Source organism: Garra rufa, chromosome 10, assembly GCF_049309525.1.
Source record: "Garra rufa chromosome 10, GarRuf1.0, whole genome shotgun sequence".
NCBI lineage: Eukaryota > Metazoa > Chordata > Actinopteri > Cypriniformes > Cyprinidae > Garra > Garra rufa.
Window position 1 is genome coordinate 2,218,122 of NC_133370.1, and position 72,089 is coordinate 2,290,210.

Here is a 72,089-nt window from a genome sequence, read left to right on the forward strand (position 1 = left end):
AGATGTTTCACAGCATTCAGACTGAGTTTGTGAATACTTCAGGTATTACATGGAACACATAGAAGCCTAATCCTGCAATGTTTCTTAATGTAAAGCAATATATTCTTGTGCTTACTTTTAAGCAAAGTCTGTCCTTCTACTTATAGTTCAGAAAGAGGTGTCTCATGTTTGTCTTGAAGATTTGTGGGCATTCAGTGGCATTAATAAAGAGTTACTGAGCACTATCCTAGAAATCATTGATATTCCAGAGCAAATGTCCATTTTCAAGCACATCACTTTCGTTTGCTCATCATATGTGTTTAACCTTTGCTAAATCGTCCAGGAGGTTTACAGCACACATGATGAATGAGAGTCGTCTGAAAATGCTGTTTTCAACTCGATTTGTTGTTCCATCCAATCTCACAGCAGCCTGGTCTCGTCCATTATAATGTGTATGAATGTTGTTTCAAGTGTTTATCTGTTATTTTCTATGCATATGTTTGTTTTATACTGTTTGTCTTGTACAAAAAAAGAGAAAATACCTTTTATTCATAAAAGCATGTTGTACCCTGTTCACTGTCTTGGCTGTTTCTTGTCTGTTTGCGTATGTTTCTGCTCATATATCTGTTCAACAGCACTGAAATCATGTATTAAAGAGGCCAGATATTCATCTTTAACCTGCTCTGGTAAGATTTAGCCATAGTAACAGCAACATATTCTGTCACTTTTGTCTAACAATTCTAAAATGCATGCATTTAAATGTATTTCAAAGCAACATAACATTTTGATTTTCCTCTCTGGAACATTTTTGGTATCAGTCCAATAAAAACATCACATGCTTAAGTACTCAAATGTCTCTACATTTCTGATGAGTTAAATATATTCATTTTGTACCACAATGGAATTGGAGTAGGCTAATGCATTTTATCATTGGAAATGTTCATACAGTAGGTATTATTGCGTTATTTTTAAGTGTTTATAGTATTAAGAATAATACTGAAAATATAATGAAATAATTCGTTGATTCAATTAAAAAGAGAATTTCAAAATGGCATTGTGGTACAATTTCCCTCCTTTGCACTCTTAAAAAATATTTTAGTTATTTTTTATAAAAACATTCCATGTCTAGAACATGATGTGTGGTGGTTTCACCGGTAGGTGTCGCTGTAGCATTGCAGTGTTTCTGTTGATTCACTCAAAGGATGAAGCAAAGTGGTTTCCCCCAATTTTTTTTATTTACTTAATTATTCAAAACACACAATTATTTACCCATACTGGTCTTTTTAGTTCATTGATGTTCTGTAACAGTTATCACTCAGGTTTAGCCATCTTTAAAAGACTCGACATATGAACATACTGTAAGAATAACTGTACAGGCGTTCATAACCATTGAGATCAAGACTGGGAAACGAAATGCTGAGGAAACGACGGGAACAAAACACGTCAAAAGCGGTATATGAAACCGTTTTAAAGCCATCATTTGGAAATATTTTTGACTAAATGCCTAGTTTAAAACATCTGGTAATATGATATTCCTACTTTCAAGTTGGAATTTGAATGACAGGATTTTGCCCGCGAAAATTCACCGAGGAGCGGCAAATGCGACCGCGCCTTTTTTCTCACAGCCTTCCCTCAGTAATAATAGTTGTACTTCGCACTTTTGTCTATATGTTATAATCAGGATTTACAGAAACAAAAACCAGGGCAAAAGAACAAGTGTGTACTGGTGAGTTGAGCGTAGGCACTTTTTTGGAGAATCGAGGTGGTTATATTTGATATGGGATTAGCTGTGTTGTGTCTCCTCATCAGGCATTCAATCACAATACCCTGAGTCACGTGAGGATGGTGTCGATTGAGGGAAAGTTGGCGGGAATATGACAAGAAAATGGCGGGTTTTGGGAAGGTTCTTGCATAGCTCTCAGTGCAGCGCTCATCACCAAACATCTGACCAGATGGACCGTATTCTTTCAGAAACGACAGGTAAATAACGACTCATTGTTTCAAAATGGGTTGACATGTATATATCTGAATACAGAATCATATTTTAAAGGAACTCTTCACCCAAATGTGACCATAAGGGTCAATTGTTTTGATTTCTGAATAAATAATCTTTCTATAGATGTATGGTTTGTTAGGATAGGATATATTTGGCCAAGATACAACTATTTGAAAATATGGATGCCTAGGATGCAAAAAAATCAAAATATTGAGAAAATTGCCTTTAAGGTTGTCCAATTTAAGTTCTTTGGAATGCATATTACTGTAGGAAATGTACAAAATATCTTAAAGGAACTTGATCTTTATTTAATATCCTAATGATTTTTGGCATTAACAGAAAAGTTGATAATTTTGACCTAAAAATGTATTTTTGGCTATTGCTACAAATATACCTGTGCTACTTATGACTGGTTTTGTGGTCCAGGGACACAAATACAAACATTTATCAAGCGGGAAAAAAAAAATTCATTTAGCTAATGTTCCAATCAGGTTCTCAATCCTTACAGTAAACCCAAATACATTTTCCATGTATTCAACATTTGAGATCAGATGGAAATTTGCATTTTACACCATTAAAATGTTCCAAAATTACAAGTTAATATTTCACGTGTTCCACATATTTCACAAGTGATTTTATATGAAATTTTATGTGTTTGTTCTGTAAGGGAAAATGTTTTTTCTTGGTTATAAGAATGTTATGGAAACACTACTTTTTAAATGTTTTCTTAACGTTGAATGAACATTCTATTAATGTTGCCAGAAGAACGTTTGTTCATAAATTGCCTTAACAGTAGCTGTTAAAGTTTTTTAGAAGTTTTAATAATGTTTCCTGTCAACTGGATATTCATCCTCATGTCAATCCCCACCTGTTTTGACCTTCTTTCTCGCATGAAACAAGCAAAATGTTCTTTTTCATACAATGAAAGCGATCATATGCATTTGGAGGGACACGAGGGAGAGTAAATGATAACATTTTGTGGTGAATTAACCGTTTCAAGCACCTGAAAATGAACAACATACGATCTAAATGTTTCAGTCTGAAAGCCTCTCTGGAAAAAGACTCAAATCAGAGCTGCTCTAAAATACAGTTACCATGGCAATCTGCTAAAAAATCTATATTATGCCTTCTTGACGGGTGGACGGTTTAAACGCGCAGCTGCACTCATCGCTCACAGTGTTTCGTTCCCAGTCTCGAGTCTTTACAGTGACTATCTCTCAAGCGTTCTTTCTCGTCTTTTGTTCTTCTCCTTATTGGAAATTGATTGTCTTCTACCATCACAAAGACACATGGTTCTGATTGATTCTCTGGTACCAGAGGAAGGAGGAGGATTCGCCCGCAGGGGTCTCGGATCTGAACGCACGCAAACGCAGAACACACAGGGAGACTGGAAACAATGGCTGTTGTTGATCAACCACACATGTTAAATCAAAGAGCAATGGATGGATAAATGCATCTCAGAAAAACCTGACAAGAACATGTCCAGCTCATATTTCACTTAAAATCTAAGAAAAGGCGAAATTATATTATTGCATTATGTTTTGAATATAAATGGTCCAAACAAATTACGATGCATTATCTAAATGGCTTTGTTGTTCTGTACTTGCACTCTTAAAAATAAAGGCGCTTCACGATGCCATAGAAAACCTTTTTTGTCTAAATGGATAAAGAACCTTTCTGTTTCACTTTGTGCGAAAGAAGTTTCTTCAGATTATAAAAAGGTAAGAAACCTTTGACTGAATGCTTCTTTGTGGAACCAAAAAATGGTTCTTCTTTGGCATTGCTTGAAGAACCCTTTAAAGCATGTTTATTTTTAAGAGTGTAGTGAATAATTAAAAATAAATATGCACACAAATCATTATTAATAATGTAATGTCTTAATGCAAAAAGAGGTACTGACCATAAAAAGTCTCTATTTTCTTAATGCACAATATAATTTCATTTTCCCCTGCGATTTTGGTTGAAATATGACCCAGCCATTTCTTTCTAATATTCACCTAATTATTATGCACATAAAGAAACAGACATTCCAGTTAGTCCCCAAAACCTTGGTTTAACTTCATTGAAATTTCATGAAATTTCAGAAAACACAATATTGTCAATGCAAAAGAATAAATAACACACTTGTAAAATTGAAATTGTTCTCTGTTCACCCCGTTGGGCGACTCCATGTTCCTCCTGCCTCTCCCTGACCGTGACGTACGAGTCGTCCTGTCTCTGAACAGTTAGATTAATAGCCATGCATAAAAGAATCACCAGCAGTTCCCTAACGACAGAAGAGCTGGTTTTCATTATCTTTTTTTTTTTTTCCTTTTTTTTCATTTTAAATATCAGGATCACTTGAACACGCACAACAAACACTAATTCAACTGAAATGCATTTCCTATGGACAAAAACATGGGTCGATAAATTAAGAGAGAGAAAAATAAATTGAACATTTGAAATAAATAAATAAATAAGTACACAGCAATTCGCCCCATGATATTACTTTGGTCTCTAAAGCTCATTTTGGTGTTTCTCATAATTCAAAAGAACTAGCTACTACACAAGCTTTGGATAGTTTCAGGCAATCTTGACTCCCATAGTCAAAGGTTTCATATGATGGTGACAGAATGTTTTCTAGCCACTCTGACGCCAACTTAAAAAATTGGTTGATTTTAAGGGAGCATGCCAAAATGAACAGGAGAATTACTCAACTCAACTCAACAAGACAGTACAGAACAGTAAAAAGCTTCAAGTCACAATATTTCCAAAACTATTATTTAGCAGTATTATCTTCTACTATCATCGTTATTGTTTCATCAGATTACCTTTACATTACAAGTGTTTGAGGTATATCAGAATTTCTCATTGTCAACACGTGCCTGCCAGCGTGAAATGACGTGATTGGTCGGATCGCCGACCTGGCGATTTGATTGGTCGAATGTCTGTGAGTATGACCGATGATTGGACGACCACCGACAGTGCAGGTATATACCTCGGTTTTACATGATTATCACAAGCACACACTTCCAGAATACTGTAAATTACACAAAAATAGCTCTGTTGGAAGTGTGTGCGCATGTGAATCCAGAGGCGTCGGCGCACGTTTACAGTAGCGCCACATGTTAAGCATCTCTAACTGCTCGTCTGTGACTCCTGCACACTTCATAGAGAAATAAATACACATAAGTAAATGCAGCAAATAGAAAAACAACTACTTTCGTTTAAAAAAACAAAGTGCTTTTTTATCAGAATGGAAACGAGTCCATATTTTATGCAAAATATGCAGCTATGCAAAAAATATGTTTTAAAAAATGTGTGTAAGTGTGTGTGAGTGTATGTGTGTGTGTTTTTGCGAGTGTGTCCAGAGCAATTCCACCCGTGGTTGAAGGAAAAAGGCACTCAACTTGTCCTGCATAGTTGCCACTTCCTTCACCGTGGCATAATGCAGTCTGACTACTCTGTGTTTGTGTGTGAGTGTGTGTTTGTGTGTTTAGCTTAGTTTGGAGACAAAATTGTGAGTTTGAGTTTTAATCAAAAGAATAGTTCATCTAAAAATGAAGATTTGCTTATAATGTAAGCCATCCGAGATTAGGATGATTTTGTTTCTTCATCAGATTTGGAGAAAGGTCGCATTGCATCACTTGCTTACCAACAGATCCTCTGAAGTGAATGGGTGCCATTAGAATAAGAGTACAAACTGCTGATAAAAACATCACAATAATTTACAAGTAATCCAAACCACTCCAGTCCATCAATTAATGTTTTAAGAAGCTGTAACAAATCCATCATTAAGACGTTAAACTGAGGAGACAGTGAGAGTTAAGAGCTAAAAATAAAAATGATAAAAAAAGATAAGACTTGTATAAAAAAGGAAACACATAAAATGTATATCTAAAATTAAAATAAATAAGAACAAAAAATAGAGGTGAAGTGCAAATTATCAAAAAATAACACAATATAAAAAATTATCTAAAAATAACACATAAAATATATATATATGTAAAAGTAAAATAAAAATGATAAAAAACAGATCAAATGTATACATAAATGTAAAATAAAAATGAACGAAAAATAGCATAAAATGTAGATGTAAAAAAATAAGCACAGATAAATAAGTTGAAATGAAAGAGCACAGATAAAATTAAAGTAAAATAAAAATTATAAAAATAACAAAATGTATTTATAAAAATAAAATAATTATTATATAAAAATCACACATAAAATGTATATATAAAAGTAAAATAAAAATGTTAAAAAACATAAAATTTATATAAAAAATATAAATAAAATAACACATAAAATAACAGCCATGCAATAGAAGAATAATTTTTGCTTCCATAAAGAATTATTCAGTCAAAGGTTTTTAACCTGTTTATAGTATGAAGAACCTTCTTTTGCCACAAAGAAATTTTCACCTTTGAAAATTGTTAAAGGTTCTTTATGGAACCATTTAGCCAACAGTTTCTTCTATTGCAAAGTGAAGCAAAGAGTTTAAGAGTTTTTTGAGACCATAAAAATCCATCTCCTGTTGTCTCTCACATCAAAATCCATCCAAACATATTTGTTTAAAGCTGTTGTAAACTGAGCTTGATCTGTTCAGATTTCTCTCCTGATTAAGACTTTTTCCACTGGAGGAAGTGTTATTATGGATTATTTCATATACTAATAGACTCATATTTTAGTTAAAAACTGTGACCGTCTTAGTGATGGATTTGTTTCTTTTGTCTTCTCAAGATGTTAACTGATGGACTGGAGTGGTGTGGATTACTTGTGGATTATTGTGTTGTTTTTATCAGCAGTTCTGACGGCACCCATTCACTGCAAAGGATCCATTGGTGAGCAAATGATGGAATAAACTGATGAAGAAACCAACTTAGCAAATTTTCGTTTTTGTTTCTACTATTCCTGTATGTCCCCATTTGGATAGCTACGCAAATGTGTTTGTGTGTTTAAGAGGAAAATGTGTGGCTACACTAAATCACATTGGTGTACGTGTGTGTTTGTGAGCAACAGGCGGGTGAGGATGATGAGGATGAAGATGATGGTTAAACTGGCAGGCTGAAGAAGAATCTTTGGTATCAGTGGCTGTATCACACACACCACTGTGTTTCTGTGAGGTAGCCACATTGATTCTCACTACAAACGAGGTGTATGTTCGCTTTTTTCACATTTTTGCTTCACATCAGAGTTTGCAATGACACCGTTTAAGAAAAAAACTCGCTCTTCGCCCTGGTCACGGCTCTGAAATGGGCAATGCTTTCTTTGAAAATGCTACAGACATCTGCTGTCTTACCTGTCCGGACAGCGAGACAGGAAGTAAGCAAAGGATGACCGTCACCTGGCGAACTCGTCGAGAAGGGCTTTTTTTCACCAGCCGGAACCTTTTGGATTGATAAACAAAGAAACAATATCCATCTCTACAGCTCTGAGAGTTCAGAGTCCAGGAGTCCATTTCTCCACAAATGTTCGTTATACACAACGCTCCTTTTTTTCTTCGTTTCTCGTCGTCACAAGGTGCTTCTTTACACTTAGTTTATGCACAACAGAGCACAAAGAGTCCAGACGTTTAATACAAACTTTGTGTCTATGTAACTATTTTTACCCGCATCGTTATTATAGAGGAACAGAGAGAGAGAGAGAGAAAACAAGGAGGAAAGATAGAGCATAATATTTACAGTTTCATTTCCAGTACGTTTTGGTAAATGGAGCGAACAACGGATGAGTGTTTTTCAGCTCCTGTGGGAACGATTTTGCATGATTTGTCGGATTCTCCCGCACAGACTCGTGGGAAAGGAAGGGAGTCTTTGGGGTGGTCGGCTCGCAGACGCGAACATCCTCTATGATTATCGTTAAGGCATCTGTCGTTGGCACTCAATTATCATACAGTGACATTTTACCTTTAGGTTTGGCCACTAGAAGCTGCAGGTCTCCACAAACTGGAGAAAAATAATCGAACAGCTTTTACTCTCCGCTTGGATACTGATTGTTTCATCTTTGGTAACGGAAAATACCTTTGGGTATAAGACATAAATGAATGGAAAAAAGCTCATGGATGATGAAAATCCTGACATCTGACAACCTGCGCAGGACAGATTCATGCTGCCTTCAAGTCCATTTGGGAAATCGCAATGAAAATAATGGGAAAATGCTAAATTGTGTCATTCTTATTTGACTTGATGCATTGTTATGATCCTTAACTGAAATAAAGATTAATAAAATCCATATAGATGTTGACAAAAACAACAAAATTAAAACAAAAATATTTAAAAATTCTAAAATAAAATGAAAAAACAAAAACACGACATATACATTAAAAACAAACTAATAAAAATGACCAAAACACAACAAAATTGTTAAAACTAACCAGAAGTAAAATGAAAGCAGGAAATTCAAAATTTGAATAAAAACTATAATAGTTTATCAATAACACTGAAATAAAATGAATTAAAACTACCTAGACATCTAAATTTTTAGAAAAAGAAATACAAAAAAAGAGTTAAATTTTTCACTTCTTGTTTTTTTCTTTTCTTTGTTTTGTGTTGATTAGTTGGGATTGTTATGGTTGTATCATTTGGTTTCCTTTGTATTTTTCTGGCTTAGTACATTTGTTGTTATAATTAACTGTAATAAAAAGTAATAAAACCTATAAAGATGTTGAAAATAAAACTAAAAATGACAAAAGCAACAAAATTAAAAAAAAATATTTTGAAATTCTAAAATAAAAAAACACGATATATACATTAAAAACAAACTAATTAAAATGACGAAAACCTAGACATCTATATATTTAGAAAAAATTGACAAAAAAGATTTAATATAGCTTTTCAATGATACTAAAATAAACTGAAATAAAATTAATAAAAACTACCTAGACATCTATATATTTAAAAAAATAATAATTTACAAATTTACAAAAAAAAAAATATATATATATATATAATTTAAATTAAATACAAAATACAAAAAATAAAAAACTAATAATAAATAAAGCTGATTGTATATCAGCCCTGACTTGAAGGCAGCATGTCCTGCAGCAAACAAAGCATGATTTTGTAGAGTTTTCCAGGAGGTGGCGCCGTTGCTCTGTGCAGATGAAGCTCTCTGTAAAACCCCTACGGTAAAATGATTCTTTAGGGGCAAATACAGAGGACTGATTGATTCTTTGCATCCCTTTATCATTGTGCTGAAGCACGAACAAGGCGCCACACTGGCAGTGAAAGTACAGACTGAGACGGCGAGACACCTGAAAATATCTGGCGTGATTCGAGAAGCTACTCAAACTAAAGCGATATGAATATCTAGATACATGTTTTATAAATATCCTGATGAGTCAAGGACAGGTCAAAGGTCAAAGAACCAAGGGTTGTGTGCTAAAATACGTATTGCCTTCTTTTCCTTCTTTCCGCTGCTCTATGAGAGAGAGAAAATTCTGCTTGGCTAATCCGGAGACTGAGATGAGAGAGATGTTTTAGCTCAAATATCAAGCACAGGTGGGGGAATGACCAAAAAATCCACGATGAGAAAGAAATACACGTACTAACAAACTAAAAGCCCGGAATACGTTTGATTCGACAAATGAGATCATCCACATCCGCCGTGCCCGGAAGAGGTTTGTGAGGTTTGATGGGCGCCGTAGATCATCATCAGCTGTTGGCCAGGCGTTTGAGCTGGTACTTCTGGCACGGGTCTTTCGGTGCCGTCCGCGTCCGGGACGCTCAAGCCTTGGAGAAAGTGGTCGCCGAGGTGCCGGGCTGACCGGGACTGGCCGCGTGCTCGTCCTGCCAGCGGTCCACGCAGCGGCGGCGCGCGTTCATGAAGAAGTTGCTGACCGTGGAGAGCTCCAGGCCCAGCTGCTGCGAGATGGTGATCTGCATCTCTTTGCTGGGACGCTTGTTCTCCTTGAAGATGGCGATGAGCGTTCGCCGCTGCAGGTCGGTGAAGACCAGACGCTGCTTCTTGGGCACCATGTTTCTGTCTTTGTGCTGTTCCTGTTCTTTTCTCTTGCAGGCTGCCAGGAGGAGACACAGACAAAGGGAGGAGTGAAAATACATGAATTAAACGTCCGTACAATCATGCAACCAGTATAAAGCTGATAACCGTGAAACCAGAAGACATTCAATAGTGTTCAAAATTGATTGCAAACTTAGTGGATAAAAAACTGTTTTAAAGCAGTATATGCATATAACTACTTGGAAATAGTATTTAAAAAATCTAACACCATCTTTTCACACTATATCAATTCATACCTAGGTAACACAAATATTTTAATTTTAAATAGTTTAAATAAATAATGTTACATATTGTAAAAATTATTATTAAAAACATTTTAAGTTCTCTGAACATTTAAAACATACAGATTTTAAAATATTGCAAAACATCCAGTTTTTAAAATGTTGTGAAACGTCCAATTTTTTAAAATGTTGCAAAACGTCCATTTTTTTTAAATGTCGCAAAACATCTATTTTTTTAAATGTCGCAAAGCGTCCAGTTTTTCAAATGCTGCGAAACGTCAGTTTTTTAAATGTCATGAAGCATCCAGGTTTTAAAATGCTGCAAAATTTCCAGTTTTGCAACATTTAAAAAAATTGGCGTTTGCGACATTTTGAAAACGGGACGTTATGCGACATTTAAAAAAACTGGACGTTTTGCGACATTTTTAAAACTTGATGTTTGCGACATTTAAAAAACTTGATGTTTGCGACATTTAAAAAAACTGGCCGCTTTGCGACATTTTAAAAAATTGACGTTTGCGACATTTAAAAAGCTGGACATTTTGCAACATTTAAAAAAATTGACGTTTGCGACATTTAAAAAACTGGACGTATTGCGACATTTAAAAAATGGACATTTTGCAACATTAAAAAAAATTGGCGTTTGCGACATTTTGAAAACGGGACGTTATGCGACATTTAAAAAACATCCAGTTTTTTTAAATGTCACAAACGTCAATTTTTTTAAATGTCGCAAAACGTCCATTTTTTTAAATGTCGCAAAACGTCCATTTTTTTAAATGTTGCAAAACGTCCATTTTTTTAAATGTCGCAATACGTCCAGTTTTTTAAATGTCGCAAACGTCAATTTTTTTAAATGTTGCAAAACGTCCAGCTTTTTAAATGTGGCAAACATCAAGTTTTTTTAAATGTCGCAAACATCAAGTTTTAAAAATGTCGCAAAACATCCAGTTTTTTAAATGTCGCAAACATCAAGCATTTAAAAAAACATCCAGTTTTTTAAATGTCGCAAACGTCCATTTTTTTAAATGTCGCAAAACGTCCAGTTTTTTTAAATGTCGCAAACATCAAGTTTTAAAAATGTCGCAAAACGTCCAGTTTTTTTTAAATGTCACAAAGTGTCCAGTTTTTTTTTTAAATGTCACAAAACGTCCGTAATTTTAAATGTCACAAACCATCCATTTTTTTTTTATGTTTAAAAACGTTCAGTTTTTTCAAATGTTTTAAAATGTGTTTTCTTGGTTATGTGAACATTGCCTTTATAAACAATATGGGATATATAAACAACATTGCAAACAACATAACATTTTTAAACAAGTAGTAACATTTAAAAAAACCTACAAATGATGTATACATTTTGCACTAATGTTTTGAGAACATTATTAAAGATCAGAGAACTGAGAGCAAACATTCTATTAACAGTACAAAATGTTTTAAAAATGTTTTCTTGGTTATTTGAATGTTAAGCGAACAAGTAGCATGGGTATTTGTAGCAAATATACTTTTATGCCAAAAATCATTAGGATATTAAGATCATGTTCCATTAAGATATTTTGTAAATTTCCTACCATGAATATATATCAAAAACGTTTTGGTTAGTAATCTTCAAAACTTCAAAGGTGATTTTTCTCAATATTCTGATTTTTTTTGCACCCTCAGGTTCCAGATTTTCAAATGGTTGTATCTCGAACAAATATTGTCCTGTCCTAACAAACCATACATCAATGGAAAGCTTATTTATTTATTTACAGATTATATATAATTCTCAATTTAAAAAAAATTTACCCTTATGACTGTTTTTGTGGTCCAGGGTCACATTTTGCAATTATGAGAATGTTACTGTTAAATGTTACTTACTTCTATTATTAATTATGTTACTACTTTTTGTGAACATTCTAAAGAAAAAAACAAGTAAATAATGTTTTCATGTTAACATTTTGAGAAAATTATTAAAGACCAGATAACTTTAAACAAACATTATTTTAACAGTACTGTAAGAACATTTGTTTATAAAATTTGTCAGAATGTTCCCTGTTAGTTGGGTATGAATGTTGATATATTAAAAAATCACTTTTATTTATCTAAACAGTTTATGTCTCTGAGCTAATAAACCCTGAAACAATAGAACTGCCATTTTAGATAATATTATGAAGAGGAAGTGACATCATTTGAGTCTGTCCACTATTTATAGAACACTCATTGGTTCAGAATTGCATGCTACAAATTTTATAAACAATATGGGATGATATATAAACAATATTGCAAACAATATAGGAATGTTACTTTTGTAAGTTCCCTGGACTTTTTGAAATGAGTAGTAACATTTAAAAAACATTAGATGAAGGTAGAAGAAAAAGTTCTATATAAGCAATGTATGAATAACGTTTTCGAGCTAATGTTTTGAGAACATTATTAAAGACCAGAAAACTTTAAACAAACATTCTATTAATATTATTAAATGTTTTAAAATGTTTGGAGTTGTTTCGCTTTGGATATTTGAATGCTAAGGGAACGTTTCATTTTATCATTTTGCAAACATTATGTTAAGGTTACTTTTGAATGTTCTCTAAATGTTCTGAAACAAGTAATAACAAAAAAAATGTTAGACAAGCTTTTAAGATTTAAAAAAATATGTCTTAGATAATATTTTTGTACAAACATTGTGAGAACATATTTAAAGACCATAACTGGAAAAACATTTTGAGAATGATCCCTTTTGTGTATAAATGTTGATATATTAAAAAAAATATTTTTTGTTCATCTAAACAATTTATTTCTCTGAGCTTACAAACCCCGAAACAATAGAACTGCCACTTTAGATGACATAATGCACAAGAAGTGATATTATTCTCTTCTCAATCTTTCCACTAATACTGATTTGTTCAGAATTGCATAACATACTACTCTTGAATTTTTTAAGTATATTGCATGAATACTGTTCCCAGAAATGCCCAAATGTGACCTTGGACCACAAAACCAGTCTTAAGTCGCTGGGGTATATTTGTAGCAATAGCCAAAAATACATTGCATGGTTCAAAATTTTAGATTTTTTTTTTATGCCAAAAATCATTAGGAAATTAAGTAAAGATCATGTTCCATGAAGATTTTTTGTAAAATTCCTACTGTAAATATATCAAAATGTAATTTTTGATTAGTAAAATGCATTGTTAAGAACTTAATTTGGAGAACTTTAAAGGTGATTTTCTCAGTATTTTGATTTTTTTGCATCCTCAGATTCCAGATATTCAAATAGACATATCTCGGCCAAATATTGTCCTATCCTAACAAACCATACATCAAAAGAAAGCTTATTTATTGAGCTTTCATATGATGTATACATCTCAGTTTTGTAAAATGTAACCTTATGACTGGTTTTGTTGTCCAGGGTCACAAATGTGCAATGTACAAGAAATAAAACACATTTCAGATATTGAAATCTATGTTACACTCTTAAAAACAAATCTTCCAAAGGTGGGTTTCAAAAGAACTATTTGGGGTACCCCAAAGAACCTTTCAGTGTAAATAACATTTTAACCAAATCTAAAGAATCTTTAGAGTTTCCGTAAATGTTAAAAGTCCCTCATGGAAGCATCAGTGTCAATAAATTTTTAAGAGTGCATGCATTTTGCAGGTCTAATGTGCATTTGACATATAGAGTACTTGACCAATATTATTTGAAGTAGTGAAGCCCAAACCAATAAATTCAGAGATTGTGTGTGCGTGTGTGTTTTCAGTGTTTATCCTGTGGGACTCATGTTTGAGAACCCTCAGGCAAAATCCACTCTGCCTCTGCGAGCGGTTTGGAGTCATCCAGAGGATTTACATTCATGTGTTCGCGCTCACAGCTGACTCCATCAAACACTGGCCGACGATATGCCAAAGCCTAAGCACTTTCCGCTTTTAGTAACAATCTGTCTGTGCAACAAAATCATTATGTCAGCATTTAACAGTCCTGCCTGTTCTCATTCATTAAAACAAACCTAATCGTCCGCTAATGCACAGAACATCCCTCTCTGTTGCATACTGTATAATTCTAAGATTCCTTCTCTTGCATACGTCCGTATTTCTCTCACTCTTGCAAATGCACACACATACACACACTCTTGCGGTGAGGGTTCCCCCAGTGAGATTGTGCTGAGGAGGCTGATGCCAGGCCGAGCGCTGTATGTCTAATTACAGAGAGCCATGAGCCAATCGATGTACCCTACACAGTCAAATCTGTTTACTGCTGCCGTCTAAAGCTGCAGCTCACTCATCCATCATATTCATATACCACCACACACACACACGAACATGCAGAATCACTCAGATACTGACTGTACAGCAGGTCATGCATGCATCTATCTTTATTCATCTAGTCATATCAAATTATCAAAACTGAAGCAGCTGTATTTTAATTCTTAAGAATATCACAGCTGTCTTTGTCTTTGCTGGAGAGGTGACTAACGCTTAAATGATGGAGAATGACGACTAAAGCTTCTCTCTGACCCATATTGAGAGCTCTTTTGTCCGATTGTCTCCTGTTTCTGTATCGAGCATCATTTCGGCTCTTTCCCACCATCCGCCTCCCGATGTCACGCGCTCTCGCGCCTCCCCGCGAGTGGGCGAGCACAGGGCTCGAGGGATCAATACGGATCGATCGCCCGGGAAGGGGCCCTGATTACTGGACCACGTGCGCAAGAGAAAACAGAGGAAAATCGATCATTGCAGCTTTTAGGGCAACAGCAGAGCGCAGACAGAAAGAAGAAAGACGCACATTCTGCCTGGCGCATTAGACGCACTTTAAGAGAGCGATCTTCTAAAACATTCAACCAGCAGATCTGTTCAAAACACCGACTACATTTACTATACAGTCCAACCGAGAGTAGTTTTTCTTGCTTGCTTTATTTATGCATTTAAAAACAGCCATAATAATAGCCTAACATTTGAAAATCCGGTTGCACTCAGAATTTGCTCTTAAAGATAAAAATAAAATTTGATAATAATATCCTGATAGTTTCAAGAATCAAAATTCAGTAGACATATTAAAATGCACAATGCAAATGCATAGATATGACCATAAAAAAATACAAGAAGCATTGCCAGAGCAAGTGTGTGTTCAAAATAGTAGGCAAATGATTCTGCGTTGCTTGCGTTTAGGTTGCGTCGCCACATGATGCATAAAAGAACCAATAATGTTTGTTGTCACTGGCGTGTCTAAAGCCGCCATTTTGAATAGTACAGGTGGGTCTTCAAGCGGAAAATGTGAAGGACTTGTCTTTCCCTCAAACAAAGCTGTTGTCTGGCTTTCGAAGACTTTATATATTGCGCATAGGCGGATTAGCCTACTTTAGAGTGCCTCTGTGGAAAACAGAAGACTGCAATGGGCGAGTAGACACAACTTTCTCTTACTTAGGCCTATGTGGAAACACAAACTCAATGCATATACCTATAACACTGGGAAAACGGCCAACACTCACTTTGTATAATTTCACGCACAGTTTATTCAGATCTCAAGGGTGGAACATTAGCGAATGAATGCAATGCATGAATGTGGGCAAACCATAATTGCCAGAAACCAGGTTCAGAACACAAAATGCTGATCTATAAGGCTCAAAAAGAGAAATGCGTGCTGTACCAGAGAATGTTTAATAGTTATCTGTTAAGGACGAAGGTAAACTAGCTGTAAACGATCGAGATTTTTTTTCTTTAGGCCTATTTGAGACATTTATTGGAGAACGATGCATTTTATCTTTCAGGCCAAGAAATGATGCAAATAACGTTTGCTCTCTAGACTATATACACAATTAACCGAATCGAATCAGGTTGCGTAAATAATATGTACACTCTAAAAAATAAAGGTGCTTCTTTGTCTATAGAACCTTTAAGATTTTGTTTCACAGTAGGTTCTTCAAATTATAAGAAGGTAAGAAAGAGATGGTTCTTTAAAGAACCTTTGAAAAAGGTGAAGAACCTTTTAAAGCACCTTTATTTATAAGAGTGTATAAATGCAAGGGAATGAACTCTCCTCCAGGTCCGAGTGAGTTACAATAAGTCTTTTAAACCGTATATAAAGCCTTTTATTGTCACTTATTATGACAACCGCATCCAGTTGCTTCATTTTTAATCATTTTTCATACAAATTAATAGTCTAGGAATCGATTGACCTTTGCTTTTAAACCTTTTCACGTAGCATGTATTTAATAGCCTATATAGGTCACACAGCAGCGCCGTGCCAGCCTTCATAACGCCGCATCTCCAGCTCAATAATAATAATATACAGTGCAGTGTGTGGGAGTTGCCCCTTAATACAGCCATAATTTGCTGAATATTTTTGTTTTTTAACCAATGCCAGTTGCAATAAATCAGATTCTTATTTTAGCCTCAACTGCATCAGAATTAGAATAAAGATTTGTCAGACAGCACGTGCACATTGAGGTTTGTCTGTGACATTAATGCAAACTCGCATTGATAAAACAAGTGAAATGATTCGTATTGACCGTAGCTCATGTGAAAGAATCCGCATAATCACAGAAAAGACATTCAATACGGGAAGTGTGTGTGTGTGTGTGTGTGTGATGTTTGCAGATGACATTTTAATGGGCAGCGTCTGTTTAGTTTTGTAATCCAATGGTAAGCGCTGATATTGATATCTTATCACTCAGATGGATGGATATGAACTGCTGCAGTTTAGCTCCTTTTATTTATATTTACTCTGTTCTGAGTTCATATTTCAGTTTTTATGCGAATATGAGAGTTGCCATAATCAATATTCATCAAGAAGAGTGTAATCTATTCAGTGCAATCTCGTATTCTATTGCTCAACCATTTAACTTTAAAACATTATTTTTCTAAACAGGCTTTTTAGTGTTTTTTTGCTTTGACCTCTAGTCGTTTATGTGTAAAATTGTGAGGATGCCGGTGTTCAAAAGAATAATGCAAAAAAGTTGGTTTGCTTTTTAATAAAACTTGGATTATAATGGATCAGATCATTATATTAGGCTAGATTGTACATTTTAATCAATACATATAAGCCAAAGTTGCCAAAATTCAAAATAGCCTCTAACCTGATTAAAAAAAAAATGCATTCTTAAATTACCGTAAAAACCTCGAATGGTCAATTAAATGAGCATTACAGTTATTGTGCATAATGTGAACATGCTGTCTGCTGAGGTGGGTGTGGTCTGTGTGCGTGTGGGCGTGGCGGAGAGAGCGGGGGGCGGGATCGATAACTAACCGCACCAGGCCGCTAACAGCTCGGCTCGGGATCGATGGCTTGAGCGGGGCGGTTCTGTTTTTGGGTGCGGTGAAACGAACCCTCTCCCGCGCGGGCCGGGCTACTGCTGGCGAGAAACAGTCATGTCAATCAAAACCCAGTCAACACAAACCAGATCAACAATACACACCCATTACATGATGCTGCTGCGAGTTTATAGATTGGCAATATTTAATCAATGCGGTTCATCTCTGCTGCTCAAGATATCACCGAAGCATTTTTTTTGGATCAAAAATGGCAGTTATTATTATTATTATTATTATTATTATTATTATTATTATTATTATTATTATTATTATTATTTGAAAAACCATGGAACTAAGATTCCACGTAACTTAAATTCTGAATTGTAGCCTAAATGTAGGCCCACTTCATCCACTAGGATATTATTTGGTTTGGTTGCAAATTATAGGCCTTATAAAATATTAAATTCCTGTAGAATCCCTTAATTTTTTTTTAGCTTAGAGTTTAGTGTGAGCGAAATGAAGCGGTGATGATTTTGAGAGGATGTCAATGTTCATCGATACACTGAGCGTTTGACAACAATACAGCAATAAAGGTTAAAGCTGATCCTTTTATTCGATTTTTATTTATGTGTGTGTGTTTAACATTATATCGTGATATAGCCTACACACGCGACACAAATCTGTTTTCGTTTTTCTGCCTGTTGCACAAATGAAAATGTATGTAAACTTTTCGTTGTCAACAAATATTTATAATCATTTTTCATAGTCGTATTAAAACATTTGAGTTTTAAAACGATCTGCACGTCTATAAACATTCATTTATTAGTGAATTGTGCGTTAATTAATAAAGATTGATAGTATCAGCACATACAATGAGCAAATAAAGAATTAGGCTGTATTAAATTAAATTAAATTAAAGCAACAGTAAAAAAAAAAAAAAGTCTCGGTAAATAAATAAGCGCCTTTCTGTAAAATGGTAGGCCGATTACAGAAATTACAAACATTTAAAAAAAGAGAATTACTATAATATTTAATGTTAACCAGTTAATAAAATAACATACTGTTCTAATTATTAAATATGCATACAGATCATCTATATTTTTAAACAAAGAATGCCTTTAGTCTCAAGCATTTAAGACGATTTAATTTTTTAATGCTTGTTTTAGATGTATTAAATAGCACTTACGAATGCAGCCAGACAGTGGTCAATATTTTCTTTGTGTTTATGCAACTTGCACAATATTGATTCGTGTCAAATTTATACGAAACTGGCTACATTTATCAAAATCGAACATCGCTTTTCCTAAAAAAAAATAAAAGAAATAAAATTATGTCGAGAATTTATTTCGGTGCATGCGTCTTAAACGCGACTGAAACGGAGTTTTGACCTCAGTAACTCATCTGCGTGTGTGTGTGTGTGTGTTTGATTGTCTTTCTTTTAGTTATTGTTTTAAAAATGAATTATAAATAAATAAATAAGCCACTGTTGTACACTCTGCAAATCAATAACATGTAGAAACATACTTTATTGCTTCTAATATGAGAAACATCTGTTAAGTAAATGCATTATCCAAAAAAAGTCAGAGATATAATATGATGCTTTAAATCGAAATAATCTGATTTTATTCCTTCAGATGGCTTAGGCTGAACTATATTTAAGACTGAGATTTTATTAAGTCTTAATGTGGATGTTCATATTTTCTTAAAACAAGAAAAGGAAAATATGCAGATTCTAATTTTATTTTAGCCTTAATGGACTGAAGGAATGTAAACGTATGCAATGCTTAATCACATTTATATTAAACCACATTAAAACCACTTTATAGGTATGCCCTTTATAACCACTCTGATTATAATAATCAGAAAATACTGAAATGTATGAACTACGGTAAACAGCGAGAGAGTTTAGTCTAATATGAGTGAGGTTTTCCCTTCGTCCAGGTCAGGATGAGTTCGTCTTTGTCTTGCGGCTTTCCTAACTGGTCTCCAAAATCAATTTCTCAGTGGACAAACATCTGACAGACCAGATCCATCCCCAGCAGCTCAATTAAACGCCATTCATAGACAGTTTGATTGATCTGAAAGCCAAGAAGTCATTGCAAGAGCAAACCATCATTTGCAGATCTTAAATTAACCCTGTGTTTTATGTGCGCGTGCTATTCTGGAGTGTGTTTCTTGTTTTCTGCACACACATCTGAATAATTACGTACCACAGACTGTTTATCAAACTAATCTGGCATTTTTAGAGTATGCAAACATAATTTGCATTATTTGCATCACTATTAGATTGTTTTTTAAAATGCTTTTAAAACTGAATGACCTCAAAAAAACATTTGTCAAATTTAGCTTGCATTTGGGGTTAGCTGCATTCCCAAACTGTAAAAAAAGTATGTGTATAAAAGGTTTGCATTGCTGGTGTCTAATGCATATTATATATCTGTACTGATCCATGATTTTGTAATGGTAAAAGAAAATATGAGACTCATAGATATGTCCTATTAAAACTTAAAATTAAAATGAAAAATGTCCTATTCAAATTAAAAAAATAATAATTTCTGTATTACAATATGTTAATTTCAAGCTGAAATGTGTTGTTTGCTTTAGTTGTTTGTCTGAAGAGTGATGCTTTTAGAACATTAACCTGTTTGTTTGAGTTCCTGTCAGTCAGGTTTTGGGGGCGGGGCTATCTGATTGTCCAGCCAATGGCAGAGGGGTGGGAGTGTTTGTATTTAAAAAAATCTGGAATCTGAGGGTGAAAAACATCTATAATATTGAGAAAATCACCTTTAAAGTTGTCCAAATGAAGTTCTTATCAATGCATATCACTAATCAAAAATTGCATTTTGATATATGTACGGTAGGAAACTTACAAAATATCTTCATGGAACATGATCTTTACTTAATATCCTAATAATTTTTGGCATAAAAGTAAAATTGATCATTTTGACCCATGCAATGTATTTTGGCGATTGCTACAAAAATAACTGTGCTACTTAAGACTGGTTTTGTGGTGCAGGTACACACATTACTTGAAGTTAATTGTGCTTAAAAGAAAATACTTAGAAATATACAATATGAGAAAAATAAATAAATGAAGCCTGTTTTCTGCACAGAAATGCCAGTAAACAGTTTGCAGAACAGAATGCGTTATGCAACAATAAATATATGCTCCGTCGCAGTGTGCTCAGTTTATTTAATGCACGTTTTGGCATATGCAGTAGGCCATCCAGATATTAAATCGCAATTTAAAGTAATTTATTAGCATAATTATGTTTGCATACTGTACACTCTCAGAAATAAAGGTACAAAAAGCTTGTCACTGATGCACTGCCTTATTAAAAGGGACACTTTTGTACCTTATTTAGACCTAAAGTGTGCATTTTACTTACAACTAAAATGTTACATATTAGTACCTTTTAAAAAGGTATAGCCCCAGTGAGAGAGTTTGATGTACAGTATTGCCAAAGTATATACGGAAAACAATTAATTAGAAACATACAATAGATGACCCTGGCCCACAAGACCAGTCATAAGTGTCAATTTATTTTTAGATTTATACAACATTTGAAAGAATAAGCTTTCCATTGGTGTATGGTTTGTTAGGATAGGATAGTATTTGGCCGAGATGCATCTATTTGAAAATCTGGAATCTGAGGGTGCAAAAAATCTAAAAATTGAGAAAATTGTCTTCAAAGTTGTCCAAATGAAGTTCTTAGCAATGCATATTACTAATCAACTAATCAGTAGGAAATTTACTAAATATCTTCATCGAACATGATCTTTACTTAATATCCTAATGATTTTTGGCATTAAAAAAAAAAAAAAAAATTTGACCCAATGTATTTTTTGCTACTTAAGGTTTTGTGGTCCAGGGTCACATATAAGAAGAAAAACAAATAACAAAAATTAAAATGAAAATAAGATACAAGCTATTATCAATTATTATCAGAATTATACATTTTTCTTTTATGCCAAAAATCATTAAAGTAAAGATCATGTCACATGAAGATATTTTGTAAATTTCCTACTGTAAATATATTAAAACTTATTTTTTTGATTATTTTTATTTAGGCAAGGCAAGGCAAGGCAAGTTTATTTATATAGCACATTTCATACACAATGGTAATTCAAAGTGCTGTACATAAGAGGAATAGCATAAAATCATAGTCATAAAAATTTAAAATAATAATCACACAAACAGAAGAACATTTTAAATGATTTTAAAATTGATTTAAATTAATTAAAAACAGTAGGAATGGTTAACAATAACAACAATAAAAAACAGAAAAATTGATTTTAAAATTAATTTGCACAGTAAAATGATTATACATAAAATAATGCAATCTGTTTGGACGTAGCACAGTGCTCATTCAATAAATGCACAACTAAACAGGTGAGTTTTGAGTCTGCATTTAAATGTGGCTAATGTATTAGCACATCTGATCTCTTCTGGAAGCTGATTCCAACTGCGGGCGGCATAATAGCTAAAAGCGGATTCCCCTTGTTTTGTGTGAACTCTTGATATTACTAACTGACTCGATCCTAGTGATCTGAGTTGTCTGTTAGGTTTGTATAAAGTGAGCATATCTGCAATGTATGTAGGTCCCAGGCCATTGAGTGCTTTATAAACGAGTAGAAGTACTTTAAAATCTATCCTAAACATAACTGGTAGCCAGTGTAAGGACCTGAGGACTGGTGTGATATGCTCTGATTTTCTGGTTCTAGTCAGAATCCTGGCAGCAGCGTTCTGTATGAGCTGCAGCTGTCTAATGGTCTTCTTGGGAAGGCCAGTGAGGAGACCATTACAATAGTCCACCCTGCTGCTGATAAAGGCATGAACAAGTTTCTCCAAATCTTGACGGGAAACAAAACATCTAATTCTTGCAATGTTTTTGAGATGGTAGTATGCTGATTTAGTTACTGCTTTGACATGGCTACTGAAACTGAGGTCTGACTCCAGAATCACACCCAGATTCTTGACTTTAATATGCATTGCTATAAGAATTTCATTTGGACTACTTCAAAGGTGATTTTTCTCAATATTTTGATTTTTTTGCGCCCTTAGATTTCAGATTTTCTTGCTGTGCATTCATTTGCAGTAGTCCTACTATTTTTACAATATATAGTATGAATACCAGTATGCAAAAATGTTACGGTATATCACAAAATATAATACTTTATCCCAAAATGCAATGTGCTAAACTCATATTCGATGAATAAACCAGAAGTATGAACTGTAAATGTAAATGTAGCATGAACTGTACACTATAACACTGTCAAATTTACTACATGAATTGAGTTCATTGTACTTAAATGAATTAGAAGTACGCAATTTAGGAATAACACAACAACAACAACAAAGAAATCTAAATAAGGTGCTAAGTTACAAAAGTATTAGATACTAAGATTAAAAACTAAAATAAATAAATATAAATATGTGACCCTGGACCACAAAACCAGTCATAAGTAGTACGGGTATATTTGTAGCAATAGCCAAAATACATTGCATGGGTCAAAATTATCGTTTTTTTTGTTTGTTTGTTTTTTCTTTCTTTTATGCCAAAAATCATTAGGATATTAAGAGAATATCATGTTCCATGACGACATTTTGTAAATTTCCTACCGCAAATTTATCAAAACTTAATTTTTGATTGGTAATATGCATTGCTAAAAACTTCATTTAGCCAGCTTTAAAGGCGATTTTCTCTATCTTATTTTTTTAGTTGTATCACAGCCAAATATTATCCTATCCTAACAAACCATACACCAATGCAAAGCTTATTTATTCATCTTTTATTCATAATTTTCTGTGCTCTAAACACCAGAAGTATGAACTGCAAATGTAGACAAATTTGCTAAATGAAATTAGTTAATATTACTCATTTAAATAACATTTCTTGAAGTTAATTATGCTTAAAATAAATAAGTTAGAAGTAAACAATATAAGAATAAAATGCCAAAACAAATTCAAAATGCAAAAAATACTAAAGTTTTTTAAAAAAAAGTCAAATTTACTAAATGAAATGAGTTCATTTTTTTTTCAAATATTACTAAAAGTTAATTGTGCTTTAAGTAAATGAATTAGATGTAAACAATATAAAAATAAATAAATAAAAATGCAAAAAATATTAAACAAGATTAAGTCAAATTTACTAAATGAAATGAGTTCTTTTTTTTCCAAATATTACTTGAAGTTAATTGTGCTTAAAATAATTAAATTAGAAGTAAACAATATAAGAGTAAAATAACAAAAATATGAAAAATGCAATGTAAATAAGAGTAAAAATTACAATTTGTACGTTTATAAAAAAGTATTAAGATAAAACAGAGATATAGATGCTCAAATTTGCATACTGTACATAAAATGCTTATGCTGTACTGCTGAAATAGTACTATTCTGAATGCACTTGTGTTAGTATGGTCTTCATCTTGCACAGACTGTCATCCGTGTGTGTGTGTGTGTGTGTGTGTGTGTGTGTGTGTGTGTGTGTGTGTGTGTGTGTGTTTGTGTTTGTGTGCATGTGTATTTGTGCGTGTGTGTGTTTGTGCATGTGTTTGTGTGCCATGTTTGTGTGTATTTGTGCATGTGTTTGTGTGCATGTTTGTGCATGTGTTTGTGTGCATGTTTGTGTGAATTTGTGCATGTGTTTGTGTGTGTTTCAGAGACAGATCTGTTGATGGGAAAGCTGGTGGTGTTGCAGAGAGGGGGGTCTGCGTGACTTTGTGTGTGTGTGTGTGTGTTTGTGTTTGTGTGTGTGTTTGTTGCACGGCTGGCTGCGGCTGCTGCTGCTGGCGAGAGCCCCAGAGATGCAGGAGCAAGCAGGGGAAAGGAAATCAATACAGATTCAGCGCAAGTCAGATAAGCCTTAACAATGTGTAGCGCAGACGCACTCTATAACCCAATCTCACACGTACACGCCACAGCTCTCCTGCATATGCACAGGTAGACACGTTTAAACATGCAAACAAAAGCCGTATGTTCACGCACACTTTCACACCTGTGTGTTTTCACCTTTAACACACACGCCTGGACAATGGGACTACATTTCTGGAAACAGTAGAAATGCATCTGATAAAATGCATTTGAGAACATCTCAAAATTTGGTGTGTATCTGTATTGTTTGATTTAATGACAGCAGCAAACAAAACCTAATGTCCATGTTCTCCAACACGATTTGCGACGATCACAAGAGCATCTTGAACTTCAGTAGGAAATCTCACAATTTGTGTAAAGAGTCACATGATCAGTGACACTCTCACAATCCCAAAACTTTGTCCATTTCTAGGTTAATATTAGATTTTAGATTTTAAACCCTGGAACCCTGCACTTTGTACTCTTAGGGGGACATTTTATTTCATTTGATCTAATCATATGTGAATATATTTGTATGGTTTTGTTAAAACTGAATAAATATGAAATATATTTGGGGTGGTTTTATTTATTGAGCACATTTACCAGCTTGCCAGCACTTTTTATTTAATTTTATTTGAGTAATTTAATTTAATCATGTGAATATTTTGAGGTGTTTTTGTGAATCAAATGCTCATATGTGGACATTTTGTTTAATTTTTTTTTTTTTAAACCCGCCTCAAATATATTCACATTTGATTTTGATATGATTGAATCTAATTTATTTAAAGATATGCAAATATATTTAGAATGGTTTCTATTAATCATTTGCATTTATGAGGATATTTTATTTAATGTTGTTTAATAAAACCACCTCAAATATATTCACATGAATTATCAAATTTATTTAATGATATCTGATATTAGTGGTGTTTTTATTACTCAGATGCGCTTATGTGGACAGTTTATTTTATTTAATGCTATGTGAATATTTTTGAGGTGGTTTTATTAATTAAATTCATTAAGAATTAATAAATGTATTTAATTATATTTAATAAACTTACCCCACATATATTTACATTTATTTATAAAATTTATTTAATGATATCTGGATACTTTGGTGATGTTTTTTATTTTATTCTTATGATATTTTATTTTAATTTTATGTAATAAAAACATTTATGATTTATCAGATTTATTTAATGATATGTGAATATTATTGGGGTGTTTTTATTTATACAATGCTCTTATGAGGACACAAGATATGTATTTAATTTTATTTTAATGCTATGTGAATATTTTTGGGGTGGTTTTATTAATCACTTTTTGTTTTTTAATTCGAAATGTTAAAATGTAACATTTTATTTAATAAAACCACCCTAAATATATTTATTTAGTGTTTTTAATCAGATTTATTGAATGATGTGTGAATTTATTTGGTCTGGTTTTATTAATAGCATGCTCTTTTAATGACATTTTATTTAATTTTATGATTATATAATACCCATCCCAAATATATTCACATGATTTATCAAATTTATTTAATTACCTAAATATATACAAAAATATTTGGAGGGTGTTTTTTTTTCTTATGAGGAAATTTTATTAAATTTTATTTAATAAACCTACCCCAAATATATTCACATGATTTATAAAATTAATTTAATGATATCTGAATACATTAGTAGCATTTTTATTAATCAGATGCACTTATGTGGACAGTTTATTTTATTTTATTTTATTTTATTAAACCACCTCAAATGTTTTCACACATGATTTAACAGAATTATTTAAAGATATGTGAATATTTTTGGGGGTGTTTTTATTAATACAATGCTTTTATGATGACATTTTATTTAATCTTGTTTAATAAAACCACCTCAGATGTTTTCACACATGATTTACCAAAACTATTTAATTATATGTGAATATTTTGGGGTGTTTTTAATAATACTATGCTCTTATGATGACATTTTATTTAATAAACCTACTCCAAATATATTTACATGTTTTATCAAATTTATTTAATTACCTAAATATATATTAGTGGTGTTTTTATTAATCAGATGCTCTTATGAGGACACTGTATTTAATTTTATTTTAATGCTATGTGAATAATTTTCAGGTGGTTTTGTTAATAACATTTTACATTTCATTTAATAAAACCACCCCAAATATATTTATTTAGTGTATTTAATAATATTTATTTAATGATATGTGAATATTTTTGGGGTGTTTCTATTAATGCTTTTATGAGGAAATTTTATTTAATTTTAATCTACCCCAAATATATTCACATGATTGATCAAATTTATTTAATGATATCTGAATATCATTAGTGGTATTTTTATTAATCAAATGCTCTTATAAGGACGCTGTATTTAATTTTATTTAATGCTATGTGATTATTTTGGGAGTGGTTTTATTAATCAGATGCATGCGTGCATTTTTTAATTATACATTTTTATTTTATTTAATAAAACCACCCTAAATATATTTATTTAGTGTATTTCATCACATTTATTTAATGATAGCTGAATATTTTTTGGGAGGTTTTATTAGTCACATTTTTTTTTTTTTTTTTAATTTAACATTTTATTTAATAAAACCACCCTAAATATATTTATTTTGTGTATTTAATCACATTTATTGAATGATACACTGTAAAAAACAATTTGTTGAGTCAACTTAAAATAATTTGTTACCTGGCTGCCTTAAAATTGTAAGTTCAGTCTACTCAAAAAAGTTTAGTCAACTTGTAATGTTAAGTTGCACTAAATGAAAACTTAAAATTTTAAGTTGAATCAACTCAAATATCTAAGGCAGCAGGGTAACAAATTATTTTAAGTTGACTCAACAAATTGTTTTGTTGATTTTTTTTTTTACAGTGTAGGTGAATATTTTTGGGGAGGTTTTATTAATCACATTTTTCTTTTTAATTTTAAAATTTAAATTTTAACTTTATTTTATCAAACTACCCTAAATAAATTTATTTAGTGTATTTAATCACATTTATTGAATAAAATGTGAATATTTTTGGCATCATTTTATTAATCACTTTTTGTTTCTTAATTTTCAATTTTAAAATGTAATATTTTATTTAATAAAACCACCCTAACCATATTTATTTAGTGTATTTAATCACATTTATTGAATAATATGTGAATATTTTTGGCATCATTTTATTAATCACTTTTTGTTTCTTAATTTTCAATTTTAAAATGTAATATTTTTATTTAATAAAACCACCCTAACTATATTTATTTAGTGTATTTAATCACACTTATTGAATGATATGTGGATATTTTGGGGGTGGTTTTATTTATACAGTGCTCTTATGAGGACATTTTATTTTATTTCATTTAATAAACCTACCCCAAATATATTCTCATGATTTATCAAATTTATTTAATAATTTCTGAATATCATTAGTGGTGTTTTTTTTATTAATCAAATGCTCTTGTAAGGACAGTTTATTTAATTGTATTTAATGCTATGTGAATAATTTGGGAATGGTTTTATTAATCACTTTTTTTATTTTAAAATTTAACATTTTATTTAATAAAACCACCCTAAATATATTTATTTAGTGTATATAATCACATTTATTGAATGATATGTGAATGTTTTTGGGAACGTTTTATTGGTCACATTTGTTTATTTTTTTTATTTAGCATTTTATTTAATAAAACCACCCTAAATATATTTATTTAGTGTGTTTAATATTATTTATTGAACCATATGTGAATATATTTGTGCTGGATTTATTAATCAAATGCATGCCTGCAGGATAAATAATTTTGTGTGAACACAATGCAAAAGCATCTTCAACCTTCAGATGTGTCTTGTATTTGCTGACAGGCACAAATGTTAATCAGTGGAGCATGTAAAGGAGCCGCTGGTCTCCATCGTGGCGATTCTCGCTCCAGTTTTCCTCTTCCCTTCTCTTCCTGAATCCATTGTGCCGTTCGTCACCTCCATGTTAGTGTCTGCGTGAGTATTCACGGCACGTTTTACTTTGCTTACCAAGAAGCGAGTCTGTTACGCAGCTCCACGTCTCCCTCCCCTCCCGCTTATCAATTATTAAAGCCCCGATCGATCATTTCAGCAACTTGCCTCCATCCTCCGCTTCTCACAAAGTCAAAGCTCTCCCACCCTCAATCAATGGCCGGATCACCTCCGCGTCTGCTTTTATGTCAGATATCATCTGCTTCATATTTGAACATCTCATGTTTTCCAGCTTTGTGCTCCTCTAAAACACGCTAACCGTCATTTCCACACTTTGGAGGAGAGAGATGTAAAAAGAAAATACTATTTTGTTTCAGATTCTTTTGAAGTGTGGAGTGTGTGTGTGTGAGCTTCAGTCGGTGTGATGTGAATATATAACAGTCTTCGGACGCTACTCAAAACTGGTTTGTAAGTTGCTGATCAAATACTGATAAAATCACAGTTTTAGTTTTTTATTTTATTTTATCATTTGTTGCTTTATAATCGTGTGTGAATATATCTGGGGTGTTTTATTTATCAAATGCTCTCATAAAGACCTTTTATTTCATTTTAATAAATAAAACCGCCTCAAATATATTCACATATAATTAATTTGGTTTATTTAACAATATTTTAATATGTTTTGGGTTTTGTTTTTATAAATCAAGGGCGTTTGTTGAGGACTATTTTATTAAGCATACAAATTGTCTTTATTTTTTCCCAAAAATATAAAAAAAGTTTTCTGTTTAATTTAATTGCATTTTTGTTTTTCTGAGGAAAAAAATAAATAATTGTTTTTTTTATTTAATCTAATTTACAGAGACACCCACTAAAATGTCAGTCAGTTTAACAATCTTGTCAGGCATTTAATTTAATTTAATTTAATTTAATTTAATTTTATTTTATTTTATTTTATTTTATTTTATTTTATTTTATTTTATTTTATTTTATTTTATTTTATTTTATTTTATAAGCATACAACTAATAAGTGTAATACTACTTTAATATTAAAATGTTTTCTGTTTAATGTAATTGCATTTTTTTGTCGTTTTTCTGAGGAAAAAAATAAATATCATTAATTTTTCCCTAATTTACAGAAGACACCCACTAAAATGTCATTCAGTGAAACAATTGTCATTTTATTTTTTTATTTTATTTAAGCATACAAACAATAAGTGTAATACTACTTTAAATTGTTATTTTTTTAATTATTCATAATAAAATTATGTATATTTCTAATTTATAACAATGATAAACTTTGTTATATACAGTTTATCTATGTTAATTATTAATTTAAAAATATTTTAAATGTAAAATACATTTTTACATTTTTATTAACAATATACTTTGTTTTATATGTAGTTTATTTATTTATATATTTAATTTTTCTATTTTTTTTTTTTTTTACTTGTTTTTCTCCATGAATATAGTCGTGGTAGCTGATATAGTGCTAAATTTTAAACAAATAAACAAATGTTATTGATGCTATTGATATTATAATTTGTTTGTAATCAAAGTTCACAATACTCTAATATTACTGTAAATATTAGAGAGTCAAAGACGAAAAAGGCTTTAAGCATAAAAACAATAAGTGTAATACTGCTTTAAACTCTTATTTTTCCAAAAAATATTAAAAAGTTTTCTGTTTAATTTAATTACATTTTTGTTTTTGTTTTTCTGAGGACAAAATTAAATATCTATATATATTCTTTTATTTATTTTAATATGTACAAGTCAGAGTAAGCATGTAGTTTGAAATTTTACATATATTATGTTGCACTGAATGACAATGTAACATTATTTCAACCAAATTTTAACATTTTATTCTCCAAAATCTTATTTGAAACCTTAAAAGTAGACACTTTACTCACATCTAATGTCCTTTCTATGGACTTCAAATTAGCACATATTTCATTAAATAATGCTTCATTTGCATATTTAAATCTAACATTTAAAAAAAACTTGTAATACAATAAATGTTTGCAATTATCAGTGTAATAAATCAACTGGGTAAGTAAGGTGATGACTATTAGTTTTTTGTTTTTTTACCCTATTCACCTGCAGTGTCTCGCCTTAATGCGAAAATATGTTTGCAACTGGTTTTAAAAAATAGCATAATATAAAATGCACTAGTATTGGTATTGTGTGTTTGATTAGAACCACAAATGAATTTAAAATTGACTAAAAGCTGCAGATTTTGTATCACTTCAGAAGCACTGCCCAGATTCACAATGAGGTTTATGAAGCTCAGAGATGAAACTTTGAACATTTAGATCACAGATATCCACCAGACGAGGCTCGTGTCTCGGTTTCAGCTCGTCGGCCATCTTGCATTCAGCGCGCGTCCGTGCGACGTCTGTCGGCGGTGAATTTCTGCTGTTGTGAATGTTCTAATCCAATAGCGGCGTGGCAGTCGTAATGGATGGAGGGTAATTTTTTTGTGATGTGTTGCAGAGAAAGAGAGAAAGGACGGAGAGAAGAGAGAAAGAGGGGGATGGTGGGCCACATTATTGATCTCTCATACGTGCCGCGGCTGGCTAACATACGTCAATGAGAGACACTGTAAAGCTTGCAGCGCTTTTCTACATCTCCACACTTTTGCTTCAGCGTTTAAGCTTAATTCGGACTGGAGATCATGAGAGACATTGAGATTTGGAAAATCAAGCATTTCTCACAATAGCACCGGCTTTTTATTAACTGGCGAATGTGCTCATCTGTTATGTAAAATTCACAAACCATTGGTTTGAGATCAGAATTGAATACTAATAAATGGATTTTTCATGATACGCTCAATTTATTTTGCCGTACATGCACTATTTTTGTAGTATATGGTATAAAAAGTATGCAAATTTTGCCTAAATGTGTAGTATGCAACAGCACACTAAATAGAGTACTGGATCCCAAAATGCAATGCACTTTTATTTTGAATTAGATTTTATTTTTCAATTTTTCTGTTTTCACTTTAAATTTTAAGTTAAAGTAATTTTTGTCAGTATTTTGTCCTGTCCTGTTCTGTTTTCCTAGTGTTTTTCCCCCTCTGTTTCCAGTTCTTTTGGTTTGTCCCATTTGCTCCCCCTTTTGGTTTAGTGTTTTTGGTTCTATCCATGCCCATATTTGTATTTCCCCCTCGTTATCCTGTTATCTCGTTTGTAGCCACGCCTTGTGTTCTGTGTATTTAAGTCTGTGTCTGATCACTCCCAGCTGTCCGTCGTTGATGTTACATGTCCTCGGTTTATGCTCCTGGTTTTTGTATGTTTGTATCATTTTCAGTGTTTTGTTTAATAAACTTTGTTTATATTCATTTATTCCGGTTCTCCTCCTCCATCTCCACTCCTCACCCAGCCAGACTGTTACAATTTTATTGTAGTTTAATTCATTTTGTTTTCTTAACTGTTCTATATATTTTTATTTTTATTTTTTTTTTTATTAGTTGTATGTTTATTACAGTAAAAAAAAAAAATTTATCAGGAATCCACACTGTAGTGCCGATCTGAATCAAATGATTCACAATCCATTCTAAGAAGTCCTGTTCTGAATCAAAAGATTCACAAATTCGCACCTAAATCCTGATCTAAATCAAATGATTTGTACTCCGAAATACTGATCTGAATCAAGAGATTCACAATCCACTCTTCAAACTCCTGATCTGAATTGCATGATTTGTTAAACCGCACCAAAGTATGATCTTAATCAAATGATTCACACTCCAAAGTCCTGATCTAAATCAAAAAATTAGCAAATTCACACCAAAGTCCTGATCTGAATCAAATGATTCATTAACCCACACCAAAGTCCCAATCTGAATCAAATGATTCTTAATCTGTGCTCCAAAGTTCCGATCTGAATCAAATGATTTACAAAACCACACCAAAGTCCTGATCTGAATCAAATGATTCATTAACCCACACCAAAGTCCCAATCTGAATCAAATGATTCTTAATCTGTGCTCCAAAGTCCTGATCTGAATCAAATGATTCATTAACCCACACCAAAGTCCTGATCTGAATCAAATGATTCATTAACCCACACCAAAGTCCTGATCTGAATCAAATGATTCATTAACCCACACCAAAGTCCCAATCTGAATCAAATGATTCTTAATCTGTGCTCCAAAGTTCCGATCTGAATCAAATGATTTACAAAACCACACCAAAGTCCTGATCTGAATCAAATGATTCATTAACCCACACCAAAGTCCCAATCTGAATCAAATGATTCTTAATCTGTGCTCCAAAGTCCTGATCTGAATCAAATGATTCATTAACCCACACCAAAGTCCTGATCTGAATCAAATGATTCATTAACCCACACCAAAGTCCTGATCTGAATCAAATGATTCATTAACCCACACCAAAGTCCTGATCTGAATCAAATGATTCATTAACCCACACCAAAGTCCTGATCTGAATCAAATGATTCATTAACCCACACCAAAGTCCTGATCTGAATCAAATGATTCATTAACCCACACCAAAGTCCTGATCTGAATCAAATGATTTATTAACCCACACCAAAGTCCCGATCTGAATCAAATGATTCATTAACCCACACCAAAGTCCCGATCTGAATCAAATGATTCATTAACCCACACCAAAGTCCTGATCTGAATCAAATGACTCATTAACCCACACCAAAGTCCCAATCTGAATCAAATAATTTACAAAACCACACCAAAGTCCCTTTCTGAATCAAAATGACTAAAACTGAAATAAAATTGAAAATAGAAAATATCAAAAAATAAAAACTGGTTCAAAATTTTAATAAAAACAATAATAAAATTTTAAAGATACTATTTTGCTACTTTAAGTTAAAATGAACCTATTGAATCTATTTTGTTTCAAGTAAGTTTCTTAATTTTAGTTAATGATAAGCCTGGTTCAACTTGTCCTCCTTTTCTAGTTTGATGAATAAGCTGTAAGTTATTTCGCATTTAAATGTCACAGTACCTGTGTTTTTTAACATTGCCTTGGCCTATGATCCTCTTTGATTTTACTTATTTACAACTGATAACTGAAAGCCATTAAATTCAACATTCAATGTAGAGACGTAACACTATTCTACCGACTAAAGAGTTTGTAGCTGCATACTATTGTGCATCCTAGTGTGCAGTAAAGTGTGTAGTATACTAGCAATGTTTACGATCTGCTTCAAATACAGCAGACGAGCTGCTTTTGCTTTATAAGTGTCAGTATAATGGCGCTCATGCTTCTACGTTTATAGCTGCTTTATGAGAGAGCGCTGTCATTGTTCACTGTTGTACCGCTGCTAATGCTCTGTCACTTATATGGAGTGGTTCTTGTGCTGTAGAAATCAGCACTTAGAGTAGCATTTGTGATTTAGAAATGCTTGGGTTTATATTGTTGCTAATGGTGTTGGCAAGATCTGACAATAACCAATCAAATGCTTTACTAAATATGAAATGATGCAGATATCTAATTGAAATATAGGCCTCTTATTTACATCAAAAGTGTATCATAATGTCTTGAATACTGTACGTATAATTAGTTGTAGGTTTTTCTAAATCCCTTATATCCTCGAAGAAAATATATTTACTCACATTCAGGGGTCAGTGCATTAAGTTATTTAATATATATTAAAAATGTGCAGAATAATATATTGTTTAATATAGTACAATATATTGAATTCACAAAATTTCCACCTTTCATATATTGAAAATTATTTGACAGTTTATTTACTATGTGTGTATTTTATCCAAAATAAAAGTTTATGATTACATACTGTGTGTGTGTGTACTGTGTGTATATATTATGTATATATAAATACACACACACACAAACATGTAAATTAAAGAAATTTTTTATAGATTTATTTATATATACATATATATATATATATATATATATATATATATATATATATATATATATATACACACATATATATATATATACATATATATATATATACATATACATATATACTATTAATATATGCCAATTTATATTCAATAATACATTTAATAATATAGATGTATATGTGATAAAATATAATATATTTAAACAAATATATTTAAATATGTGACCCTGGACCACAAAACCAGTCTTAAGTAGCACGAGTATATTTGTAGCAATAGCCAAAAATACATTATATGGGTCAAAATTATCTAATTTTCTTTTATGCCAAAAATGAGATCATGTTCCATGAAGATATTTTGTAAATATCCTAACATAAATATATCAAAACCTAATTTTTGATTAGTAATATGCATAGCTAAAAACTTCATTTGGACAACTTTAAAGGTGATTTTTTTGTGAGGTGTTTTTTTTTTTTTTGCACCCTCAGATTCCAGATTTTCAATTAGATGCATCTCGGCCAAATGTTGTCCTAACAAACCGTACATCAATGGAAAGCTTATTTATTCATCTTTCAGATGATATAAATCTCAATTTCAAAAAATTGACCCTTATGAATGGTTTTATGGTCCAGGGTTACATAAATATATATTTAAACAAATATGTACTATATATATTTATATGGCATATATGTGCAAAATATATAGAGAGAAATATGATTTTCCATATATGAATATTAATGCATGTAAAATATGTAAAAAATTGTCTTATATTGCAGTATATTGAAAAATATAAGCACTTGCTTCATATATGGAAATGTATTATTTAATATATTGCATTAATGTTTTTTAGTATATTCGTATTTATTTTTGTTTCATAAAGGATAATTGCATTTTAAAATACTTTGCTAAAAAGTCAAATGATACACCTATTAAAGCACAGATCTCATTACAGAAATAAGACTAAGTTCTATTGTTTGCTGCATATGTGTTGCATATGAGCTGCAAGTTTGGTGCAAATAGTTTTTGCAAGAAGACAAAGAAGACTGTTTGACTGGAACTGACTCTGAATGATGTTTTGGCACTTCTAGTTTCATGTTTGATTGACTCTCGCTTGATTATGTGAATAAAAGCATTGCATTTAAAGTAGATTGTTGGTAAACTATCAACTTCATGCTGCTATAAAAATATAATAATAGTCTTAATATGACTGACTGTCGGTGTTTGTATGTTACTGACTTGTGAGTGAATTCATCCAGTAATTTTAGTTTTACAATGTTTAGTGTCTCACGCTGTGCACATGATCTTTAGTGAAAGCTTTGCAGATTTGAGAGAGAAACCAAGCTTATCAGAGCGCTGACATCAGCAGAACACTTACTCTGGTAAAACCACACGGCTCTCTGTGTCTCAACATGACTCAGGGAAAGAGGAAAACCCTCGCATTCGCTCCACCACACACACTGGAGGATGAGTGTCTTTGTCAATACCATGCACAGCTGTTAGTGAGTTTCAGTGTGATATTTACAAACCGTCTAAAGATGTCAGGATGAGATAATCACTGGATTTAACGAAGGTTGCCAGGTTTGCGCCATCAAATCTTTAGTTTGATAATGACTCTTATCTGTCTGGTTTTGGGAAGCAACACTTTAAACACATTCAGATCTGTGTGTTTGTGATGTGAATTAGTTATATTTTTTCTAACTAAAGGCATAAGTAACATTCTTGCCACTGTCTTTTTTCCTTTGCATTTTTTATTTTGCTCTTGGTTTGTGAGGTCCATAATTTAGCTGTAATTTATTTCTGTGTCGGGCTGAAATGATTCTTAGGTTGAACTGTGTGCGCTCTAAACTATAAGAAATGATGCATTAAAAGTTCATTATTTTATCCTATTTTATCATATATGCTTCTTTAGTTTACTAATTTGATTATCTGCATATAAAGAGTGAAGTCTGTCTCTGTTCCCATTTCAATTTATGTAAAATACAGATACACTACCAGTCAAAAGTTCAAAGAGAATGGGGAAGTGTGTCCAAACTTTGACTGGTGTATATAGATTTAATGAAATCATTAATGAACGCTTTCTATGATATGTGCATAATGCATTATAAATGTATTCATAATGACTTAAAGTACACATAAAAATTAGCTGTAAAAAATACTTTGTAATGCATTAAAATGTTAAGTGCATTAAGTGTGTAATTAGTTATATTTTACTATCTAAAAGCATAAATAAAAGTCTTGCCACTGTTCTTTTTTCCCATGCATAACATTTTTATTTTGCTCTTTGTTTGTGAGGTCCATAATTTAGCTGTAATTTAATTTCCGTGTCCAGCTGCAGTCCTTTGGGAGTCACTGAAATGATTCTTAGGTTGATCTCTGTGTGCTCTAAACTATAAGAAAGGATGCATTATTTTATCCTATTTTATCGTATATGCTTCTTTAGTTTACTAATTTGCATATAATCTATTATCTGCATATAAAAGAGTGAAATCTGTCTCTGTTCCGATTGCAATTCATGTAAAATACAGATATATAGATTTAATTAAATCATCAATGAACACTTTCTGTAATATGTGCATAATGCAATAATGACTTAAGTACACATAAAAAATGTAAAAAAAATAAATAAATAAATTTGCAATGCATTAAAGTGTTAAGTGCATTAAGTGTGTAATTAGTTATATTTTTACTATCTAAAGGCATAAATAAAAGTCTTGCCACCATTCTTTTTTCCTATGCATAACATTTGTATTTTGCTCTTTGTTTGTGAGGTTCATAATTTAGCTGTAATTTTATTTCTGTGTCCAGCTGCAGTCCTTTAGGCGTCACTGAAATGATTCTTAGGTTGATCTCTGTGCACTCTAGCATTATTTTTATACTATTTGATCATATATGCTATAATTTGATTATCTGCATATAAAGAGTGAAATCTGTCTCTGTTCTGATTTAAGTTCATGTGAAATACAGATAGATTTAATGAAATCATTAATGAATGCTTTCTATGATATGTGCATAATGCATTATAAATGTATTCATAATGACTTAAAGTGCACATAAAAAATAGTTTGCAATGCATTAAAATGTCAAGTGCATTAAGTGTGTAATGCATTAAAATATGGTTTAACACCCAATTTTGTGTTATATTATTCATGCATTACACTAAAAAATAGCTTTCAAAGCAAATAAAACAAAGATTACTTGTTGCAAACAAATACAGTCTTTCAAAATTTCACATTGCATTAAATGCATTTAAGAATCATTCATTAAAAACTGCATTAGCAATTCTTTGTGAAATGATTTGTAAAAGGATTCTCTGTGCAGTTGTTTGCGTAATGAATTGTTTGACTGGTGTAATGTGGTCATATGCAGTATTTTCACACTTGCTGTGTGGTTGTGTGATTCTCCTGTGGATTTCAGTCGAGTGTCCTTCACTAGCTTTGGTCTCCTGCCGTGCGTCTGATTCAGAGCGTAACACGACTGTCCTCACGTTTGACGTGCGTGTTATTAAACAGCCTCTTATTGGGCTCAAACTCCCCCACGGTGTCTGTGAAAAAGCCCTATTAGAGGCTTATTCTCAATTGATGTTTTCACAGCACAAGATGGATTTACCAAAGCCTCCAGAGCATCAATATCTCTGCACTTGTAAAGTGTTTGCACAACATAAAATGCTTAAACCGACCTCCGCCGTTTATGGTTTCATTTATGCATGCATAAAATGCTTGTAGGAAAGAGAATCCATTTTTGGCCACTAATATTTTCAATTTTAGATTTTTATGCAGCAAAAACACTGTAAAATGATTATTGGATTACATTTTACAAGAGAATATTTTGGCTTTTTACTTTCTACTCTGTTACGTGTTTCTTTGTAATTATTTGTGAAATTTACTAGCAATTTCTGAGTAAAAATAGTTTAAGCGTTAAATTTATGGTCTGTGCATATTCTCTACAAACCATAAAACATTTTCACATTTATTAAGGATATTTGTGCATTAAATGTCAGTGTTGAACTTAATGAAGTCATCTTTTCATTTCATATTATTTTTTAAATATGTAGGCTGTGCACAGTAAAAAATAGTTTTTTCCAAGTTATAAACAAAACAAAAGATTATTGGAGTTTTACAATAAAATACTATTTTAGGCTTTCAAATTCAAAATAGTAGTAAATTCAAAATGTAGTAAATGAGAAAAATTACCAGCAATTTCTAAATTAAAATGTTCCTGCGTCAGATTTATGGTCTGAGAATATTCAGTACAAACCATTAAACATTTTCACGTTTTTTAAGGGTGTTTGTGCATTAAATGTGAATCCAGTGTAAATACATGAAACCATCATCTTTTGGTTACCTATAGCATTTTAAACAGACTTTAAATCTGCACCAAATTTATGGTCTGGGAATATTCTTTACACATTTTCACATTCATTAAGGATATTTGTGCAAATAATTATTAATTTATTATCAATTTATTATTGTTTAAAACAGACCAATATTATTATTATTATTATTTTATTTTTTTTTTTTAAGTTGGAAATAAAACAACGATTTTCCAAGAAAATACTATTTCTACTTCCAAACTGCTTGCTGTACTTTTTTTATTTTTTTTTATTTTTTATAGCATTTTCTAAACAACAACTGAAAATTACACTCTTGTTTTTTTTCAGTGTAGGTCAGGTAGATGATAGAAATCAGATTTAGTGTTGCTTTAGAATTAAACATGCATTTTATTCACTAATGAAGATGCGTGTGAGTAAGTGGCTGGTCATAGCAGCCCATATAAAAAAAAAATTTAAACATAGACTTGCATGGTAATTTTTCAAAGTTGTAAATAAAACAAAGATTATTGGAGTATGTTTTATGATGAAATACTGTTTTAGGCTTTCTACTTAAAAATGTGAAAATTGTACCTGCAGATTTATGGTCTGAGCAGCATATTCTGTTCAAACCGTAAAACATTTTCACATTTCATTTAAAGGATCTTTGTGCATTAAAATGTGAACCCAGTGCAAACACATGAAACCATCATCTTTTGGTTACCCATTACATTTTAAACATACCTTAAATCTGCACGCAATATATAGTCCGGGAATATTCTGTGCGCATTTTCACATTCATTAAGGATATTTGTGCAAATAATTATAATTCATGAACAATTTATTATTTTTTAAAACAGGCTATCACTTTATTTACTCATTTATTTTTTGATGTTGTAAAAAAAAAAAAAAAAAGGATCTTGCATTAAATGTTAACCCATGAAACAATCATCTTTTGGTTACCTATTAATTTCTAATCAGACTATATCACAGTACTTCCAAACTACTTGCTGTATTTATTTATTTTTTTTCTTTATAGCATTTTCTAAGCAACAACTGAAAATGAATAGATGATAGAAATCAGATTTAGTGTTGCTTTAGAATTAAACATGCATTTTATTCACTAATGAAGATGTGTGTGAGTAAGTGGCTGGTCATAGCAGCCCGTATCAAAAAGTTTAAACATTGAATTGCATAGTAATTTTTCAAAGTTGTAAATACACCAAAGATTATTAGAGTATGTTTTACAATAAAATACTATTTTAGGCTTTCTACTCCAAAATTTCACATTTAATTCATTGTGATACAAATGAAACCATCATCTTTTGGTTACCTATTGCATTTTAAACAGACCTTAAATCTTCACCAAATGTATGGTCTGTGAATATTCTGTACACATTTTCACATTAAATAAGGATATTTGTGCAAATAATTATTAATTTATTAACAATTCATTACTTTTTAAAACAGACTATCACTTTAAAAATATATATATATATTTTTGTTGTTGTAAATAAAACAACGGCTTTACAAGAAATTACTATTTCAGTCTTTCTACTTCCAAACTGCTTGCTGTACTTTTTTCTTTATATAGCATTTATAGCAACAATTGAAAATTACACTTTTTTTATTTTTTGTTCTTCAATGTAGGTCAGGTAGATGATAGTAATAGATAGAAAAACATGACTAATGAAGATGTGTGTGAGTAAGTGGCAGGTCATAGCAGCCCGTATCAAAATGGCTGACGACTCGCTCTTGTCTCTGGCAGTTTGAGACCGCAGACCTCAACAGACTGACAGACTGAACATGATACAGCAGACAAACACAGATATCTGACCCCAAACCACACCGGAGCCTTTCACAATACCAGCTGCTCATTTCAAAACATGAAGAACTCGCTCTCGATTAATAGTTATGAGTTCTTACTCAACCCTCGTGAAGAAAATATCATTGCTGCTTTATAACAGAAATTGAATGACTTTTTCAGTTTTTGACTAGAATCATTAAACACTCAAAGTGAGTCACTCGTTGTCATCCAGCTATAAAATGCATGAGATTGAGAAATGTTTGAGCTCATATTGAGATTTTTTGACTTTTGTTTGCAGAATTGTGCTCTCTTCTGAAACAAAATGATTGATGATTAATTGGTTAATGGTTAAAAAGTTACATCTAATGGCACATTTAATGTAATTTTATAGTAAAATGCAATTTTGGAAGAAAAAAAAGTACATAACCTCTTATAATTTACATACAGTTTTAAAAACATTTGTCACATTTGATGGGTTTTTTTTTTTCACTGAAATAATTGTGTTTTCTTATCAGTTGCAGGTATGTAGGGTTTCATGTTGTGAAACAAATGTTTATTGCATTATCTTATTGTTTATACCGAGCACCTGTTAATTTCCGCTTGTGGATAAGTTGTTCATAAATTCATCTTCAACTTCAATTCATCATGACTTTCTCTTTACCATTTGTTTTTAAGGTAGTTTTCAATGTATTATCAAGGTAAAAAACAGATTTTAAATCCTTTATATGCATGCATAATATCTTAAGTAACATGGATATATTTGCAGCAATAGCCAAAAATCCATTGTATGGGTCAAATGATTTTTTTTCTTTTATGCCAAAAATCATTAGGATATTAAGTAAAGATCATGTTCCATGAAAATAATTTGCGAATTTTCTATCGTAAATATATTAAAACTTGATTTTTGGTTAGTAATATGCATTGCCAAGGACTTCATTTGGACAACTTTAAAGGTGCCCAATGCTTTAATTTGTACAAAATTACTAATATTTTATTTTTTTCACAGTACATTAACTAATTCAACTTGATATGATTTTTTTTTTTTTTTTTGTCATTTCAGTGTATATTTCAATTTCAATTATATTTTTAGAAATTTCATTTTCCTGTAAATTTAGGTTCAGTTTGGAAAACTTTGCTGCCGCTCTGGTTTTATGGTTCTGGCAAGCCTCTTTTTTTTTTTTTTATTTTTTTTATACTATGACAAGTGAAACATGACACTACTATGGGAGATATTAAAGAAAGCTTGTGTGGTTTTTGTCTTTTATGCATGTAGGTGTTCAGAACATAATTTTGTAAAAAGATGAGTAAGAGATGATTAAGATTCCTCTGATGCTGATCTGAACACTTTGTTAGTCAGAATAACCTCAGAAAGAGAGTGAAGGAGAGAGAGAGAGAGAGAGAGAGAGAGAGAGGGAGAGAGAGGAAGGATGTCTTAGTTGTGCTGAGCAGCAATTAATCACAGTTGCCAAGTGATCCATTAGACATTCAAATGCACACAGATTGGACATGTGTCCACGCGCAGGTCACTAATGCTGCCCTCTCTAACCACACGTGTCTCATGGGCCTCAGTGCACACAACCCCCAAAAGATGAACGGAGAATACCTATTGATTAAGATACTAATAAATTTGGAATATCAATATGATGAATAGATGTGGTGGAGTATTTCACAGCTCTAATGCTACCACACTTTGGCTTTTATTAGGCTCTTCACTCTAACAAACCTGTTCTTTTGCGAGTAATCAAAGTGAAATTTGTCACTTCTTTCATGCAGTTCAATAAAATTTGTATGCACCCTCAGCTGCACTATAGTCGCTTCACTACTATTTTTTAATTTTATGTCAGTAACCCACTTTACTTTCATGCATTTTTATTATGATCTTTCCGAGAGATCATGGTGTCAACTGTCAAAGTGTTGTCAATTGGCCTAAAAATTGGAATAAATTAAATAAAAATATAATATAAAAAATATTTTTACATGCATAATACTTTTTTATTTTCTATATTGATATTACAAAATATAAAAAATGGGTTAAAGTAGGTATAAATATATTATATTAAGAAAACACTGTTTTTTTTTCATGCACCTGCAAGTTTCAGATTTTGGGCTTTTTGGTTTTTCATAACCAAGTGTTTTTTCAGACTAGTGGAAGGAAAACACCCAAAAGACACTGTTAAGTGTTTCTTTTATAGCACTTTATCTATTTGTGTCAATAGATTTCAATTACAATCCATATTTTTAAAGGCCTTTTTCTCAAAATGAGTTTTCTCCTACACTGAGCCATAAATCTCCACTTCAGTAGCACTTACACACACCAAACTTGACATTTTTATTCCTGTCTATATCCTGAAGGTTTTTACAGAGGGATTTCTTAAGTATAAAATTAGCTTGATTTTATACAACATTTTATTCCCCCAAAAATGGTAAAAAATATAGAGTTTCCTGTCAGTTTTTTTCTGAATTATGTTGTGACAAAAGACCCCAAATCCCCTCTGTAAAACATCTGACTAATATGGCAAAAAAAAATTAAACAAGAATTTTGAAACTGACTTCATCCAGTGTTTAGATTTTTGTACTTGAAATGTATGCAAATGAATGCATAATTAATTAAATAATGGCTCATTTGCAAATTCAAACCTTACATTTTAAAAAACGTGTAATACAAAAAAATGTTTGCAATTATCAATGCAATCAATCAACTGGGTAAGTAAAGTCATAACTATTCGTTTTTTTTTTTTACCCTATTCACCTGCAGTGTCTCACCTTAAAGGAATTAATATAAATTAAAGGAATTTCCAGGTTGATCTAGACTTAAAGAAGTAACTTAAAAATGCTAATATTGGTTTTATTCAAGTCAAAAATATTACTTAGCTACTCCATATACATTGATTTCTAACAGTAAAATTATTTAATGGGTTAAAATGTTCAGTAAACGTTGAAAATATACTGCCACCATATGTTTGCACGTTCTAATTTGTTTGGGGCGTTTAATCAACGCGTCTTTCTAATCAATGAGGCCATTTGCCTCCTCAGTGAGTGCGTAAAATCCAATGTCCCCATCACACGCATGCAAATGCAGGCGCGTCACGCGCGCGTGGAAACCGACGCATAATCAGGGTGTTAAAACAAAGCGAGGTAAATTAAACGTCAGCGTGCTTAGCCGCCTCTCAGGTCCGAATCGAGCATTGATCGGCTCTCCATTTCAAAGGGACGCTGGGAAACTGCGCTATCGATCAGGTGGAGGTCACGCTCCCTAACGCACGCGTGCGCGCACCGCTTATTTGCACCGCGGCTTTCCGGGCCCCGTTGAGAGTCGAGGGGTATCAAATGGACCCCGAGGACGAGGGGACACCCAGCGGAAAACACAAATGTGACCATTTACGAGAATCCCGCGAGCTGCGATCTCCATCTGTCGTCGCTCCATCCCCTTATCAGCCTCTGACAGCAAATCGTTCTGTAATGTTTGATGGTCATCCAGTCCGGAACACTCTCTAAAACCAAGGCGTCTCTCTTAAGAAAAATGGCTCGAAATCACACCAGACTAGGTTTCTTTGGCTTGTATTAAATTCAGAAGCCCTTTTTACTTTTAAATGGCTTTTTAAGGCTACATTTCAAAAGGAGCAAAACCTTAAAATCCAACACAAAGAAATTGGTAGATAGGCCTTCTGTATGATCATCAATTCAACTGCAAATATATATATAAAAAAAAAACACTCTAAAATGGCCCTGTCGTCTCTAAATGTCCATAAGGGCATTTACTTGTATATTTGTCCTCAAGAAGATGTGATGTGAATGCGTACCTGTGTCTCAAAATGCTTTATACAGTCACTTTAATGTGAAAGCCTGTTCTAAATATCACCAGATGAGTTCAGATGTGCTAAATTATGTTTAGGTCTTATAAAAGTCCCTGTTTGTAAAAACAAAAGCTTTTGAATTAAACTAAAGAGCATTGTTTAAAAGGGTGTTTTGCCAAATATTAATACTAATATGACACAAACTCACCATTTAATTAAAGTTCAGGCTTTTTCTGGTCAGTTTATAACTTTAGACAATAAAGCTGAATATATTTTTATGCACTCTTATAAAGGTTCATTGTTGGCATCGATGGTTCCGCGATATTATAAGCTTTAATATCCATAGGACCTTTCCATTGCACAAAAGGTTCTTTATAGTAGAAAGGTTCTAAGAACTGTTCACTCAAAGGATCTTTACGGAGCCAAAATTGGTTCTTCACTTTTAAAAATAAAGGCTCCAAAAAGATGTTTCTGCAGTGATGCCATGGAAGAAACATTTTTGCTTCCCCAAAGAACCTTTCAGTGAACGGTTCTTAAAAAACAGTTTGAAGAACATTTTAAAAATTTAAAGAACATTTTTTTTCCACTATAAAGAACCTGCAAAGGTGTCAATGGATGTTAAATGTTAAAACCGCCCTTTTGAAACCATTATTTTCAAGAGTTAATGTTCTTTATAGTGGAAAAGCTTAAAGACTCTTTAAGTTGTAAGAAAAAATATTCTTTTAAGAACCGTTCTCTGATTAAAAAAAAAAAGTTCGCGCTTTTGGAACCTTTCTTTTTTAGAGCGTAAATGCATTTTGTGCATTATGTGTATTTTGCCTTTTTCCCAGAGTAAATTTCCTCAATCCTGGCCATGTGAAGGTGTTAATGACTTACCTGCAAGCCTCAACGCGGACATCCTCTGAAACTCTGGTTCCTGTAACCATTTCCACATCCGTCTGAAAGTCTCGCGGCCGGACTTGAGTTTACTCCAGGGCTTCGGGTTGCGCAGCAGGTCCGACAGTGTTCCCTGGGACCGACACAAGATCCTCTGGGCGAAAATGGCTTGAGGTATGCTGTATCGCTTGAGCTCGGCCGTGATCCTCTGCGCCACCTCCTTGGTGTTGATCTCCTCCACCTGACCCGAGCCGCCGCTCTGCGCGCCCCCGCCACCGTGCCGCTCTCTGTCGGCCAGCATGGATCCGTTCGCCTGCGAGTGCAGGTGGCTGTGCGGGTGCATGCCGTTGAGGTTGGAGATCATGCCGTGGCCGTGGCCGCCTAAACTCCGCGCGAGGTGCTCCTCGCTCCGGGAAAGCATCGCCGCGTGGGACTCAAAGCCGCTCGGCGAGAGCATCTTGTCGTTGGGGAGGTGCGCGCCGGGCCCGTAGGCTGACAGCGCTTGCTGGGAGTTGTGCAGAGAACCGAGGCCGTTGGAGAGAGGGGATAACGGCTGGCCCATGCCGGACATCTCCTTAGGATAGTGGCCGTACAAGTTGCCCATGGAGGCCAGGCCGCGGTCATCGCGCATGAGGGTGAAACTCCCGCTGACGTTGCCGGTGGCGAGGCGCTGGTGCGCGGCGTGGTGATGCGGATGCGGGTGCGCGTGGTGGAACTTGTCCGAGACCGTGGAGATAGGCGGCAGGTGTTGAAGCGGCGTGAGCGTGGTGTACGTGTTGGACAAACTCATGCCCGACTCACACATGGTCATAGCCGGATGCAGGTGGCCCGACAGCGCGGGGTCGCTCCGGTACTCACCGGCGCCCTCCAGGATCGAAGCCATGCTAGACACCATCGCCGAGCGCCCGTGGGAAACCAAGTTTCGGTGGGAAGCCGACGACGGTCTACCGTGTGAGGAATTCATCAAGTCCCCCGCTTGCGAGTGCGAATGCGAGTGCGACGCAACGCCGTGCATGTTTCCAATGTTTTCCATCGTGAGTTCCATCATGAGACCGATCTCAGACCCGCGCAAAAAAGACCTTATTTTCCCCGAAACGATTTCAAAACCAATCCATCGATTTCAAAGCTGGTCAGTCCAACATGACGCGCCAAAGCTTTTGTCCTGGTTAAATCGCGGAGCGTTCGGTGCGCGTGTGTCTCGTTCGCTGCACAACAGCGCTTCTACTGAGAGGCGGGACGCGCGTCTGTCTTTGAACGAGAGCGCGCATTGTGAGAGTGAGAGTGAGTGTGTGCGCGTGACGTGCGCTGGCCGAGGTGCTGAAGTCTCGCCTGTTCTACTATCACTGTATGCGTGAGTTCGCTTTCTTCTAAGATAGAAAGAAAATTGCTAAATGACAACAAATGTCTGCCAAATTCATAGCATATAGTATTTTAGTATTGGTTATACAAATAAGAGCTTAAAAATGTCGGATTCATCATTTATATATATATATATATATATATATATATATATATATATATATATATATATATATATATATATATATATATATATAAATGTGGTTATACATATGCTTATTTTTATTATTAACTACGATAAAATGCATATCCATGACTAGATGGATATGCATAATAGGCCTACCCAAACTAAAGAGCATGGCCTAATTTCGTATTATAATATATTTTATATAACAACTATTATAATCAAATGTTTATAACTGTAAAATAATTGCCAACTTTTCTAACATCAACTGTTTTATTATTATTATTATTATTATTATTATTATTATTTATTATTATTATAAAAAATGCAGTAAGTCTGGTGCTTAAGACTATAGCCTATTGAAAAGACTCAAATGTAGGAATATAAAAATACAATAGATCAAAATATAAATATATATATATATATTTTTTTATTATAAAATATCATATTATACTAGTGCAAACTAAGGCGTTTATTTATTATAATTTATAACATAAAAGCTCTTGTTGATGCTCATGTCGGGTAACTGTTCGGCTCTCCTGCGTTGGCACGAAAAGCATGTAGTTCCTTTTGGGTGGTCATTGATAAATCTGATCGATATATCGACTGACACTGATTAATTATGTTTTTTGACCCGAGGTGAGGGGGGCCGCATAGGTCAGAAAGTTTTGGTGCAGAGAAGAATCAACCCAACGCCAGGAGAAGCAGGTTCGGCGAGCCGCAGTCGGCGACCTCCTATGGTATATTCTAGAATAATAATTATATCATATAAACGATGGTATGTAATAATATTGTTTAATCTATTTTCAAGGCAGAAATGCTCTTCGATCTGTATGTGATCACAAATCGATTGCATTTTTTTTTATCATTTATTCGGTTTTTATTTTTGAGTAAAGCTATCATTTAAACTTTAGCTTCTCTTGATATTTTGGATTTCTATTCTTTGAATTTAATGCTACATACATGCTGTAAAGTATGCAATTAATTTTTAGAACTGTGCAACATCATTTAATCAGGTTTTTCAACACTATTGTTTAATATGATTTGACTCCAAACGAAGCATTAAAACATTTTGCAACAATGCAAAGTGATATTAAATGTACTACTTGAATTATGGCTCGTTTTCAAAAGTTGCATTATGAATGATTGTAATTCAATTCAACGTGTGTTGTTTTGTTTAGGGTGTTTTTAACATCTTGCAACACGTATCTCCAAGAGGCCTGTAGGCCTGCAGAAGTAATGGCCTCACTTTAGAGCTGTCTTAGTCAACGTTACACAAATGAGCTCTGTGTCTTCTCGCTTTAATGTCCCTCTATTGATGAGCACTTCTATCGGAAATAAATTACGCTTCTCGAGCCAGCAGTGAATCGGTTACTGTGCGCGGCGCAGCGGCTCTGGAGCTTCAGTATCGGCTGCCTGACCACCGGCGTGATGGATGTGCGCGGGCGCTCGCCGTTAATTCACCCACCGGCACAGGGCACGCGCTTTAAGACTTTAACAGGACACCGATGTGTGAGTCTTTATGAGTGGGGCTTACTTTATGCACTGCAATTATGCACTAATTAATTGTATTTAGAAATGTGTAAAAAGTTAAATGCACACTTGACTGATTTTTAAATTTGTTTGGTTGTGTTTTATTGTGCACGAGTGTGTGACACTTGCAGCTATTTAAATGCATTTCCTGTAAAAAAAAAAAAAAAAAGGGGTAAAGTGTTCTAAAGTTTATTATTATTAGTTTGACGTCTTATAACCCTTGTACTGAAGATTTATTTGATGTGCCCGCAATCATTCGAAAATATAATGTTGAAATAATCAGCCGGATGTGGTCAGTTTCTAGTTTAGTAATTTACTAGAGTATGATTTTCAGCCTTGCTTTTTTATTTTGTAGAAAATATATAATGGAAAGCATTTTTCGGCTATTGTGCATTTACAGATTTAACTCCCAGTTTTGTTTTCTTCAAAATTTGTCTTGAAATGCAAAGAGATGCGGCTTCAAATTTATATTTTCTTATTTATTTTCTACATTTATGTTCTATTTTATATCGTATGGTTGATTTATTATAGTAAAGTAAAACGTTTCAGTTAACTAAATAAGTTATGTTAGACCCGAATTCCCTGCAGTTTTTATTCTTCATTTGATCTTTGCTTTGCAAATGTTGTTTGATGGAAACTTTGTCTATTTTTATATGATAAAAGACAGTTTATCCCGGTCATTGATGATATTGATCAAGCCTGAGATGGACATCAGCGGGAGACAACAGGAGAAAGTCAAAGAAGGACTTACACAATCTTTTACAATCGTTTTTATTTTTTACGTTTTGTTTTTTGTCTTTCACATGTTATCGCTATGAGAAATATCTAAGATTTTACTAATGTTAGCGTGTTAATTTTAGTGGTTTAATTATTATAAAAAATACATATATATTAATATAGTAAATATTAAGAGCTTATAATTATTAATACTCAATATATAAATATCAAATAACAAAGATACATTGTTAGTTTCATTATTAATAATACATTTAAAAAATCCGATGTTTGTTAAATGATTATTTAATTGAAAGCATTCTTTAAACTAAGGATTTGGATTTTAAAATCATAGCTATAAAAACTTGTTGACATTTATCTAAAATATTTAGAGTTTAAACACGTAGAAAAATAATGTAAGCTTTAAAATACTACGGGAAAACAATATAGCTACGGTGTGTTTTAGTTTAATTTGATCAATGTTTATTTTAGCTTCTCTTTTCAAAAAGACAGTTTTAAAAAGTAATATTTCTGACAATATGTTTTGATAAAGTTTTTTATTTTTCATGTGCTCGCATTTAACTTTTTCTCCCTGATGTCAGAGACGCGTCGGAATCGCGTTCAGCAGATGTCCGTGTTTTCAGATGTTTCTGTGTGATGTTGAGGAAAGACGGACGATCTGCGCCCTCGTGTATCGATGCGATCGGAAATCAATAGCCTTTAGGTCAATGGAAATACACAGATTTTAGGTCTTACGCAGCAAATTAACCTCTTGAAACATGAAATAAGACGAAACCTGATCGACAAGAGCCTGTGTAAATTCCGCCGCGCCGCCGCGTTTCAGACGCGCGCACTGAGTTCAGCTTCTCTCTGAAACACAGAAGATAAAAGACATTTATCACTCTCCTGTAACTCATTAACATTGATGTTTGAACGCTAATCTAAACAGATGCCATCTGTAATTTAGTTTTTCATGAAGAGCGCTTTAAAATCATCCTTGCGCAAATGCGAAAAAAAAATGTTATTGGAGAATCGAGAAAAATTAGCAAGCGTAATTCCTTTGTAATAGCCTATTTTATTTATTATTAAATATGTATTTAATGTGTAAGATGTGTTGCACGCTTCGAAGACACTTTTGCTAATGTAAAGTTCATTCTTCATTAAAAACATATTCTTGAACTTTTTTTTAATAGCATAAAATTGCCATCGAAATATTGCTCTCAGAGGACTCACAGAATTCTATAATTACCCTTGAAAGTTAGTTTTAGCAGATTGAATTTGGAAATATTTAATTTGAATAATAATTATTGTTTTTATTATTATTACTGATATTATTTAGCTTATTAACTATAAAATCCAAACATCCAATAAACGCCTTTTTTGTTGACAAAATATTAGGTTTGTATTTAAATTCGTTTTATTTGCTGGTTAATTTTTATGCGTGTTCCTCGCATTTGGTGATGTTATTATATTTCATATCAAGGCTTTCATTTTTTAATAAATAAAATGCACGTTTTTTCACTGTATACGTATTTTGTGCATAATTTCCATGTGGGAAACGGTTGATGTGAAGAAGAAAAAAGAAAGGTTTACATAATGAAAACAGCATCATGTGGCTTCAGGCCTTAAGACGATTCTGCATGTGGATAAATTCATAATTCAAACATGACTGTGGCAGCAATCGATGAGACAAATGCCTTCAACTCTCACAGGCGCTGTTCCTGCAGGATATATGCATATGACATGCATCAAAATACTTCATTAGAAGTGTATAAGCTTAGAAATTAGGCCTATTATTTCGACGCAGTTGATGTAAAAGTGTATCGCTTAATTTGAATAGGATAAATATTACATTATATATAATGATCACAAGTGCATATATAAATACATAGGCGTATTATAAACGCATGAATATGTTTTTTGTTATTGTCACGTGTTACAATGCAAAAGCTGCGCGCAGTTGTTACACATTTTGAGGTCATTTTAGATCATGATGCTGTTCAATAGTGTGACATTTGGCGAACAGGTGCTGATAAAGAATGACATCCGATTGATCCGATAGCTTTTCCTCTGCAGATTATGAAATATGTATGGTGATCAATGACTTTTGCCCTGAACGGCACATTAAAGCTGCTCTTTAGCAGTCCAAACATGCTTCTTTTATAATTATTGCCAGATAAACTCTAGCACATGCAGGAAGCATCTTTTGCAAAAATATATAAATAAATGAAATAATAAAACATCTCGGGCCTTAAATTCATTGGAGCACCGGTTGCTAAGAAACAGACAGAGAGATGGATTGAGAAGGAATAGTCGATCAATTCTACAGAGAGAGAAAGAGAGAGAGGGAAAGAGAAAGAGAGAAAACGGTCCATTTTGCATTTTTTCCTTTTGGTTCCTTCTCTTTCTTTCTTTCTTTTTTTTTTTTTTTTTTTTTTTTTTGCAAAGAGAAATAAAACCAAGCCATATTTTTTTTTAAAAATGCACATTTGCAAGCATATAAAATATTATCCACCTTATTTCGCAAAGCGGAAGTCAGCTGCGTGGCTTCTGATTCATTAGCAGCTACAGGTAAATAACAATAATAACAAAGTGCAGTAAACTGTAAAACTATTTGCGCTGCAAACCAGTGTGTTTGTTTATGATAATAAAATATAATAATAAATGCGACTTTGTAATATAACGTACTGTTTTTATGCAGGTAGACTAATATAAATGGAACCGAATGACACCGGAAGTCTCGCAAGTTTCAATAATAACAATAATAACAAAGTGCAGTAAACTGTAAAACTATGTACGCTGTAAACCAGTGTGTTTGTTTGTGATAATAAAATAAAGTAGTAAATCCCACTTTGTAATATAACGTAGCTACTGTTTTTGTGCAACAACACCGGAAGTCTCGCAAGTTTCAAAATGGCCGCGCTCGCTCTTACCTTATAAACAAGACGGATAGATTCACACTTTTTATGTGACTAATAAATTAAATATTAATATTTATGCTTTTATGTGCTGTATATTTCCACACACCTGCACCCTCACAATGTTTTCATTTAAATATGTGACACTGGACCACAAAACCAAAAAAAAAAAAAAAAAATAGATTTAGCCTATCCATCATCTGAAAGCATAAATAAATATCCATTGATGTATGGTTTTGTTGGGATAGGACAATATTAGGAAATCTGGAATCTGAGGGTGCAAAAATATCAAAATACTGAGAAAACCACCTTTAAAGTTATCCAAATATAGTTATTTGTAATGCATAGCTATTACTAATCAAAAAATACATTTTTATATATGTACGGTACACTCTTAAAAATTTAGGTGCTTCACGATGCCATAGAAGACCCTTTTTTTGTCTAAATGGTTCCATAAAGAACCTTAAACCTCTGAAGAACCATTCTGTTTCACAAAAGGTTCTTTGTGGCGAAAGTAGGTTCTTCAGATTACTTTAAAGAACCTTTGACGAAATGGTTCTTTGTGAAAACAAAAATGGCTCTTCTATGGCATCGCTGTGAAGAACCTTTTAAAGCACCTTTATTTTTAAGAGTGAAGGAAATGTACAAAATATCTTCATGGAACATTGATTTTTGGCAAAAAGAATCGATAATTTTGACCCATACAATGTATTTTTGACTATTGCTACAAATATACCTGTGCTACTTATGACTTGTTTTGTGGTCCAGGGTCACATTTATACACAATAACAACCCCAAAAAGATCAAGAAAAACTCATCTTTATTGCCAAGTAGTCTATGTTTTTACCAACACAAGGAGTTTGTCTTGGTAATAGGAGCTGCCAGTACTGAACAAAGTACAGAGATGCAAATAAATTAAGGCAATGAAGTAAAATATAATACATTAATAAAAAATAATTGTTGTTTGTGCAAAAACTAGTAGCCTAATGTGGGCAGATGAGTGGAAGCAGGTCACATTCATGATTCATGATACATGCCTTATTCTGTCTATCATGAATCATGAAATTGACCACTCATGTGCCCACATAACTTCTAGTTTGCCCAAACCAGCACATGAAAATGCCCACACATGTACACATTCACACACACATGTTGTGTTATGGCTGTGCAGAGCATATTGAGAATGGATATTGATCTTCTCGTGCAGTCAGCTCTGTCTCATCTCTATTCTGCACACAACAATCTGTGCTGGACTCTACAGTAGCGCTGAATGCCAAACTCTCTGTTTTTCTCTTCCCCCAGCAGAGGAGCTGCGTTTCTATCACTGACAGGAGGAGAGTGTGAATTTATTAGGACAAAAATACGGAATCTCTATGGAAACACAATGAAATCAGAAGCTCTTGCCCAGTTTCAAACAAAGCAGCATTTTTCCGCACATGCAGGTTTTATGATGTAATGCACTAGTACAACACTGTGTGAAATACTGTATCCAACAATGCAATGCACTCGACTTGACCTTGCCTTTTTTTGCAACACACAAGTAAGCTATTTTCTGAGAATGTGCAAGACATCTGATTCATTAGACATGGGTATAGATTCTGACAAGATGTTTGTCTAACATTTTTTAAATGTTGCTACTTGTTTCCAGTGTTGAGGAAAGTTACTTTTAAAAGTAATGCATTACAATATTGAGTTACTCCCTAAAAAAAGTAACTGATTACGTCACTTAGTTACTTTTTTTGGAAACTAATGTCTTCCGTTACTTTTGCGTTACTTTTTAAATCTGGGCAGGGCTTGCTTGTTTGTTTTTAATATAAAAAGTATTTTTTGGCAAATATAAAAGCCTTTTTACACCAAAAGGCATAGAGAAAAGTAAATTGACGTCCGTACAGTAGACCGCAGAAGAAAAAATATAAACTCCTCAGCAATAAAAAAATAAAAAAAGGAAAACAAATGTTAGATTATCCTGAGTAATTTTTTCTTATTATTATGGATAATTTGGATCATCGAAGGTCAACAGCAAAGGCATTGGTTAATAAAATGGGATTAAATACATAAAGGATATTTGTATTATTTAACATATTTAATTATTGCAGGTTTTCTTTGAATTTCTGTTTTTATTCATTTTGAGGAATACTGGATCTTTTTTTTTTTTTAGTGAGTGAGATGAATTAATGCATGTTCACATTTATTTTAAACCTAAAGTAACATCTTACTCTCAATTTCTCAATTTCATGGGGACGGGAGAGCTTTTAATCAATAAATGGGGGGAAAAAGTAACTGGTATTACTAATTTGAAAAAGTAACTCGGATATTTTCGTCAATTAAAAAGTAATGTGTTACTTTACTAGTTACTTGGAAAAAGTAATATTATTACGTAACTTGCATTACTTGTAATGCGTTACCCCCAATGCTGCTTGTTTCAGAATGTTCAGAGAACATTCAAATGTAACATTCCCATAATGTTTGCAAAATGATAAAATGGAATGTTCTCGTAACATTTGTAACAAGAAACATTTTTAAAACGTAACATTAATAGAATGTTCATTCGAAGTTATTTGATCTTTAATAATGTTCTCAAAAATGTATTTTATTTAAGTTTGCAGTATTAAGCAGCATAAAGAGCTGTTTTTGTACAGGAAAGCGAATGACACTGGAAGTCTCACACATTTAAATGACAAATGACCACTCTGCATTTACATTAAAAATAAGATAAATTAAATCTCAACAGTGGTTTTAGCATTTTTAAACAAACCACAAAGGTGCTTCAAAAGGTTCTTCATGTGATGCCATAGAAGAACCATTTTTGTTTCCACAAAGAACCATTCAGTCAAAGGTTCTTTAAAGAACCATCTCTTTCTTACCTTTTTATAATCTGAAGAACCTTCTTTCGCCACAAAGAACCTTTTGTGAAACAGAAAGGTTCTTTATGGAAACATTTAGACAAAAATGGTTGTTCTATGGCATCGTCAGCACCTTTTTTTAAAGAGTGTATTTATAAAAACTCTAACTTTCATCTTCTTTTTCCCTAAGCAGCAGCTCAGAAGTTTGAGAACATCCAAATGTAACATTCTCATAATGTTTGCAAAATGGAATGTTCCCGTAACATTTGAAACAAGAAACGTTTTTAAAACATAACATTAATAGAATGTTCATTCAAAGTTATTTAATCTTTAATAATGTTCTCAAATGTATTTTATTTAAGTTTGCAGTTTTAAGCAGCATAAGGAGCTGTTCTTGTGCAGGTAAAATAACTGGAAGGGATTACCAGCAGAAGTCTCTCACATTTAAATGACAAATGTCCACTCTGGTTTTACATTAAAAATCAGGTAAATGAAATGTAAACTGTTATTGTAGCTTTTTCAAACAGGAACAATTTATAAAAACTCTAACTTTTATCTTCTTTTTCCCTAAGCAACAGTTAAGAAGATTGAGAACATTCAAATGTAACGTTTCCATAATGTTTGCAAAATGTTAAAATGGAATGTTCCTGTAACATTTGTAACGAGATCCATTTTTAAAACAACATTAATAGAATGTTTGTTCAAAGTTATTTGGTCTTTCATAATGTTCTCAAAAATGTAAGTTTGCAGTATTAAGCAGCATAAGGAGTTGTTTTTGTACAGGTAAAATAACTGGAAGGGAATAACACCGGAAGTCTCTCAAATTTAAATGACAAATGACCACTCCACTTTTACACTAAAAATAAGAAAAGTAAAATCTCAATAGTGGTTTTTAGCTTTTTCAAACAGGAACTATCTATAACAACTCTAACTTTCATCTTCTTTTTCCTAAGCTAGTAAATGTTAAACTTGGCTTCGCTCGAGGGGTCACTCAGTGTCCACTGTTGGCCCGTGGCTGATTTGATCGAGTTGGGCCGGTCCAGTCAGAGTGAAGGATGATACGGCGCTCTTATCTGGTGTTGACAGAGCCGTACGTAATCAGAGCCCGTTTACTGCAGGGATTAATCGATCACCTAATATCAGCTGATAACCAGTGAATGTGAACCAATCAGAGGCTCTCATCAAACACCGCCAACCAATGGGAGCAGAGAACACAGGAGAGTGACAGCGGTGAGTCAATCAGAATGACATTAGTCAAGAAATCAGAGTTCAGTAAGAAAGAGTTCATTAGCTAGGAAAAACCTTTTTGTTCAGTTCAGATGCTTAGATGCAGTTTTGCATGTTGCTATAGTAAATCTGTGAATTACTAACATCCTACTATTTCCCCAGTAGGGTGAAGTCAGCTAAAATGGGCCATGTTTTGGTAAATGACTTTATACCAATCAATGTTATGTCAAATAAGCTATGCATGAGATCTATATTCACAATGCCATAGAAGAACCTTTTTTTTTGTCTAAATGGTTCCGTAAAGAACCTTCAACATCTAAAGAACCTTTCTGTTTTGCAAAAGAAGGTTCTTCAGATTATAAAAAGGTAAGAAAGAGATGGTTCTTTAAAGAACCTTTGATTGAATGGTTCTTTGTGGAACCAAAAATGGTTCTTCTGTGGCATCGCTGTGAAGAACCTTTGAAAGCACCTTTATTTTTAAGAGTGTATTGGTGCACTGATAAACATTATTCTGTGGTCTAGTAAATACTACAGAAAAACAAATGTAATTTCTAAATGGGAAAAAAGTCAGTTCAAGCAATAATAATAAAACACTAAAGTAAATTCTGTAGTGGTACTTAATTTTAAGCTTGTAGAAGTTAAATATAGCATAAAATATAAACGTTATACAATTAAGTAAAACCAACTCAATTTTTTTTAAACAGGTGTTCCCATCTTGCACTGGGCAGGAATTATTTTTTTCCTGTTTTTCAGCTGTACACAGTTTTATCATTGTTTTTGTTAGATTTAGTAACTTTTGATTTCGTTTCATCTGGAGTTCATTATACTCAAAATGACACATTCATGCTCAAAAATGAACATCATTGTGTATTGTGTACTGTTACGACCCGCTTGTTTGAAGTCGAAACATAAAAGAGGGATCAAACAACAAAATATAATAAATATAGATTTATTGATTTAAACTAATACAACAGTGAATAAAAATAAACATAGGTCTATGGATAATAAAGCAAAATAATTAAATAACCACAACAAAACGACATGTTATAAGAAATGCAAGGGGAAGAAAACAAATGTTAGAGAATTAACAAAATCAGCCACTCCCTCCCACACACACACACACACACACACTTATATACGCCAACAATTAACATAGGAAAGGGCCAATCAGAAACTGCCACACTCCGCCCAATAGGTTCTTGAGAAACTCAGGGTCGTCACAGTACCAATTATTAAAGTCTCTGTGTTCAAAATAAGCAGTGCTTTACTAATTATGTGGATATAGTGTCTCCATGATATTTATTGTATAATTTACTTAGATGTTTCTAAGTGACATACGCTTTAAAAGCATGGTTTACAGTTTTTTACAGACGCTAGGACACATTTCTCATACTTAGGTCACTTTTGCAAAACTCTTCACACAGTGAGCACAACAGAAGTCTATGTGGGCTAAACTGAGGATCAATTATCATTGTTTTGGCACAAAATGCATTCAGTGACTACATCTCATTTCATGAATTCTTTTCTCACTCAAACACAACAACTGCCAAAAATCTTTGGACGTACAGGACATTTTGCACGTGCTGTTTTCAAAACTGTTAAACTTATGTTCAAAACAATAACATAATGCAAAACTGAATAAGACAGCAAAATTCAACAGCAATATTTTATTGAAACATATTTCAAATTTAAAAATGCAGTAGATTAGCATTACTATTGTATCTGAATCAGTGGATGGTGTGTATACAAATTCTTGTATTTTGGAATTACAAAAAAATAAAAATAAATAAACAACATAAAATATTGACAAATTCTGCATCATGTCTGATTCATTCCAGTAATATATATTGCAGTTATAAACAGAGATGTGTCCTTGTTTTACACAAGAAAACACTGTGTAATGCTACATGTTGTAAGTGTTTTTTAGGTCATTGTTTAGTGGGTGACAAAGTGTGTTTGTCGGCTGTCAACCTTTGCTAGTGTTCTGGAAGAATGAGTTTATTTTAAACCTGAATAAAGTGTTTTGGTAGTTGTAGTGCACTTTGAATGTGAAATGAACTGCTTTGCCAAGCTGAAAGTCGGTAACGAGAATTGTGTGAAGAGTTTTGCAAAAGTGACCTAAGTATTGAGAAATGTGTCCTAGTGTCTGTAAAAAACTGTAATTGGGTGCTATATTACAGTTTTTTTTTTTTCAACTGCTTATTCACAAAATATTTACTTGTCAGACAATTTCTGAAACCTGACACTCAAACACCTGAACCACACACCAAATCTGCAAAACCATACGCTAATTCTCGGCCTTTGACTCCGTTTTCAATTTCATAAAACACTTTTTGCAAAACACAACACACAGTTCTCTATGTAACATTCCTTTTTCAAACACAACGTAATGTTTGCTTTTGAGATGTGTTTGTGATATTTTGAATGCTTAATTTTGCAAGAGATGTGAGGCATTTTGCATTTTGTGTGTGCAATTCTTGGATTTGTGTGTAAAGTTTTGAAAAAAAGAGGCAAAGTTTTGAAAATGTGTGTAAGCAGTTGAAAAAGACTGTAAGTAGAATCAGAGTATTGCCAAGTAAGCTTTGACTGGCCAAGATAAAGTTCCTTATTTTCCTTAAATTAAATTTACTTAATTTGGGTAAGTAGATTTTACTTAATTCTGTAAGTGAAATTATATATCATTATGTAATATTTACTTAATTTATCTTATGAATGTTAAGTTCAATAGTAAGTAGATAGATGTACAGAGCAGTACACACAAAAATAAAGGTGCCATAGAAGAACCGTTTTGGTTCCACAAAGAACCATCTCTTTCTTACTATTTTATAATCTGAAGAACCTTCTTTCGCTCAAAGAACCTTTTGTAAAACAGAAATGTTCTTCAAATGTTAAAGGTTCTTTATGGAACAATTTAAACAGAAAAGTCATTTTATGGCATTGTGAACCACCTTTATTTTTAAGAGTGTAGCAGTAAAATTTGCTTAAAATGTGTTCTTGTCTCTCTGTTTCTTTGCTTGTCCTCCCTACTGTCTGTGATGCAAATGTTTTTAAAAGATTGATAACATTTTGTATGTATACATATCTAAGCCTATAAACCTATTTTCACCCTCAATTTCTGTGTAAAATTGTTTGTGTGTGTGGGTGTGCAGCCCATTTTAGCTGAAAATTGTGGCTCATTGTAGCTTAATCAGCCATTTCTTACTAAAACGTCCTTTTTTACACAAAAAATTAAACTTTTTTTATTTGAAGGAGCATGTCAAAACATTGTCATAAACCTTCGCTTTGTTGGTAAACTTACTTGTAATTGCTTTAGTACACTCTTAAAAATAAAGGTGCTTCACAATGCCATAGTAGAACCTTTTTTGTTGAAATGTTCCATAAAGAACCTTTAACATCTGACGAACCTTTCTGTTTCACAAAAGCTTCTTTGTGGTGAAAGGAGGTTCTTCAGAATTTAAAAAGGAAAGAAAGAGAGAGTTCTTTAAAGAACCTTTGACTGAATGGCTCTTTGTGGAACCAAAAACGTTCCTTCTATGGCATCGCTTGAAGAACACTTTAAAGCACCTTTATTTTTAAGAGTGTAACCTTATTAGTGATGAATGCACTTAACTTGACCTTCAGTTAAAGTTTGAAACGCAAACAGATTTAAAATGTAAAATAATCTATTAAACACATGCATTTTTGCATGCAACATCATGCAGTTATGATGTACCCAGTATACCATATAACTGCATGGTGTTGCATGCAAAATTGGATTATATATATTAAGCAGATTCTTTTTTATATAAATTAAAATCTTTTTGTAGTTTTATTAATATTTTATTTTATTTAAAATGCATTATTGGTTATTAGTAGCATTTGCTTATTTTATATAAATTAATTAAATTCTATTCATATTTTAAAAATTTTCAGTACAAAAGCAGGATTATATGTTGCATAAAAAAAAAAAGAAGTAATTTCTTTTATCATCCAACAGAAAGTGTCATCATTCAAACAGCAAATATCAGTAATGAATCGATGAATTCTGTTTAAAGCATAATAATTCAGCATATTAAACTGGATGCTTGCATTTAAAGATGCCCTGGTTTTCATCTGCACCTGGATCTTTTCAAACCTCCAATCATAACCAGAGGAGAAATATGGCAGCCTCATTTTTTCCCTTCCACAGGCATATTGATTTTGTGAGGGAACAAAGGAGGATGGAAAACGCTGGAGATAGAGTGTGAGGAAAGCATGTCATTTATTCTGAGAACGGAGAATCTGCTTCACAATAAGCAAATCAAGATGAAAACAGCATGGTGGACTCATTTATATCACGACTGAAATCTAACATTCGACATTAAATGAGCACAGCAGCATCATGAGACTTCAAATCGCACACTATGCATATAAAGAAGAGGAAAATGCCATAGAATAAAGCCTGCATGATGCATGAAGCGTGTGTGACGCTGCATGTGTGTGTGTTGTTTAGTTTTACAGTATGTGAGAGTGAGAGTGTTGAGCTTGTGTTTGGGTGATTAGTCTGGTTGGCCAGCGATAGAGAGAGTTGATCAATACTGCATCGATTGGAGCTGCCGAGCGTCAGGGGGATTGAGAGAGAGAGAGAGAGAGAGAGAGAGAAAGAGGAAGGGGCTGCAGGTTGACTTTTAAAAATCCTTTACTCTGGAGATGACAAATAATGCTTGCAATTGGAAGCAACATGAAAACACTCGGATTTCCAGCTGACTCCAGCTGTGAAGCTGGTTTTCATACGTTCACATGGAGACTTGTGAATGTTTCCACCAACGCTCTTCACTCTCAAAACAAAAAATAACAGAAAAAAAGGTACAAATGCTTTCATTGGGTCAGTGTTGCCAAATATGGAAGATGGGTCAAAAGTCTTAAAATGGAATACATGAAATTCGACACCGTCGACACACACTTTTGTCTGTGATAACTCAACAAAACACAGCAGCCAATAAAATTGCTGTATTTGAGGTTATATTTGCATATTTTCAGTATGTATGTGTGTATACAAACAACAGTCAGGTTTCATTAAAGGAGAAGTTCACTTCCAGAAAAAAAATGTACAGATAATGTACTTACCCCGTTGTCATCCAAGATGTTCAAGAAATTATTTTTCTCCATATAGTGGACTTCCATGGTGCCTATGGTGTGTGCGGTACTGTTCTTTTCCCAAAAGGGTGCAAGAACCTAAAGGTACATATTATTACCTTAATGGTACATATTTGTACCTTTCGAAAAAGGTATTTTTTTTTTCTTTGAGTATAGAGTATTCTGGGTGTTTTTTAAAAAAATATATATTTTCCATTTTAATTTTAGTTAAAGCGCTAGTAATTTTGTTGCATTTTTTTTTTGTTTTTGTCATTTTTAGTTTTTATAATTTTTTTTCTTTAGTTTTTTTTTTAATTTTGTTTTGTTTTAAAATTTTTAAATATTTTTAATATGTATACATATTTTTTTATTAATTAATTTTTTTAATATATATTAGTACATCAATTTAAACTAAATTAATTGCTGAAATGCTACCTTGACAATTATTGGAAAAAAAAGTATTTTATTTCAGTTAGTGTTTATTTTATTTCATGTAGTTTTAAAGTTTAAACTAAGTTTTTTTATAGTTCATATTTTTTTTTATTTTTATTGTAGGTGAAAAAATAATAAAAAATTTTTTTAAATTTTGTGTTTTAATATATTTAAATATATATTTTTATATGCCTACAGAGTTTTTATTTTTATTTTTAATTTATGTATTAGTACATCAATTTAAACTAAATGAATCACTGAAATGCTACCTGGGCAATTATCTGAAAAATAAAAAACATATTTTTTTTAGTTAATGTTTAATTTATTTAATGTAATTTCAAAGTTTGAACTATAACATTTTTTATAGTTTCTATTTGCGTTTTTCGTTTTTAAATTGTAGGTAAAAAATAAATTTTTTTTTGTGTTTTAATATTTTTAAATATGAAATATTTTTTTATTGTATTGTTATTTTTAATTTGTTATTTATATATTAGTACATCAATTTAAACTAAATGAATCGCTGAAATGCTACCTTGGCAATTATCTGAAAAATAAAAAAATATTTTATTTCAGTTAACGTTTAATTTATTTCATGTAGTTTTAAAGTTTAAACAAACATTTTAATTTTTTATTGTAGGTAAAAAAAAAATTATATTTTTTAAATATTTTTTATATGCATACATAGTTTTTTTTTCTTTTTAACTTATTTTTAAATTAATATATATTAGTATATAAATTTAAACTAAAAGAATCACAGAAAAATGTTGCCTTGGCAATTATCTGAAAAAATCTTTTGTATTTTATTTCACTTGACGTTTAATTTATTTCATGTATTTTTAAAGTTTAAACTATAAAGTTTTTTTTATAGTTTTAGTTTTAATTTGGTTATAGTTAAGCCTGACTGCTGTGGTATTCTGAATAGTTTCTAGCATGTTGCTATGTGGTTGCTAGGTAATTTGTGGATGTGGATTGTTACATTTTGGCCAACAGTCAATTGAAGTCTATAAAAAAAGCATTAGTTTAAAATCCAAAATTTTATTTGTAATATTCACCCTAAAATGTTGCTTTTGTTTCAGGAACCAAACTGTATTTTTGTAAACAGCCCGTTTTCAAAAAGGCTAACTCCAAAATAGTTCAAATCATTCTTTTGAAAGCAACACTTCCTCATGAAAGTCTGTCAGTTTTCCTGCATTTGTTGCTTGCAGGCGGTTTTCACACTGAAGTGCATTAGAAATCTTCATGGTGTTTCGTCACGGCCTGCGGCGCCGATACGACGTGTGCAATCAGACTCTATAAAAACACACCACGGATGAGAGTTGAGAAACTGATTGGAGAGCCCTTACAGAAGTATATATATATGTGTGTGTGTGTGTGTGTGTGTGTGTGTGTGTGTGTGTTGGTAGCCCCTGAATGCTGCAAAAGGCATTGTTATTAGTATTGATCCATATCCTTGACTTAGGTGGTAAAAATGTGCTCTATTATTAGGCCCGTGTGCTTTGTTTTCACTATTTGAGAGCTGTCCTTTCCAGGATGAGATGTGTGAAAGCCCTCTAAATCTTGTCGCAAATACACAATGAAGACCTTTAAAGGTCAGCTTACCTTAATATGGACCTCCAGTCTAATGGAAATTGCATATTGTTATTGGTCTCTCTGAATATTGTGGAAGCATTAGGGAAATGCTAAAAAGATGCACTTTAAAAACAACAACGAAAAAAAGCCAAAACCATTAATAGATATGATTTACATCTGTTTTACTAACTTTAGTGTAATTGAGACACTGTTATAGTTTTCAGTGTAGTTTTATGTTAGTCTTCATTTTTATATTTTCTATTTTATTTTTAGTTTGTAATTTAGTTTTTATAATTTTTTTGGCTTGTAGTTTTTAATTTTAGCTCAAGTTAAATAAAATAAAATAAAACATTGCCTTTCCAACTAGTTTTTATATCTTTTATTTTTATTTCAGTTAACATTTATTTCAAGTAATGAAAATGGTTTTAGTGTTTTACTTATATTACTATCATTAACATAGTATAATTGTTTTGTATTAATATTTTAATACATTTGAATAATATTTACGTTTTTATATTTATGCTTTACATTTAAATTTTAATTTCAGGTAAAGTTTTAGTAAATTGATTGTGTTTTGTAATTGCTATTAATTTGTTTTTAAATGTCTAAAGTTTTTATACTTTTTTTAGTATTAGTTTTAGTTATTTTAGTGCATTAGGTTAAACTAAGTAAAAAAAAAATTGCTTGTCAACTAGCTGTAAAAAAAAAAAAAAAAAGAGAAAAGAAGCTTTGTATTTTAATTTCAGGCTATGTTTTAGTAAATTTGTTGTTTTATGTAATTGCTATTCATTTGTTTTTTTTTTAAATGTCTAAAGTTTTTTTTTATAAATGTTTTATTCCAGTATTAGTTTTTAGTTTTTTTAGTGCATTAAGTTAAACTAAGTGAAAATAAGAAATGTTGCTTGTCAACTAGCTGTATGTATATATATATAATTTTTTTTTTTTTGCTTCAGTTATTGTTTATTTATTTCAATTACGATTTTATGGTTTTAGTGTTTTACTTATATTACTATTATTGAGAAACTATTATTGTTTTGTATTATTAATTCATTTGATTAATATTTAAGTTTTTATATTTATGCTTTAAATTTTAATTTTAATGTCAGGCAAAATTTTTGTCAATTTGTAATTGCTATTAATTAGGTTTTTAAATGTCTAAAGTTTTTATACATTTTTTTAGTATTAGTTTTAATTATTTTAGTGCATTAGGTTAAACTATGTGAAAATGAAAATGTAAAAACAAGTATTTATATATACATTTTTGTTTTGTATTAATATTTTAATAAATTTTATTAATATTTAAGTTTTTATATTTATGCTTTACATTTTAATTTTAGGTAGAATTTTAGGTAAAGTTTAAAGTTTTAGGTACAAAATTTTCACTGAATAATTTCAGTTAAACTAAGTGAAAATAAGAAATGTTGCTTGTAGACTAGCTGTAAAAAAGTAATTTTTTAAATATTTATTCTATTTTTGCCTCAATCTATTTATTTTAATTAATATTTTATTTCAAGTCATGTATTTTTTTTTATGGTTTTAGTTTAGTTAACTAAAATAAACTTGGTTAACTTACATAACAATCAACAAACTTTGTTGTGTTCATCTGTTTCAAACAATATACAGCATGCATATAAAATGTATGTTTCTGTGTTATTTTACAGGAGTGTGCCTGTATGTATGTCAGATCAAATTTTACTGACCGCATTTTTAGTGCATTTCGTTGCCATATGTCAGAGGTCAAAGGTCAGAAGCAGTGACCTCTCATGTGCCATTGCTCTGATCACCATAATCAGATCTATAAAGGCACTTGAGTGAACAGAAACATTTACTAAGATGCAAAACAATAATGCATGTTTGCAAATGATTTAGCATCTGTGGCATGAATATATATATATATATATATATATATATATATATATATATATATATATATTATGGTTTCATTGGTCAATATAGGAGTTAATGCAGTGAGGGAGTCTGTTTGTCCATCCGTCCATTTAGACTTTCCTATCCTGTTTTTCTCCTCCACAAACAGACATTAAAAGAGACCAAAAGATGACTCAATAAAAATCTAAAGAGGCCCTTCACTAAATCAATGGCTGACCCGCTTCACTTTCACCCTCTCAGAGGTGTTCAGGGGTTCAGAAAAGGTCAGAGGTCAACTGTTTGTGTTAAACTCTCCAGGAGAGATGTTGCGTAACACGCCACCTTTTATGATGAGTCACGCGTCGGAAACGTTTCATTGGCGTTCAGAGGAGGTCAAGAGAGTTCAGGTGCCGTTTACCGCCTTTTTAAATCACAGGTACTTATCAATAACTCTTAGATGCTCCATACCTAGTCTTTAAAAAGCTCTAGAGTTTCACATCAGCCTGATTCCACCAGATATACTGAGAAATGTGCAGTGTTACTTTTAAAAGTAATGCAATACAATATTGAGTTACTCCCTAAAAAAGTAACTAATTACATTATTTAGTTACTTTTTATGGAAAGTGATGCGTTACTTTTGCGTTACTTTTTAAATCTGGGCAGGGCTTGCTTGTTTGTTTTTAATATAAAAAGTTCTATTTTTTGGCAAAGGTAAAAGCCTTTCTACACCAAAAATCATAGAGAAAAGTAAATTGACGTCTGAACAGTAGACCGCAGAAGAAAAAATGTCAACTCTTCAGCAATAAAAAAAGAAAAATCGATCATCGAAGGTCAGCAGCAAAGACATCGGTTTATAAAATGGGACTAAATACATAAAGAATATTTATTTAACATTTAATTATTGCAGGTTTGTGTTGAATTTCACTGTTTTCATTCATTTTGAAGAACACTGTGTCTGTTTTTTAGTGAGTGAGATGAATTAATGCATGTTCACATTTATTCTAGAACTAAAGTAACATCTTATTCAATTTCTCACAACATGAGGACAGGAGAGCTTTTAATCAATAAATGGTGCAAAAGTAACTCAGATATTTTCTTGTCAATTAAAAAATAATGCATTACTTTACTAGTTGATTGGGAAAAAATAATATTATTATGTAACTTGCGTTACTTGTAACGCATTACCCCCATTATGTGTGACTTTAAAACAGCTGGTCACTTACAAATAGAGAATCTCTCTCTGTTCGCTCAGCAAAGCTGCATTTATTTGATCAAAAATGCTGTGAAAATAGTGAAATATTATTACAATTTCAAATAGCTGTTTACTATGTGAATATATGTTAACGTTTTATTTATTTCTGTGATCAAACCTGACTTTTCAGCATCATTACTCCAGTCTTCAGTGTCACATGATCCTTCAGAAATCATTCTAATATGGTGACTTGCTGCTCAAGAAACATTTCTGATTATTATCAATAATTAAAAAAGTATTTTTGTGCTAACAATGATACACCATCATTCAAAAAAAAAACCAAATACAATATATACAAATATTTTTTTCTAAAGTTTGCATGGGTCAAAAACTAGAAAGGGTTTAAGCATGAAAACAATAAATGTAATACTGCTTTAAATTGTTGTATTTCCAAAAAAAAAAAAAAAAAGTTTTGTTTATTTGATTGCATTTTTGTTTTTCTAAGGCAAAAATAAGTATGATACATTTTTCCTTAATTTACAGAAGACACATACTTAAATGTAATTCATTGTAACAATCCTGCCAGGCATATTTACAACAACAACAACAACAAAAATCAATTTATGACATATTAAAAGATGAATTAATTTCAACCCAAATACTAATTAGTTGTAATTCTACACTTTTTAAATTTGGCACTATCCTGGGTTTTGCCCATTTTTCAGTAAGAATTGTTTTGCTCAAGTGAAACACAATAACATTTAATATGCTCCCTTACTATTTTATATATTTTAATATGCACAAGAATAAGCATGTTGTTTGCATTTTTACATATTGTGTTGCACTGAATGACAGTGTAACATTATTTCAACCAAATTTTAACATTTTATTTTCCAAAAACTTATTTGACACCTTAAATGTAGACACTTTACTTGCATTTAATGTGCTTTCTATGGACATAAAATCACTTTTGTAAATTTATTTTGATGTGGACACCGTGCAGAATCTGCAAAATGTTAATTATTTTAATCAAAATCAAAGCGATCATTCAAAATGCATGTTATTTTTTATTTAGTACTGACCTGAATAAGCTATTTCACATATAAGATGTTTACATATAGTCCAGAAGAGAAAATAATAGTTAATAAAAATGACCCTGTTCCAAAGTTTACATTCCCTGATTCTTAATACTGTGTTGTTACCTGAATGTTCCACAGATGTGTTTTTTGTTTAGTGATAGTTGTTAGTGAGTCTCTTGTTTGTCCTGAACAGTTAAACTGCCTGCTGTTCTTCAGAAAAATCCACAAATTCTTTGGTTTTCTAGCATTTTTGTGTATTTGAACCCTTTCCGACAATGACTGTATGATTTTGAGATCCATCTTTTCACACTGAGGACAACTGAGGGACTCATATGCAACTATTACAGAAGGTTCAAACACTCACTGATGCTCCAGAAGGAAAAGCAATGCATTAAGCATTGCATTTTTTAATGATCTTGGAGCTCAAAATATATCACAAATATCATTGCATAGTAACTTTCATAACCTGATGTTTCTCATTACAGAGCTCTGATGTAAAACTAGACAGCATTATTGGTGATAGATGGTGTAATCAGACTGTGAATCCTCCCTTGATGGCTTTACATTTTAATTTGATCTGCAGGAGATTTTTAATTTCTGACTGTAATCTCTGCAAGTGTCTCTCCTTTCTTTGCCCTTGTTCTCATGCAGCGACCCCAGGACTCTAACACACGGCTGTCCTGATCGTGCCACTGCTTTTAAATTAATATATTGATATTGACAAGCCATCTGCTGCAGGGCATAAATTATTGGGAGGAAGAAGGCTTTGATCACGTGTCTTTTAGCATCCATGATGACATATACACCCCCTCTGGGATGAACTCCGCTGGTGCCATTTTGAAATGCATTCAGCCAGCAGAAGCTTTAGCAATCTACATTTACATTCATGCATTTGGCATATGCTTTTATGCAAAGTGACTTTCATGCATGCATTTGATCAGTTCATGCATTGCATGAGAATCTAATATTTAACTAAACAGAGGTAACACACTGTTAAATTTCACACTGGATTTTTTTAATGGTAAATAAAGATTATTATGGTTTACAAGAAAATACAATTTCAATTTCAAATTTAATTCAGTGTGTTAACTGAGAACGCTCTGTAGTTAGTTGTGAAAATTTATATTCATTTAGGAGTAAAAATGTTTGAAATCTTGCTCCAGTTTTTTTAAGTGCATTAAAGCATTTCAAGGTCACATTTTACTTAAAAAAAATGTAAGCCTTGAAATATATGCATAAAAACATAATTCTTATTATAATGTAAAAAAATTACATAAAGTATTCATACATAATGGTACATATACTGTTTTTTTATAACAGTATTTAATAAAAAAACATATTACATGCAATATTCACTGTAAAAAAATCCTTTACTGTACCTCACTAATGCAATATATAAAAAACAAAAATGCTAATATGTAAATAAAATATATATAAAAAAAAATTTCTTCATATAACAACTATATATAATAAAATAATAAATGTAAAAATAAAATATATAAATAAAATTAAATAATTATTTATTAAATATCGTAAATAAAAAAGAAAAGTGTAAATATATAAATAAACTATATGGAAAATCGTTCTTGTATATAACAAATATATATATATATATATATATAAATTAATGAATTGTAAATAATTAAATATTATGCATACATTCAATATGAGGAAAATGCAAATATATAAATGAGATAAACAAAAAAACTATACATATTAAAAATATAAAAATAAAATATATTAATACAATAAATTAATTTAATTATATATTATAATTTATATCAATTGTATAATACAATGAGAATTTGAGAGAAAATATTGTTTCTGTATTTTATTTGTTGTATTTAGTATTTTATTAGAACTGTTTTACTATTTTTAGATATTTTTTGATCTATATATACATATACACAGACACAATAGTTTTGACATCTAAAAATGTATATTAACATGCATCCATATTGTCACTATTTTTAAATGTGAAATAAGAAATGTTATTTTATCCGTAGCTTTTTCTGATTTCCCTGCGATTTACATGCACAGCAAACTGGTCAATATTCTAATCATCTTGATGAAGGTTGTGCCGGTTAAAAGGACGGCCAATCAGTGTGAGTGCCGTCCAGCCCTCCGGCCACTGCTGACCCCCATGACCCCCTGAGTGACCCTCAGGTCAAAGGTCAGCTCCTAAGGTCAACCATCTCCGGCCACTGCACTGGACAGAGTCGTCTCCATGGATACAGGGGCGACCTGAGAGACTGTGGGAGTCATGGAAACGACCCTTAGAGATCAGGCTGGTGTTTCCAGAAAAGACCTTCTGCTCCCTCTGCTGGATCTCAACAAACACACGCTGGAGCTCAGAAAGAACAAAAGCTGCTGGCTGATTTTCCTTGTGCCGTGATCAAATGTTCATTGCAACCACAATCTAATGTCAGTCTGCATGTAAAATCAGTCTAGACTTGTATATATAGCAAGCTGGAAGCATTTCAAACTTTATTCTTCTTCACAATTTAAAATTTTAATACTGAATTGAGGAAATGTTTTATGTAATGTATAATGCTGTGGTTCCACATTGGCCTGTAGATCTGTTCTAATGCCATTTCCTTTTAATTGAGACTAGAAAATTTGTCTTTCGTCTCCAATGCAAAATGTCTTTGTCTTGAGAGTTTTCTGATCAAGTGTGCTTATATTCACCATTCATGGTGAATTATGGCCCTCTAGTGATGTAGTAGTGTAAAACACTTCATAGATTAATCTTCTGCTCATAAACAATGATAAATACAATTGTAACATATATTATATTATATTTTTTATATATATAATGTAATGTTATATTATATTGTATTATACACTTCTAAAAAGCTTCATTTATTTAACAAAAAATCAGTAAAATTATTAAATATTATTACAATTTAAAATAAATGTGTTCTATGTGAATATATTGTAAAAATGTAATTTATTTCTGTGATCAAAGCTGAATTTTCAGCATCATTACTCCAGTCTTCAGCGTCACATGATGCTTCAGAAATCATTATAATATGCTGGAAAAAATACATTTGTCATTATTATTATTATTATTATTATTATTATTATTATTATTATTATTATTATATTACTATTATTATTATTATTATTATTATTATTATTATTAAAATTATTATCATTATTATGTTATATTATATTATATTATATTGCACTATACACTTTTAAAAAGCTGCATTTATTTAACACAAAATATAGTACAATAATGAAATATTATTACAATTTAAAATAAATGTGTTGTATGTGAAGATATTTAAAAATATATAATTTGAGTGATCAAAGCTGAATTTTTAGTATCATTACTCCAGTCTTCAGTGTCAAATGATCTTTCAGAAATCATTATAATATGCTGGAAAAAATACATTTCTCATTATTATTATTATTATTATTATTATTACTCAAATTATTATCATTAAATTATTATCATTATAATATTATATCATATTATATTGTATTATACACTTCTGAAAAGCTTCATTTATTTAACAAAAAATCAGTAAAATTATTAAATATTATTACAATTTAAAATAAATGTGTTCTATGTTAATATATTGTAAAAATGTAATTTATTTTTGTGATCAAAGCTGAATTTTCAGCATCATTACTCCAGTCTTCGTCGTGGTCACATGATCCTTCAGAAATTATTATTATAAATATTAATACATAAATAAAAATACATTTGTCATTATTATTATTATTATTATTGAAATTATTATTGTTAAATTATCATCATTATTATTATTCAAATTATTATCATTAAATTATTATCATTATAATATTATATCATATTATATTGTATTATACACTTCTGAAAAGCTTAATTTATTTAACAAAATTCAGTAAAATTATTAAATATTATTACAATTTAAAATAAATGTGTTCTATGTTAATATATTGTAAAAATGTAATTTTTGATCAAAGCTGAATTTTCAGCATCATTACTCCAGTCTTCGTGGTCACATGATCCTTCAGAAATTATTATTATAAATATTAATACATAAATAAAAATACATTTGTCATTATTATTATTATTATTATTATTATTATTATTATTATTATTATTATTATTGAATTATTATTGTTAAATTATCATCATTACTGAAAACAGTTGGTGCCGAATATTTTTGTGGAAACCGTTTATTTGAACCTGTACTCAGGTAATAAACGTCTGGTCATGTGACTCGTTGATTGATGACGTACATTCGCTGCTGTGAGCCTCAGAAGTTTTGTCGTGGTTTTCAGGCGGTTTTGTGAATTTTACGTTTAACATTTTATATTTATTTGCTGATTCTGCGTGATTATGTCCACAGATGTTCTGGAAGCCATAGTAAGTAGATTTATTTTCATCTTTATATTGAAGAGACTGTTTTACCGCCGTTTAGATCACGGTTTTATTGAACTGTGGCGTTCATTTGACGCTTTTAATTCTTTATCCTACACTTAATAAAGAAAATATACAATTAAAAAATGACGGGGAAAACTCTGACTATAACGAAGTTTGTTGGAAGATCGTGTTTTGGGCCAAACATATATAACGTTTGAGCAAAACACGATTATTTTGTGACTTCTATCCAGTTTTGTGTTTTCTTTCCCAAATACTTGCTTTTTTGAATACATTTTTTTGAAAATGTGTTTTGGAAAATGTATTATTTTTCACTTTAGAGACACATTTGATTGTGACATCTTACTCCATGTAGTGTGACAACATGGAAGTGTGTTATTTCTTTTTTAATAACAGCGCAAATGTTCAATAGCCAAATCTTTAGGGTTGGTGTCTTTAGCCAGAATAATTGCAAAAGTAAACAGTGAGAAATGTAATAATAAAAAACTAACTAACACTAGGTTCTCTGATCTTGTTGTGTATTCTATCTATTTTTAGACATGTAACACTAGCTTTTTCTTTTTTCTATTCTATCTACTTTATTTTTATTTATTATATAATTAAAACTTGATATGTGTACTGCGTTTGACTGAATGGGACTTGTCATAGCACTTGCATGTTATTGCTCTTTTGTTTTTGATTGCTTCCATTGTCCGCTTTTGTAAGTCGCTTTGGATAAAATTAAATGTAAATTTAAATAAAATTGTGACAAACAAGCCTTCCCAAAAAATCCTAAAGCTTGGATTAAACCTGGGTGGGTATCATACACTTATTGACTTTGTAAAGAGTCACAGAAGAAAAATGGCCATCACATTACCAGATTTGAAAGTTATTTTATTTAGTGTAATTACTGTAATTTCTTTCTTTCCTGCTTT

The 72,089-nt window shown here is 32.0% G+C and overlaps 1 protein-coding gene across 1 annotated transcript; it reads right to left on the minus strand.

Moving 5' to 3' along the window:
- Positions 1-9,675: 9,675 nt before the first annotated feature.
- Positions 9,676-45,892, minus strand: onecut3b (one cut homeobox 3b). Its single transcript, XM_073849797.1, has 2 exons — positions 44,848-45,892; positions 9,676-9,968 (listed from the first exon to the last, which is right to left on the minus strand). Exons 1-2 carry the CDS (start codon positions 45,890-45,892, stop codon positions 9,676-9,678), a joined length of 1,338 nt encoding a protein of 445 aa, XP_073705898.1.
- Positions 45,893-72,089: the final 26,197 nt, after the last annotated feature.

What these genes read in the sequence shown, in the direction of transcription:
- onecut3b (XM_073849797.1), bottom strand. Translation starts at nt 45,892, where the DNA reads ATGGAACTCACGATGGAAAACATTGGAAACATGCACGGCGTTGCGTCG. An exon ending in GTCCGCGTTGAGGCTTGCAG is followed by an intron (nt 9,969 to 44,847) that starts GTAAGTCATTAA and finishes TCCTCCTGGCAG; the next exon opens with CCTGCAAGAGAAAAGAACAG.